The sequence below is a fragment of the Mustela nigripes genome, chromosome 10 (assembly GCF_022355385.1).
Source record: "Mustela nigripes isolate SB6536 chromosome 10, MUSNIG.SB6536, whole genome shotgun sequence".
NCBI classification, from domain to species: domain Eukaryota; kingdom Metazoa; phylum Chordata; class Mammalia; order Carnivora; family Mustelidae; genus Mustela; species Mustela nigripes.
This window is the reverse complement of record NC_081566.1, coordinates 6,296,452-6,368,540: the sequence shown is the minus strand read 5'-3', so window position 1 is coordinate 6,368,540 and position 72,089 is coordinate 6,296,452.

Sequence of the window (72,089 nt, the reverse complement as noted above, 5' to 3'; positions counted from 1 at the left end):
CAAGACAAAACAAACAATATAGAAGTAGGACACATATAATACTTTTAAGACTGTATACCAAGAGAACTCCCAAAATCCAAGAAAACAACAAAAATCTTGTGCAAATATATCAATAGGCAATTCACAGAAACCAAATGGCCAATGGGGATATAAAAAGATGACAAAAGTCATTATAATCTGGCTCAGTCCTTTAAGCGTCAGACTTCGGCTCAGATCATGATCTCGGAGTCCTGGGAATGAGGCCCACTTCAGGCTCCCTGCTCAGGAGTGTGCTTCTCCCTCTCCCTTTGCTCCCCCGGTTCCACTTGTTCGCTCTCTTTCTCTAATATATAAAATCTTTTTTAAAAAGTCATTGTAATCAGGAAAGTGTAAATTAATGATAATTATTTGTCATCTTTCAGATAGGCCTATATTTAAAGATCAAACAGTGTGAAATATTAGAGAATGAAAAAAACGACATTCTCCAATACTTCCCTGGTGGGAGTAAAAACCATTACAACTGGAAGGCATTTTAGTTGTATCTGCTAAATGTGAAAATGCACATAGTCAGTCTCTCAGCAATTCTACGTTCAGGTCTCTGGGTTAAAGAAATACATATGGATAAGGAGACAGAGACAAAGGAGAGTATTGCACAGACTTTATTATAGAAAAAATAAAGTAAGCACACAATGCAATAGGGAAATAATGAAATAAAATGAAATGCCATGGATTATTATTCAGTCGTTATAAGAATGAATTATGTCCATATTTACCAATATAGAAAATTCTCAAAAATAATGTTGCATATAAGTGAGCTGTTAGGGGTGTCTGGGTGGCTCAGTGGATTAAAGCCTCTGCCTTTGGCTCCGGTCATGATCCCAGGGTCCTGGGATGGAGCCCCGCATCAGGCTCTCTGCTCAGTGGGGAGCCTGCTTCCTCCTCTCTGCCTGTCAAATTTTTTATTAAAAAATACTAATGTGATCTGTCAAATAAATAATTAATAAAAAATCTTTTTTAAAAAGTAAGCTGGTAAATAATGTGTACAATTTTATATTTTTAAAATGGGAAAAAAAGCACTTTCTGTGTGTGTGTTTGTGTGTGGTGTATACAAGTGCATAGGAACATTCTGATAAAGCAATTGTCTCTACTTGGAGAGTGAATCAATATGGATCATGACAGAGGTCAAGGACAAGATGGAAGTTTACTCCTTTTTTTTAAAGATTTTATTTATTTGAGAGAGAGAGAGAGAGAGAGAGACTCTGAGCAGGGGGGAGGATCAGAGGGAGAGGGAGAAGCAGACTCCCCACTGTGCAGGGAGCCGGATGTGGGACTCCATCCCAGGACCCTACGGTCATGAACCTGAGCTGAAGGCAAATACTTACCTGACTGAGCCATCCAGGCACCCTAGAAATTTACTTCTAAATGGGAGTAATATTATTTTCAAAGAAGTGATTGTGTATAACTCGTGCTTTATATGTAGTTACAGTTTAAATACACATATATAACTATATGTAAAAGTTATTATATAACTTTTTTTAACCTGAAGGGGGGGAATAAACCAGAAGTAAATCTGCCAAAAACTTAATGCTGGTTAATTCCAGTTTGTGGTACTGTGGATGAGTTTTCTAGTATTTCTTTTGAAATGTATTCCCCTTTTCCCTACTCTAGTAAAAGTGAAGTTGCTCAGGTTAAAAATACATAATTACTACAATTTACTGGTTTAAAATAGTTTACAAATTCTTTCATGCCTGAAAGATTAAAATGTCTCTAAGTTCTGTCCTAAATAAAAAGTCTGAATTACCAAAAAATTCCATTTACTTTGGACTCTTCTTTTCTGACATATGTTTCCACTAAAGAAGATCAAGTCGGGCACGACTGTTAAAGTACTCAAATACATTGCATTTCAGATGAGTTATAAGAATGAAAAGGCAGAACTGTTTACTACTCATAAATATCATTTATCAGCTGTTACAAGAAGAAAGTTGGTATTTTCAAAGGGGTTGTGGGGTGGGAATAGAGGAAATTATCTATAAAATGTACTCTCTATAGAGGAACAAATTAACCTAGGAGAGATAAGGGAAGATTGTGTCCTGAAGTTTCTTCACTCCATTTACAGGCACTTAAGTACTTCATATAGTGAATGTTCGTGCAGTCTAACACCCGTTTCTTGGGTTCTTGCTGTAAAAGATGAGTGATAAACTAATTGTGGAACCAACACAGCTGCTTACAGGCTTCACGGGCTTGGTGCATCCAACTGTGGACTAGTCTCAGGGATGCTGTGTCAGCTGAGAGTAATCTACAGCCTTCTCAGTTTCTGGGTGGTTTTTGCCTGAGATGTGAAGCCTAAAGCCCTGAACTCTGAGCTCCCAAGATTACTGAGTGAGGAAGCAATATTCCAAAGATGTAAAGCCCCAGAGCTGTTGTCCATGGATTTGAACTCTAAAGACTAAAACACTGCATGTGGCTGGTATGTCTGAGTAGCATCTATGCAATGATGTCCAACCAGCCATGAACTGAAGATCCTGGTCAGCAAGGAAGGAAGGAAAAACATGGGACACATTTATCTGCTTTCATTGTAGCTATTGGATATCCAGACAACCAAAGAAATTGAACATGGACTAGAAAATGGGATGCTTTCTGGGAGAATACGTACTGCCAAGTCTCAATCTTGTGGGCTTCTTAGGCAGGTCTTGCTCATACAAGCTCCATAGTGGAGAACAACATTTATTCTTTCTGTATCGTATTGAGACAGACTTCATTTTTCTCCTATATCCATCATCAACACCCACTACCTATTTGAAGAACAAGTTTCTAATCTTGTCCAAATCAGAACCATTAAATAGCATGATATATGTGAACTGCTGCATGTTCTGAGCCTAAACAGATTGAACTTCATCAATTTGCTGCTTATAAAATGACTTCAATGTCCAAAGCCTTGAGCCATGTTTTCCTCAATCAACAATGTCAAGTTGTACCATGAAAAAAGACAAGTCCTGATCCTGTGGCTTACTCTGTCCTGTCTGCTCTCAGAGAAGCTTACCCCCTCCCTCAAGCATACTGGCAGTTCTCATAGGTTCTTTTGAAGTTTTGATGAACAAAGTACAACTGGAAAGGCCTTATGATTTCAAGGTGAAGTGAAAGTACTGTCTTTAACTTCTGGGTCCAAAGTTTTCTTCTGTGAACACACATGAGGGTATCACAAATTCAAAACTTGGCCATGTGCCTCTCTAACCTTTAGGCCTTTGGACGATTAAAAATTAGATACCTGAATCAAAGAAATATTAATAAATGATATTTTTTTAGCTTAGGAAAGCTTCCACAGTGTTGCCACCACAAGATGCCTCCTTCTTCCCTCCAGAACCACCCCCCCAGGGGAAAAAAAAAAAGATAAAGTCAAGGAATGTATATAAGCAAATAGAAAGCAAATGCTTTCTATTAAGAATTAATGACTAATAAATTAACCATGAAGAGTCACTGTACAGTCTCTAGATCCAGGACTTTCAGATGAACGATAGACTGGAGAAAATGGGTAAATAACCAGGGTGTAGTGTGGGCATCTGAGTCCAAACCGAAGCCATGGGACGGACATTCTTCACATGTCTATAGGGAGAGTTGGGTCTGCAAGCTGGACTCAGATTTCTTTTCAGCCGGACTCCAAGACCTCCGATTACTTCCCATAGCCACTTGTACGTAAAATAGAAACGATGGAATCCTTTCTTCCCTGACAAGAGGCTATGCCCATTTGAGTTTAACACAGGTGAACAGAAAGCAGAGGAGGTAACCTGGTATTGCTTTTGAGTCAAAGTAATGTCTTCCGAGATTTCTAGTCTCTCAGTTTACCCTAACACTTTTCTTCTCAGAGGATTGAGAGGAGGCTAATATGATCTGCCAGAAGCCAAAGTTCATCTACATTCAATCTACAAAAAAGCTGCTATACGGATAAGTGAACATATAGCAGATTATAATCCATAAGAATAATGAGAACACTAGCCAGAATAACTAAATCCATTTTTCCCTACAACTGTGGCAATTAACTAAAGCCTTACAACACTTGAAAGAGTCTTTTTTCAAGAAAGTCAGCTGAACTGTGGTAAGAACGATGCGTTTTTGGTGTCTTAACTTGCCCTATTTTCATCACCCTTCCCCTAGCTCCAACGTAATCTTGAAAACCAAAAGTCCCAGAACTACAGTGAAAATCCAGAAGCCTCAGTCAGTGTATGGGAAAGAATATGTTTAAACTTCTCCAAAAAGCCCTACCCCAGAAGATATGTCACTCTTGGATCTGTATGGAAGCTCCCTGAAAGGTTCTATTTTCAGGGATTCTCTTTATTTGACTTGACTCAGAGCTTGTTCGGTGAGGACAGCTCTGTCACTAGGATGTTGGCCAGGAATAATCAGTGGTAATTGCTTAACATAACAGCTGCCTGAGGTGATGACTCTACTGGGGTTTATCAGCTGCTGAACAAAAAACATGAAAAGAAAATCTGAAGAATGAGATGTCTATGGGAAGCTTTGAAAAATTCCGACATGGTCCTAGGAATCTAGGTCATACACAGGTGCACAGCTGGACGCATGACCAGGAAAAACCTGAGAAAGTCCTTCTCTCTCCTTCTCTCCTTCTGACTAACTCTGCGCTTCTGTGAAAGCAGGACGGGAGAGTCCCGGCAGAACGGTCAACCACCCGCTAGCGGATTCAAGATACGCACAACACACACACACAGAACTGTCAACTACCTGCCAGCGGATTAGAGATCCACACAACACACACACAGTGACTTTCAGCAGATCCCTGGAAATTTATTTAATGCATTTGTCCAATTTTAAGTAACCACTAAACCTCCTTAGCAAAGACTTAAGTGTCTACACATGACAAAAAATACAGACCTAACAGAACTAGTCCAGGAAAGTCACAAATAAAGAGCAAAAATGATGACAAGAACAAAAAACAATAACTTAGGGGAAGAAGTAGATTTAGAATCTGATTTCTAAAAACTGCCCGATTACATTATATAAAATGTCCAGTTTTCATCAAAAAATTATAAGACAGGCATACAGACAGGAGAGTATGATCTATACATGGGGGTGGGGGTCAGCAACCGATAGAAACTATCCTTGAAGATGTCCAGACATCTACTAAGACTTTAAATCAGTTATTATAAATATGGTCATTGACTAAAGGAAACCATGTCTAAAGAATTAATGGGAAATATGAGAAGAATATCTCATCAATTAGATGATGAAATAACCAAAATAAGCAAATCCATAGAGACAGAAATTAGATTACTGGTCACCAGAGTCTGAGGAAATGCAGGGAGTTATTGGTAATGAGTTTCTTTTCTGGGTGGTAAAATGTTTTAAAATTAGTGGTGATTAATATTCATGAATATACTAAAACTCACTAAATTGTACATTTGAAAGGATGTTATGATGTGTGAATTATATATCCACAGGATTATAGTAAAAAATCATTTGCATTTCTACAGTACCAACAAAAATTCAGATATTGAAACTCTAAAGAAATACTGTTTACAACAGCATCAAAAATATGAAATTCTTAGAGATAAACTTAATAAAATACGAAAAAAGTCTGTACACCTCAAACTTCAAAAATCACTGAGGGAAATCAAGGAAGATCATGGGTTGGGGAAAAAGTCACCTATATTGACAACTGACTTTTGACAAAGATACAGAAGTAATTCAGCGGAGAGAGCATGGCCTTTTCAATAAACATTGATGGAACAATTAGATATCTATATGCAAAATAATGTGAACTTCAATCTACACATAAAAATTGACTCAAAATGGGACAGAGACCTAAATATAAAACTAACACAGTGATACTTGTAAAAGAAAAAAAAGAAAGGAGCTTTTCATGACCTTGGGTTAGGAAAAGATTTCTTAGATAGGACACCAAACACATGATCCATAAAATGATAACTTAATAAATTGGATTTCATCAAAACTTAAAACTTCTGCACTTCAAAAGATACTATTAAGAGAATAAAAGAGAAGTCATGAAGTGGGAATCTGTGCTTTACTAGCAAATTCATAAATCCACTTTCACAGCTAGCAATTTTTAGAAGCTGGGATTTGAACTTGAGTGTACCTGACTCCAAAGACCTATTCTTTTTTTTTTTTAATTAATTAATTATTTTTTTAAAGATTTTATTTATTTATTTTACAGAGAGAAATCACAAGTAGATGGAGAGGCAGGCAGAGAGAGAGAGAGAGAGAGAGGGAAGCAGGCTCCCTGCTGAGCAGAGAGCCCGATGCGGGGCTCGATCCCAGGACCCTGAGATCATGACCTGAGCCGAAGGCAGCGGCTTAACCCACTGAGCCACCCAGGCGCCCCTCCAAAGACCTATTCTTCACTGTATTCAGACATGTCCCCTCCTGCAGGAGTTAACTCTATAGCTGCCCATGGTGTATGTTTCATAAGTGATGTTCCATAAATGATATCTAAGTAGGAGGGAACTCATTTATATGAATATGATCTAAGACACACCGATAATTAAATAATAAATGTTGAGAGACAATAGGCATTAGAATGTTTATTTTGTGGTTCAAAAAGAAATGCATAAGATACAGTAAACTAAGAGGCATTCCAGGAGTAAGATCTCTACGGGAAGCAAACTTTTACCTTTACTCTCTTACAGTTCTTTTCACCTGGGCCTAATATTTAACTGACATAAAACAGATCAAGAAGAGAAAAGCATAGATATTTATTTAATGCAAGTTTTACATGACACAGGAGACTTCATGTGGAATAAAGACCTAAGGAAATAGCAAAACCCACTTACTTAAAAAAAAAAAAAAAAAAGATTTTATTTATTTATTTGAGAGAGAGCACATGGCAGAGGTGGGGGGAGGAGCAGAGGAAGAGGGAAAAGCAGATGCCACCCTGAGCAGGAAGCCTGATACAAGGTTCCATTCCAGGACCTTGGGATCATGATCTGAGTCAAAAGTGGACTCTTAACAAGTGAGCCACCCAGGTGCCCCTCCAAAAAAGGTACACCACTTACTTTTATATTAGGTCGAACAAAGAAAGGTCATTCTGGGGGAAGTAACTATGTGGAGAGGTTGATGGAAGAAAAGGATTATTTTGACAAGGTCTGTGTGTATAGAAATCTGTTGGTCTCAAATTCTTGTCTTTGAATATCACTTTCCTTCTGGTTTAGGGAGGGCATCTTTTATAAAGGAATTCCATCCACTTTTAAGAAGATAGAATGGCAAGGTGATTTTCTTGTGTTTGCTGTTTTTTTCCTGTGCCTATAGCCCCATTTAAATAGTAAATATGGCAGACCAGTCTTGGAGAATTATTTCTTTTCTAAAACTACTGTGTAGATGATGGAAGGAAGAGATGGTGGTTGAGTCCCACAAATACAGCTAAGTAACCATCAAATCATCCTAAATGCCCCAGAAATTGACCTAAAGTCTGACAGAACAAACTCTGAACTAAAATTAAAGAAAAGGCCACAGCAAAGAAGGTGGGAAGTACAGAGATGTGATTTGGTAGAGAAATGGATTGTGGCTGCTATGGTAAGGAGGGAGCCAAGATCATGGAGAAGAGCAGAAGACAGACTAGAACACTAGAGATAGATAATGCCCATAGCAATTGGCCTGAAAAATAAGAGAAGCCAAATTTCTAGACTTCTGGCAACGTGGATTTCAAAACATAGAGTTTTAAAGGTGAGCAGATTTGATTCAGATAGAGACTGGAGGGCATTGTGCTGCTTTTGGAGAGAAAGCAGGCAAACAACCTGCAGACATACGGTGTGGAAACAGCAATCTGAAGAGTACTGGGGCACACAGTGGGGAGGGCATTTGCTCATCTTAGCACATGGCTCAGAGAGGCAGTGTCCATGGAGAGACCCCTCTGGGAACAAAGGAACTGGCCAGTGCCATTTCCTCTCCCCACCACTCAGCATAAGCACAGGGCCACCTGTGGAACCAGCACAGCACAAACACGCACTACCTACCTTGCTCATACCATGACCTGCCTCCCCAGGATCTGCTGGAATTGTACTTCCCAGTCAGACTTGCTTCAGTCCCCCAACCCCCAGAAAACCAACCCAAACTCCTACCAGTATCACATCTCTTGACCCAGGAGTTTTGTGGAGTCTCAGTCCCGGTGGTGGTGGAGAAGGATCTCATTTCACAAGCAGACCAGAGCACATTTAGTTAAAAAGTGCCACATTCTGGCCAAGAACCAAACACCACCTACAACAGGCAGAGAGCCACTGCTGGTGACTGGCCTGAATGATAAAGCAGCCAGGACAAAAGAGAAGAGCACATTCAGCATACATTGGAGAAAATCCCAGAAGCATCAGGCCCCGGGGATTAGAGGACACCAAACAGCAGGGCACTGCAGAACCTCTTCTGCATGTGACCCTCAAGAGCAAGAGATATAGCTGATTTTCCTAACACAGGGAAACAGGCACAGAGATGTGCACAGGAAGATAAGACAGAAAAATGCATGCCAAATGAAAGAACTGGACAAGGCCACATCTAGAGCTCTCCATGAAACAGGTATATGTAACATGCCTGAAGAAGAATTTAAAGCAATGATTATAAGAATACTCACTGGATTTGAGAAAACAGCAGAAGACATCATGAGAAATAGCAGAAGACCCTTAACAAAGAGATAAAAAGGAACAAGAGATAAAGAGTACAACAAATGAAATTAGAAAAAGGCTTGATGCTATGAACAGCAGGCTGGAAGAGGCAGAGGTATGAATTAACAACTTAAAAAAAACAGTAACAAAGGGGCATCTGGGTGTCACAGTTGTTTGCACATCTGACTCTTGATTTTGGCTCAGGTCACGATCTCAGGGTCATTAGACTGAGCCCCATACTGAGCTCCACGTTCACTGAGGGGTGTGCTTGAGATTCTCTTTGCCCTCTTCCTCTGCCCTTCCCACTCATGCTGTCTCTAAAATAAATAAATAAATCTATATAAAGAATCGGTCTTAACCATCAACTGAATATAGACTGCTATATGCAGAAGATGTTATGTACAAAACTAATAGTAACCACAAATCAAAAACCATTAACAAATATACAAAGAATAAAGGTAATAAAGAGAAAGAAATCCAAATATATCACTAAAGAAAATGAGCAGATGCCAAGAGAAAAACAAGAAAGGATTGGAGAAAATCTTCAGAAACAACGTTATAACAAAGTCATGGCAATAAATACATATCTATCAATAATTATTTTGAATGTAAATGGATTAAATGCTCCACTTGAAAGACACAGGGTGACAGAATTGATTAAAAAACAAACCAAAAAAAAAAAAAAACCAGAGCCATCTATATGCTGCTAATAAGAGACTTATTTCAGACCTAAAGACACCTGCAGATTGAAAGTGAGGAGATGGAGAAACATTTATCATGCAAATAGATGTCTAATGAAAGCTGGAGAAGCAATACTGATATTGGACATACTATACCTTCAAACGAAAAAAATGCAACAGGAGATGAAGAAGGGCTTTATATCACAATAAAAGACACAATCCAACAAGGAGATTTAACAATTGTAAATACTTATGCACCCAACATGGAGCTCCCAAATACATAAAATAGCTAATAATAAACATAAAGGAAATAACTTATAACAATACAATAATACCAGGGGACTTTAACAACCCACTTACATTCACCAGACACATCATTAAGCAGAAAATCAACAAGGAAACAGTGGCTTTGAATGACACACTGGACCACATGGGCTTAACAATAATATTCAGAACAGTTCATCCAAAAGCAGCAGAATAAACAGTCTTTCCAAGTGCACATAAAACATTCTCCAGAACAGATCACATACTGGGTCACAAATCAGATCTCAACTGGGTACAAAAAGACTGAGATCATACCATGCATATTTTCAGACCACAACGCTATGGAGCTTGAAGTTGACCACAAGAAAAAAAAATCTGGAAAGGCCACAAATAGATAGAGGTTAAATAACATCTTATTAAGCAATAATTAGGCCAAATAGGAAATAAAAGAATAAATTTAAAAGTACATGGGAACAAATGAAAATGAAAACACAACAGTCCAAAATCTTTGGTCCTAAGCGGTGGTCCTAAGAGGGAAATATGTAGCAATACAGGTCTACCCCAAGAAGCAAGAAAAATCTCAAATAAACAACCTGACCTTACACCTAAGGGAGAGAGAAAAAGAACAACAGACAAAACCTCAAACCAGCAGAAAGAAGGAAATAATAAAGATTAAAGCAGGAATAAATGGTATAGAAACTAAAAAACAAAAACAAACAATAGAACAGATCAATGCAAACAGGAGCTGATTGTTTAGAAAAATCAATAAAATCGATACAACTCTAGGCAGACTTCTCAAGATAAAAGAAAAGAAAAATGACTCAAATAAATGCAATCACAATTGAGAGAAGAAAAATAACAGCCAATACCACAAAAATAAAAACAATTATAAAAGAATATTATGAAAAACTGTTTGCCTAAAAATTGGACATCTTTAATAAATGTATAAATAAACTGCTAGGAACATGTAAAATACCAAAACAAAAATAGAAAAAGTAGAAAAGGTGAACAGACTGATAACTGGTGAAGAAATCTCGTCACTACTCAAAGAACTCCCAATGAACAGAAGTCCAGAGCCAGGTGGTTTTACATTGCACTCTACCAAATATTTAAAGGGTTAATACCTATTCTTCTCAAACTATTCCAAAAATAGAAAAGGAAGAAAAACTTCCAAATTCATTCTATGAGGCCAAAATTACCTGAAAAGCAGATAAAAACACCACAGGAGGAAAAAAGAGAGAGAACAAGCCAGTATCTCAATGAACATAGATGCAAAAATCCTCAATAAAATACCAGCAAAACAAGTCCAACAATATATTAAAAAAAAAAATCATTCAGAGTATATGCGTGTCATAAGACCTAAGTGAACCACAATTTCAAGTATATAAGGCTTCTTGGGTCCAATGAGAGCATGTCTCCATACTCATGTCTTCTAGACTGTGGCTTCCTGAAATCTGGCTCTGAATAATCAGCAAGAAAGTTGTAAGTGATTCTGATCTGCTTTCCAATATCTGAAATCACTTGTTCATGGGTTCATAATACCCACTTGAGAAGGAGGAGAGAGATGGTGGAGGCCAGGAGACCTATTTCGTCTGGTCCCAGCAATTCAGGTAGATAGTTATCAAACCATTCTAAACAGCTACAGATTCAACACATCGAAGAGAAAATAGCAGCAATTCTATGAACAGAAAAGTGACCACTTTTCGGAAGGTAGGACATGCAGAGAAGTGAATCCAATGTGTTATTTGGGAAGATAGACAATGTGGGGAGGGAGCCTCCGTCAGCCACTTAACTGGCAAGTGAGAGAGCAGTGGAGCACAAAATCAGAACTTTTAGAAGTCTGCTCCACGGAGGGATGTCACTCCAGAGGTTAAGCAGGGGGTGGAGCCCTCACAAGGACAGTGTGGTCTCAGGACCCTTGGGGTGACAGGAAGACCTGGAGTGTCTGAGTGTGGCAGAGCTCCCAGGTATTGGAGAGGGGAAGCCAGCTGCAGAGATGGAGCCGAGAAGTGAGCTCTCAGCTCAGGGCTGCCATAAACCATGATCCAAGGCACATTCAGGCCACTACTCCTCGAGCAGGGACCCCACAAGTGGCAGATCCAGGGAACCCCCTCCTTCCTCCTTCAGGAGAAACGGCGCAGGGGCACAGTGCAGGAATATGCTGGGTTTGCAGATTCCAAGCGGGGCTATGCACCAGAGACAGAAATGCCTGGTCACAGGCAGCGTGAGCTCGGAGTGCAGGAGGAGACCAGGGAAACAGGAGGGATTGACTGCTTTTCTCTGAGGGCGAACTGAGGAATGGGGCCCCAAGCTCTCGGCTCCTCCAGTCAGAGACTGGGAAGCCGCCATCTTCATTCCCGTCCTCCAGAGCAGTACAGAAAGCACTCAGGGAACAAAAGCTCCCAGAGCGAACCCCAGCAGATTGCTTAGCCCAGCCCCTGGCAAGGGTGGTGCAATTCCACCTCAAGCAAAGACAATTGAGAATCAGGCAACAGGCCCCTCCCCCAGGATATCAGCAAGAACATCCAGCCAAGACCAAGTTCTCTGATGAATGAGAACTGCAAAACACCAGCACTAGGGGAATAGAGCATATAGAATTCATGGCTTTTTCCCCATGATTCTTTAGTCTTTCAAAGTTAAATCCTTTAAGTTTTTACTATTTCTTTTTCTACTTTTAAAAATTTATCCTCTTTCCTATTTTAACCTATTTTAACTATTTTATCCTATCAATACCTTTTTAAAGATCTTTTTTAATTTTCATTTTTGCAGTCCTATTCTATCTCTTCATTGTAGTTAACCTTATTTTTTGTATACATAAAAATTTTGCTTTCTTCAGAATTTTGGGATACAGTTTCTTCTAACAGACCAAAATATATCTTAAATCTAGTGTCTGGCTTTGTTCTAGCCTCCAGCCTGATCACATTCTCTCCTTTTTCTTTTCCTTACTTTCTTCAACCAACGTCTTATCAACTCCTTTTAAAAAATCTTTTAAATTTTTCATCTTTATACTCATATTCCATCCATTCATGTTTTCCTTTATATATATATATATATATTTTTTTTTCTTTCTTTATAATTTTGATAGGCAGTTTCTTCTAACAGAACAAAATACACCCACAACCAACTGTATGGCTCTGTTCTATTCACCAGCATAATCATAATTTTTTTCCTTTCTTCTCTCCAGTTTCAGGTCTCTTCTGATTTGGTTAGTGTATATTTTTCTGAGGTCATTTCTAGCTACCATTTTAGTATTTTGTTCTCTCATCTAGTCTCATCTGGATAAAATGACAAGGCAGAAAAACTCCCCTCAAATAAAGACCATGAGGCAGTACCAACTGCTAGGGACCAAGTCAATATGGACATTAGTAAGCTGTCAGAACTAGAGTTCAGAATGACGATTATAAAGACACTAGCAGGACTTGAAAACAGCACAGAAGATACTAGAGAATCCCCTTCTGGAGAAATAAACGAACTAAAATCTAACCAAGTTGAAATTTAAAAAGCTACTAATGAGGTGTAATAAAAAATGGAAGCTCTTACTGCTAGGATAAATGAGGCAGAAGAGAGAATCAGTGATATAGAAGACCAAATGACAGAGAATAAAGAAACTAAGATAAAGAGAGGTAAACAACTACTTGATCCTGAGGGGAGAATTCGAGAGAGAATATCATCGTAAGATAAAAGAATATTAGAATGACTCATATCCCAGAAGAAAAAGAGAGGGGGGCAGAAGGTATATTAACAGGTCAACACCCCATTGTCAAGTATTAAAACAAGTCTCAGAGACAAAGAGAAAATCCTGAAAGCAGCTCAGGACAAGAGGTCTCTAACCTACAATAGTAGAAAGATTGCAGCAGACCAATCCACAGAGACCCAACAGTCCAGAAAGGACTGGCACGATATATTCACAGCACTAAATGAGAAAAATAGGCAGCCAAGTATACTATATCCAGGTTAGGCTGTCATTGAAAATAGAAGGAGAGATAAAAAGCTTTGAGGACAAACAAAAATAAAAAGAATTCGCAAACACCAACCAGTCCTATAGGAAATACTGAAAGGGGTCCTCGAAGCAAAGAGAGAGCCTAAAAGTAACAGAAGAGAAAAGAACAGAGACAATATACAGTAACAGCCACCTTGCAGGCAAAACAATGGCACTAAATTCATATCTTTTAATAGTTACCCTGAATGTAAATGGGCTAAATGTCCCAATCAAAAGACATAGGTATCAGAATGGATAAAAAAAAAAAAAAAAAAAGACTCATTGTCTGCAAGAGACCCATTTTAGATCCAAAGACACCTCCAGATTTAAAGTGAGGGGATGGAAAACAATTTACGCGTTAATGGACATCAAAAGAAACCTGGGGTGGCAATCCTTATATCAGAAAAATTGGTTTTTAAGCCAATGACTATAATAAGAGATGAGGAAGAACACTGTATCATACTTAAAGGGTCTGTCCAACAAGAAGATCTAACAATTTTAAATATCTATGCCCCTAATATGGGAGCAGCCAATTATATAAACCAATTAGTAACAAAATCAAAGAAACACACTGACAATAATACAATAATAGTAGGGGACTTTAACACCCCCCTCACAGAAAAGGATGGGTCATCTAAGCAAAAATCAACAAGGAAATAAAGGCTTTAAGTGACACATTGAACCAGATGGGCATCACAGATATCTTCAGAACATCCCAAAGCAACAGAATACACATTCTTTCCTAGTGCACATGGAACATTCTCCAGAATAGATCACATCCTGGGTCACAAATCAGGTCTCAACCAGTATCAAAAGACCAACTTCCCAGGGGGATTCTACCAAACATTTAAAGAAGAATTAATACCTATTCTCCTGAAACTGTTCCAAAAAATAGAAATGGAAGGAAAACTTCCAAACTCATTTTATGAGGCCAGCATCACCTTAATCCCAAAACCAGACAAAGACCCCATTAAAAAGGAGAATTACAGACCAATATCCCTGACGAAACTGGACACAAAAATTCTCTCCAAAATACTAGCCAATAGGATCCAACAGTACATTAAAAGGATTGCTCTCCATGACCAAGTGGGATTTATTTATGGGCTGCAAGGTTGGTTCAACATCCACAAATCAGTCAATGTGGTACAATATGTTAATAAAAGAAAGAACAAGAACCATATGATACTCTCAATAGATGCTGAAATAGCATTTGACGAAGTAAAGCATCCTTTCTTGATCTAAATTCTTTATAGTGTAGGGATAGAGGGTACATACCTCAATATCATCAAAGCCATCTATGAAAAATCCACAGTGAATATCATTCTCAATGGGGAAAAACTGAGAAATTTTACCCTAAGGTCAAGGACACAGCAGGAACGTCCACTATCACCATTACTATTCAACATAGTATTAGAAGTGCCTCAGCAATCAGACAATAAAAAGAAATAAAAGCCATCTGAATCAGCAAAGAAGCACTCTTTGCAGAGGATATGATAATATATGTGCAAAACCCAAAAGACTCCACTCCAAAACTGCTAGAACTCAACAGGAATTCAGTAGTGTCAGGATATAAAATCATTGCACAGAAATCAGTTGCATTTCTATACACCAACAACAAGGCGGATGTAAGAGAAATTAAGGAGTCCATCCCATTTACAATTGCACCCAAAACCATAAGATGCCTAGGAATAAACCTAATCAAAGAGGCAAAGAATCTGTACTCAGAAAAAAAGTACTCATGAACGAAACCGAGGAAGCAACAAAGAAATGGAAAAATGTTCCGTGTTCATCAACTGGAAGAACAAATATGGTGAAAATGTCTATGTTACCTAGAGCAATCTACACATTTAATGCAATCCCTACCAACATACCATCAATTTTTTTTTCAAAGAAATGGAACAAATAATCCTACAATTTATATGGAACCAGAAAAGACACTGAACAGTCCGAGGAATGTTGAAAAAGAAAACCAAAGCTGGTGGCATCACAATTCCAGACTTAAAGCTCTATAAAAAGATGTAATCATCAAGACAGTATAGCACTGGCACAAAAACAGATACATAGATCAATGGAAGAAAATAGAGAGCCCAGAAATGGACCCTCAACTCTATGGTTAATTAATCTTTGACAAAGCAGGAAAGAATGTCCAATGGAAAAAAGACAGTCTCTTCAACAAATGGTGTTGCAAAACTTGGACAGCCACATGCAGAAGAAGGAAACTGGACCATTTCCTTACACCACACACAAAAATAGATTCAAAATGGATGAATGACTTCAATGTGAGACAGGAATCCATCAAAATTCTTGAGGAGAACCCAAGCAGCAACGTTTTTAACCTCAGCTGTGGCAACTTCTTCCTAGAAACATAACCAAAGGCAAGGGAAGCAAGGCCAAAAATGAACTATTGGGACATCATCAAGATCAAAATTTCTTGCACAGCAAAGGAAACAATCAACAAAACCAAATGACAACCAACAGAATGGGAGAAAATCTTTGCGAATAACATATCAGATAAAGGGCTAGGATCCAAAATCTACAAGGAACCTACCAAATCAACACCCCCCCCAAAAAAATATCCAATCAAGAAATGGGCAGAAGACATGAACAGACATATCTGTCAAGATGACATCCAAATGGCCAAAAGACACATGACTAAGTGCTCAACCTCACTCAGCATCAGGGAAATACAAATCAAAACCACAGTGAGATACCACCCCACAACAGTTGGAATGGCTAAAATTAATCAGTCAGGAAACGACAGATGTTGGTGAGGATGCAGAGAAAGGGGAACCCTCCTACACTCTTGGTGGGAATGCAAGCTGGTGTAGCCATTCTGGAAAACAGTATGTTTCTGGAAAACAATATGGAGGTTCCTCAAAAAGTAAAAAATATAACTACCCTACAACCCAGCAATTGCACTACTGGGTATTTACCCCTAAGATACAAATGCAGTGATCCAAAGGAGCACATGCACCCCAATGTTTACAGCAACAATGTCTACAATAACAAAATGATGGAAAGAGCCTAGATATCCACCCACAGATGAATGGATCAAGAAGATGTGGTATATACATATAGTGGAATACTATGCAGCCATCAACCCCCCTCCAAAATCTTGTCATTTGCAATGATGTGGATGGAACTAGGGGGTATTAAGCTAAGCAAAATAAGTCAATCAGAGAAAGATAATTATCATATGATCTCACTGATATGAGGAATTTGAGAAACAAGACAGAGGATCATAGGGGAAGAGAGGAAAAATGAAGTAAAATGAAAGCAGAGATGAAGACAAACCATAAGAGATTCTTAATCTCAGGAAACAAACTGAGGTTTGCTGGTGAGGGGGGAGGGATGGGGTCACTGTGTGATGGGCATTGGGGAGTGTATGTGGTATAGTGAGTGCTGTGAATTGTATAAGACTGATGAATCACAATCCTGTACCCCTGAAACAAATAATACATAATATGCTAAGAAAAAAAAAGAAAAAATACACACTTGAAATAGTCATTTGTTTAACTTAGTAATCTTTTTTTTTAAGATTTTATTTATTTATTTGACAGAGAGAGATCACAAGTAGGCAGAGAGGCAGGCAAGAGAGAGAGAGAGGAGGAAGCAGGCTCCCTGCTGAGCAGAGAGCCCGATGCGGAACTCGATCCCAGGACCCTGAGATCATGATCTGAGCCGAAGGCAGCGGCTTTACCCACTGAGCCACCCAGGCGCCCCAAACTTAGTAATCTTGATCTTTTTTTTTCTGATCCCTGGATTTCTTGTAAGACAAAGAAAATATAAATATAAAACATTAAAATAGGGCCCAGCAGCTTGGTATGGGGAAGAGTTGATTGACTCATCGGAATACTGCCATATTTCATCACATCAAGGATGCATCAACTATAAGATGAACAATTTTAGTAAGTACTGCTATAAAAGGGGGGGAAGCCCACAAACACTGCCAACCAAAATAACACCACGCTTCTGCATAACTAAGGATTTCTATTTTAAACTTATTGAAAGCTTTTCTATAACTCATTTAGACAAATATTTAGTCATACATCATTTCTTTGTATACACAAAGAGAAAAATACGTAAGAAATACATTGTGAAAGGATCCCAAAGTTTCTCCTCATCCAGAATCTGGTTCTCCAGGGTCCCTTAAGGAACCAGAGTCATGGATGTCCTGGTCTATCCACAAAGCATTTTCACCTATGTCATCAAGGACTGCTGGCACAGCACTTCTTAGAAGAGGGTGGCATTACTAACACTGGGTGCTGGCACCCATGCTGTAAGTTTGGGTGCTGGCTTTTTTCCCCTAGTTTTTCTGAGATAAAATCGACATACAGGACTATGTAAGTTGAAGGCATACAGCGTCAGGACTTGACTTTCATATTTTGTAAAATGATGACTGCATTAAGCTTGAGTAATATCCATCATCTCATACAGACACATACCAAGGGAAGGAAGGAGGCAGGATGCAAGGAAGGAAGGAAGGAAATGGAAGGGAAAAAGAAAAGAAGAAAAAGGAAAGAAAAAGAAAAAAAAATTTTTTCCTTGTGATTAGACTTTTAGGATCTACTCTAACAACTTTCAGATCTACCATACAACAGTGTTAGCTACGGCCACACATTACCTCTGCAGTACTGGTTTATCTTATAACTGGTTTGTACCTTTTGACCACCTTCCTCCCATTCCCCCACCCTCCCAGCACCTGCCTCTGGTAACCACACACCTGATTCCTTTTTCTGTGTGTTTTGTTTTTGCTTTAAGTGAAATAATATAGTATTTGACTTTCTTCTGACTGATTTCACATAGCAAAATACCTTCAAGCTTCCTTTTTGTCGTTGCAAATGATAGGATTTCCTTCCTATGTATGGCTGAATATATTCCTGTGTGTGTGTGTGTGTAATAAGAAAGGAGTCCACTTTCATTCTTTTACATGTGAATATCCAATTTCCCAGCACCATTAAGTGAAGAAAGGGTCTTTTCTCTGGAGTATTCTTGACTCCTTTACCATCTATTTGTTTGACTATATGCTTGGGCTTCTTTCTGGGCTCTTGATTCTAGCATTGGTGTATTTATTTACTTTAATGGATAGATACTGGACTTTTCTTGATCTTACCAGAGGGTATCAGTGGACACCCTTCTTCAGGTACACACAAGTCTCTTACTCCTTCTTCAAATGGTCTTTAAGTAGCCTATTGGCATTCCAGTCCTACACCAGGAATAGCATACCCAGGCAGTGACAGCCAAGACAGGAGACAGTGACTGCACGATGCTGCTGATTATAAGATACATCCCAGTTTCAGAGAAATAAAATATAGAGAAATGTATGCCTTAGAGCCCTTGGGTCTGCTGTTTGATAGCTGTGTCATCTTGGGCAACAGAGGAAAAGTGTTTAGAGCCCAGTGTTTGGAGTGAGAAAGGAGACACACTCTAATCCTGACCCTCATTAGCTGTGGGACTTTAGATAAATATTCAATTTTCTACAGACAAATCAATTTCCCCATCTGTTAAATGAGGAGAATGGAAATACATAGTTGAAGTATTGTTGTGAGAAATTAATTCAACATATCTAGTGAAAATTTCACAAATACTAGGTATATTATCAGTATCTTTGAAGCTGAGCTTCCTCATTTTTATCACAGGGAAAACAATGATGACATTTATCTTACTTTGTCCACAGAGTTATTCAATGAGTATCAAATGAGTTAACATTTTTTAATTGCCACAATAGACACATATATAATATTTCAAAGAATTAGTATGCATTTATTTGTGTCTCTATCACTTTATCCATTATTACAAAAATTGTCTGTGTGACTTGTAGGCAAGGGACAGAAAGAGATGAACTTCCCTGAGATTAGACTCCCCTTGTCACTCTTCTAACCAAAAAGACCTGAACACTCATAAGTATCTTAGCAAAACATTATGCTAGAATAGTCTCATCTTTAAAAGTACATCTTAATCTCATCCACTCAAATGTTAGAATACAGTGTGTTACAAAATATTGAAAAAAAAATAGAAGATAGAGATCTTTTCTGTCCCTTTTCACAATGTAACAGTGCTGAGACATATCAGGATAGTTTGATGAAAATGTTGTAGGGAATGGACATCATCATTATTATATATTATAATTATTTGTCCATATTAATGGCAGATCTCTTCCCAATATGATATAGACTTTTCAGATTTTTACTTTTGAATCTGAGGGAAGAGATGCAATTTAAATATGCTTTAACAATTAAATCAAATTTCTGTTCATTTCAATAGCCAGGAATTTTGGAACATTTGGAAAAGGAATTTTAGGAGGGAGCATATTCCCTATTATGCTAGCTGAAAGTTAGGGTTGTTGTTAAGAATAATTTTCTGTGTAAGGCAAAGAAAACAAAGCAGTATATGAATCACTTAGTCACTTGTATAAAAAGGATATGAACTAATTCATTATATTATTTTTAATATTTATTATAACCAATAAATTATTTATTGGTTATATTTAACCAATGCCCTAAAATCTTTATTTTTTTTTTTTAACCCCGAGCATCTTAAATAACTTAGAAGATCAGTTTAGATCCTTCATTTGCAAGCAACAGAAACCTACTACAGCTAACTTGCAGGAAAAGGAAATTTGGGGAGATTTTTGGCACTCAAACAAGATGATGGGAAGCTGGAGCACCAGGCTTGGAAATAAGGATTCCTGGTGGCCTGGGCAGTGGAAACACCGGTCATGTCTCCTGGGCCTACAGGGCAATGAGAGGACCCCAGCCGTCTCCCACCTCTGTCCCTCTATGTCACAATCCCAGAGGAAAGTTTCCAATGTTTTGAACAGAAGTCAGAAGACTGCTGGGTGGCAATTTGAGGACCAGTGAATGGAGACACTTCTTTGAAACAACACAACTGAACTAGCATCTTGGGGGAATAACCAGGTAAATTTCCCAAAGCAAGTGAGTGACCTAGATGAAGCCCTGGTCAAATCAGTCAAGGCTTCCCTGTCTCTTCTTACTTCGGGGCCAGCTCCTCCAGTCCACATAGCCAGATGCACGTGGGTGGGAGATTGCAAGAAGCACCTCATCTGATTATATGACTTTCCTAGAAAAAACCTGTTACTGGCTTTCAGTTGCCTTCTGGGTAAAAATCCAAGCTCCTTATCTGGTCCTTCGTAGTCTCAGGAGTCAGAATGTTTATGGCTCAAATTCTGACTCAAGCAACTGCTATCTCACTTTCTGTGCCTCATTTGCAGTGTCTATAAAAGGAATGTAATAGCTGCTGTGTGATCGAAAGAATTAAAATGCATATAATGCCATTTAGAGCAGTACCTGACACTTAGTAAGATCTCTGTATGCATGATTATTAATCTCGTCAGTGCTGTTATCTTTAGAATTATCTAGTGAAAAAAAAAAAGTGCCTACAATCCTGGTAGTCTCAGTAACAAGACTGCAGGCACCTTAGTCCCACTATGAACAATGGCATATGTAATATGTATGTGGTACTAGGGAAATAATTTCCAAAATGTATACTAGAATGCTTTTAGGAAGGAAAAGTAAATGTGGGAAAGTATGTAGTCAGAATTCTCTAGAGACACAGAATGAATAGGAGATTAGATGAGCGATGATAGATGGTAGATAGATAGGTAAGATATACAGAGGGAAATAGATATGTAGAGAGAGATTGCTTTATTATAAGGAACCAGTTCAGGCAGGCATGGAGGCTGACAAGTCCCAAGATCCGCAGGGTAAGTAAGTCTTCACCCAGAAGACCTGATGGTTCAGTTTGAGTTAAAGAGCAAGAAAAAACCCAATGCATCGGTTTGAAGGCGTTCAGGTGGGAAAGATTTTTCTTACTTGGGGGGATGGTCAGCCTTTTAGTTCTATGTAGGCTTTCAACGAATTGATGAGGCCACATAAGGGAGTGATGACAGGATTTACTCAAACTGCTAATTTAAATGTTAAGTTAATCCCCATTACACCCTCACAGAAACCCTCAGAAGAATGACCAAATATCTGGGCACTCCATCATCCAATCAAGTTGACACATAAAGTTAACCAACACAGATGGCAAAAATGTTAATGAATAGTAACAATGTTCTACATAAGGAATTTGACTATAGTTACCTTGACTTAATGTTGCAATGTATTTATGTAGCTCAGATTCATAGGCAAGACATCAACATTAAAATGTTGTTGTTTAAGGGGACGCCTGGGTGGCTCAGTGGGTTAAGCCTCTGCCTTCAGCTCGGGTCACGATCCCAAGGTGCTGGGATCGAGCCCCGCATCGGCACTCTGCTCAGCGGGGAGCCTGCTTCCTCCTCTCTCTCTGCCTGTCTCTCTGCCTCCTTGTGATCTCTCTCTGTCCAATAATAAATAAAATCTTTAAAAAAAAAATGTTGTTGTTTAAGGAAAGTAGTATAGACTGGGTGGAATTACATATGCTAGTTATATCAACAAGGCTAATAACTGGATATATTATAGGTAGTTTCTTTTCAAATTGCAATGTACACCAATTTAGAATTTATTAGGTAAGGTTGCAGATCTAAATGTGCAATATTCGTAGGGTTCATAAAAAACCCATTCCAAACTAAATTAACAGTGATGGGATAAACTAAGGTAATAATTACCAGATTAATAACAATTAATAAAAAGTCAAAGCTGAAATGGTGCTGGGAAAATTGGACCGCTATTTGTAGAAGAATGAAACTGGACCATTCTCTTACACCATACATGAAGACAAACTTGAAATGGATAGAAGACCTCAACGTGAGGCAGGAATCCATCAGAATCCTAGAGGAGAACATAGGCAGTAACCTCTTCGACATTGGCCACAGCAACTTCTTTTAAGATATGTCTCCAAAGACAAAGGAAACAAAAGCAAAAATGAACTTTTGGGACTCCATCAAAATCAAAAGCTTCTGCACAGCAAAGGAAACAGTCAACAAAACAAAGAGGCAACCCACAGAATGGAACAAGATGTTCACAAATGACAATACAGATAAAGGGCTGATATCCAGGATCTGTAAAGAACTCCTCAAACTCAACACTCAAAAAACAGATAATCATGTCAAAAAATGGGCAGAAGACATGAACAGACACTTCTCCAGTGAAGACATACAAATAGCTAACAGGCACATGAAAAAATGTTCATCATCACTGGCCATCAGGGAGATTCAAATCAAGACCACACTGAGATACCACATTACACCAGTTAGAACAGCCAAAATTAAGAAGACAGTAAACAACATGTGTTGAAGAGGATGTGGAGAAAGGGGAACCCTCTTATACTGTTGGTGAGAATGCAAGTTGGTACAGCCACTTTGGAAAACAGTGTGGAGATTCCTCAAAAAATTAAAAATAGAGCTTCCCTACGACCCTGCAATTGCACTACTGGGTATTTACCCCAAAGACACAGATGTAGTGAAAAGAAGGGCCACCTGCACCCCAATGTTCATAGCAGCAATGGCCACAGTCGCCAAACTGTGGAAAGAACCAAGATGCCCTTCAACGGATGAATGGATAAGGAAGATGTGGTCCATATATACAATGGAGTATGATGCCTCCATCAGAAAGGATGAATACCCAACTTTTGTATCAACATGGATGGGACTGGAGGAGATTATGCTAAGTGAAGTAAGTCAAGCAGAGAGAGTCAATTATCATTTGGTTTCGCTTATTTGTGGAGCATAAGGAATAACACGGAGGACATGGGGAGATGGAGAGGAGAAGGGAATTGGGGGAAATTGGAGGGGGAGACAAACCATGAGAGACCATGGAGTCTGAGAAACAAACTGAGGGTTTTGGAGGGGAGGAGGTGGGGGTTTGGGTGAGCCTGGTGGTGGATATTATGGAGGGCACGTATTGCACGGAGCACTGGGTGCGGTGCATAAACAATGAATTCTGGAACACTGGAAAGAAATTTAAAAAAATAAAGAAGAAGAAGAAAGTCAAAGCTGGCTGGGACACTGATAATAATCTCTCTGTCCTGAACACAGCAGGGTCACACAAGAAATGGTACACAGTAAGGTGGAGGAACATAACACTTCAAGGTGTTAAATGTCGACCAAACTTCTCAACCCTGGCAATATGACTGAAATCTGCTAGATTTTCAGGAACTGGTGTTTAGTGTACAAAAAATAAAAATCAGTGTAACTTCATGCCATTTCCAAAAAGAACCAAGGAATGAACTTGCATTTTGGCCTCAGTCTGAAGGGCATCCGGAATGAGCTTTTTATCCACCAATGAGCAGAACACATCTCTCCCAGCGCCTGTTACAAAGAGATCTGGGGAAGAGGGTATGAGTGGCAGAGCCAGACGCACTTTGCATTCCAACAGATCTTGAGGAGAATTAGTTCAAGAAGGAATGGACAATTAGCTTGAGGACTTCTGATCCATTTACTTTCCACAGTATGGGGGTGAGGGTGGGGAGAAGAGAAGGAGAAAAAGCAAAACCTGAAAAGGAAATGAGCAAAAAGAAGGCAGGAGAAGGAAGGGGAAGGGAGAGGAGGACTGACGGGGAGGAGAAGCATCCTGCACTTACGTCACCGACATCAGAATGACCTCATCTAGGAATCTTGATATTATTGCTTCCTCAAGGAAGAATTTTAGCAGGACCCCTAAGAATTGCCCTGGCATCCACAGTAGAGCAGCTCCCAGACTTCTCCATTAGGTGCCATCTGGGGGTTGAGAGGTGGGCCTGAGGGTTCCCTGAGCCCCACCATTCATATACACTACTGCCTACCGAGTTCAAAAGCCCCCCACCTTTTTAAGTTTTTATTTGAATTCAACAAGTTAGTTAACATACAGTATTAAATTAGTGAAGCCCTTCCTGATTTTCTTCACCAAAATAATCACCCCTCCTCAGCGCTTTCAAGTACATTTTTCCTCTTCTAGACATAGAATGAGAAGATTTTTACAAATAAAAAATCCCCAAGGAGTTTTTCCAGCTTTTTCATGTGTTTATATGCAAGTACATAAGGACATGCTGACTAATAGAGTTAATTTTATTTTACTTGTAGTTATGTATTTCCAGAAGCCATTTTCAGTTCTTTAGGAAGGAAGGCTGGTATAAATAAAAAATAACTAATCCACACAAAGAAGAAAACTTACAGAAGTATACTACTACTTTGCATAGAGTTACGCATTTAATATATTTTGTTACATGAAATTTAATACTGCCCTGGAAAATCCAGAAGATGATTCTTCGGATTATCCATTACCAGGTTTTCCACTGCATGAGCTGGGCCCATGTCTGTTTCTACCTCCCAAAGTCTAACTGGGCAGTTTTGAACTTAGTGATGGATTTTCCTGCACTCAGAGGATTAGCTCAAGGCTAATTAACAAGTCATGTAGGCTTTAACTCAGGCCATGCATTCCAAACCCTGTGTTCATTCCACTAACCTACAAAATTTTACTCGAGCCCCTTTGAAAGGGGTCTCCAACTACAGAATTATGACCCACCCTGCCCTTCCTCCCCCAGGTCACCAGTAAAGGAATAAACTTTGAGTGGCAGCAAGGTCTTGGGGAGATCAATCTGCCAACTGATCCCAAATTTTGAAGATTCATAGTAAGGTTTCCCTTAAAGCCATCATTAAGAGATACTGTGCACATCACACCAGGGAAGGCTCCCTGTTCTGTCTGCCTTGGAGATGTTGAAGAATGCTTGTCTTACATGACTAATCGAAATGTCTATAAGACATAAATGAATTCCAAAAATCTGGGCTGACTAGATGCAGGGTCTTGAGGCGATTAATTTACTAACTCCTGGATGTATTTCCTTCTTGAGATATCAGTAATTAGAACGGATAGTCTCTAAGGTTCCTTCACTGGAACGCCAGAAATGCCAGAAAAGTATTCTCTAGGATTACTTTCTGGTGTTTTGAGAACTAGGGTGAAATACAAAGACAGAATAATATTTCCTTTTAAGGAACAATGTTATAGGTGCACTGAAGTGTGTTTTGTAGGGTTTTGTGGTATAATGGTTAATTCTGGACTATGAAATCCACTGTAAGTTTGGGCATGACTGTCCACAAATTTTTTTTTTCTTTTTTAGAGAGAACATGAGAGGGAAGAAGGTCAGAGGGAGAAGCAGACTCCCTGTGGAGCTGGGAGCCTGATGCGGGATTCGATCCCAGGACTCCAGGATCATGACCCGAGCCAAAGGCAGTTGCCTAACCAACTGAGCCACCCAGGCACCCTGCAAACAATTTTAATTCACAGCTTATAAGCATAAGTAGGCAAGAAAAGTGCATTAATAGGAATAAGTTTCTTGGTTTATACACTTCCTCACCCTAAGAACCTACATAATTTGTAAAAAATTGTGTGCCTTGTGGTGAAGGAGGAAAAGAAAAGAAGGAAAAAAAAGAAGTAGAGAAGAAAGAAAGGGGAGGCAGAATAACTTACTGAACCTGGGCCCATCACTATGCGAAGGGCATTACATGAAGTCTCTAGCTTATTCCCAATACCCTCCAAATATCTGGAGGGAAAAACTGAAATAATTACATTAATGAAAACTTCACTGAACAACCATCTATGGATAGGTGGACAAGGGAATCTTACTAATTATAAGCTAAACAAGATGACATTATAACATAATAAAGAGTAATTTCAGAACATTTTTAAAGGGCTGGGGGGGGGGGCACTGGGATGGCTCAGTTGGCTAAGCGTCTGCCTTCAGCTGAGGTCATGATCCCAGAGACCCAGATCAAGTCCCTCATCAGGCTCCCTGCTTCTCCCTCTGCCCCTCCCCACTGTTCAGTTCTCTCTCTCTCTCTCTCCTCAAATAAGTAAATAAAATCTTTTAAAAAAAGAAAAAAAAATGTGTGCCTTGGGAAGCTGATTCTTGCCCCCAGAGGTCTCTTTTGTCATTCAATCTTCTTTTACTCTTTCCTCAGTCCTATTATAATTCATTTCTGTCATTATATTCAGATAACATTTAAATGCCTCTTTGAACCGGACACTATTGTTGAGCAAAGACAGGTTATCCTCCGAGCTGGTTCTTTAATGAGTCTATTATACTTCCAAACTCACATGTCCACTGTCCAGCTTCAGGGTCCCAGTGCAATGAGGGGAAAAGAAGACACCTTTTATCTCACAAGTCCCGATGTCTAAAACATAAAAAAAACATTAAAAAAAAAGTCATAATAGCTGTTTTCTTTTAGATGCAACCTCTGTCACGGTCTTTGGACCATTCTCTGAGCCTGGTTTCTCGTTACCATCTGATTTTCCTAGGGCTTTGCCGTTCTGTGTGTTCCTCAACCCAGCTGGAGTCCATGGCTGGCTGTATGTGTCAGCTGCTTCATTACAGGAGTGCAAAGATGGTAGAGTCTGTCCTTAGCGTTTTAATTCTGAACAAAACAAATCATACTGGCGTGAATCATAGACTCGCAAACTCAGGAAAGACTGGTCACCATAATGTAACATTCTAAACCAGTGGGAATGTGACCCTCATAAAAGAGTTGTCAAAGTCACTAAAAATTTCTTTAAAGGTAGGAAAAAACTTAAATAAATAAATAAATGTATGTTTCTGAGTCCTAGGGGTGAAAAAGAGTATATTTTAACTCTTTAACAAGCCTGCCATCTAGTGGCCGATTCGTATTTCTCAGGGAGCTGAAGGCGACAGACGCGTTCAAGTTCACACTGATGAAGGGTTGTGTGGCCACTGTGAGTGCACTTCTGACAGAATCAGTGCCACTTCGCTCAAAGGTGAAGAATGGAAACTACGAAAATCATTCCGAAGTCTGTTATACCGTCTGTAACCAAACAACTTAACTGATGACGGACTCAAAGATGCAAGTTCTAGGCAGTCATTTCGCAAGGAAAAGAGGGACCGAAAGGAGAATATGCACGGGGTAGTACGTGTTAGTGACTAATAATCGCAGTAATAATAATAAGAGAGATCATTACTCACGGGTTAGTGACTAGTAATCTCAGTAATAACGAATGATACCATGCGACACGCTTCACAGTAAAGGTTTCCAACATCGCAGATTTCCTAGCAACCTTGAAAAAGAGACATGACAATATTCAGAGCGGACAGAATGGATATGCTAAGGGACTTGCTGAGTTGCCCAACTTCCTTTTTTTTTTTTAAGATTTTATTTATTTATTTGACAGATCACAAGTAGGCAGAGAGGCAGAGAGAGGAGGAAGCAGGCTCCCCGCTGAGCAGAGAGCCCGATGTGGGACTCGATCCCAGGACCCTGAGATCATGACCCAAGCCGAAGGCAGCGGCTTAACCCACTGAGCCCCCCGGGCGCCCCCAAGTTGCCGAACTTCTTGTAACAACTAAACCACTACCTGAATCCTTTCCTTCCTAGCAGGGGTAGAACAACCCAACATACCAAAACCGGCAGAGGAAGGAAGAGCAATTTTTCCTCTCTGAACTGGTCAAGTATTACCCAGTCACCTACCCATAAGGTGAAAACAGCTGAAGGCCTTGATAGAAAGTTCTTAGTTTACATGCTATTCAGTGTGAATGCTAGCAGATTTTCTTTTTTACCCTATTTTTTTCCCCTTCAGGACCTCGTAATTTCGGCTCCAGACTGCATTCGGCTCGAAGGGACAAGCGCCGCGATCCCGCCTGCCACACGCGCATCGCCCGGCCACACCGCGAGCAGCTCGGCTCCAAGGCGTCCCGCAGGAAGTCTCCCAGCGTCCTTCCCTCTTCCAGACGCCTTCGGGCCGCGCCGGGCCATGTGCGCGGCGGCCCAGGACGACGACGCTCCAGACACTGCTCTGGCCCACGCCGAACCGTCCCGCAGCCCAGGGAGCGCCGCGGCGATGCTGAAGATCCCGGCGGTCACGGGGCCCCGGTGACGAGCGCGCGCGGCCTGCCGCTCATCGGGGCTGCGGCGGGAGTCACGACGACACACGGGGAGGTAACCCGGGGTAGCTCGCAGCGGCGGGAGGACGCCAGGATCCCGCGCACGTCCCAGAAGCTACCGACGGGGTCTTCCCAGGCCGCTTCGCCGGGTCAGAACCCGCGGCCGAGCCGGAGGGAGGCTTCCGGGGCGGCCTGACCCGCCAAGGCTCCGCGCGTGCCCCGGAACAGGTGCAGCAGGGGGACCCCGGGGCCGGTGGGCAGTGGCGCGCAGGGGTGGGGGTCACGGGGCCGGGCGCCCCGGAAGTCGCGGAGCCCAGACTCGGTCCCCGCCGACGCCTGTCACCGCTCGCTTCAACCTCGTTCCCACAGAGAGAAGAGCCGGGGCGGGAAACTGGCAGGCCCGGCACGAGGGCGGACAGAAACCTTCTCCCTCTCCGGGAGGCCAGGAGGTGCGGTCAGCTCACCTGCGGGCGAGCCCGCCGGCCGGACCCGGTCCCAACCGCGCGCTGTAGCAGCCGCAGCAACCGCGACCCCGAAGCACGCGGCCGACGCGCTGACGCAGCCGGAAGCGTCCGGCCGGGAGGCTTCGGACGGAGAATTACCCATGAGGCCCTGGGGGCGACGATCGCCGCGAGGCCGGCTCTTAAGAGCGCAGCAACAGGTATTCTCGCGAGAATAGGGGGGCCGCTCAGGTGCGTCTGATTCCGGTGCGTGAGGAGATGCAGGTGCACTGTGTGCGGGGAGGAGGCTAGGCCGCACTCCGGTTAGAACCCCAGGACCTGGGATTAAAAGTCAGCGGTTGCTTGCACGCGCCATCCCAAACTTTCTGTGCTCGCTCCGCGGAGTTTCACCTGAGACGGCGCTTTGAATTCTAATTACCGTGTAACTTCCAGCTGCGGGAGCGCGGTGCGGTTTGCAGGACTCACACCCCCGGGCTAAAGGTTGTCACTCTAATAACGAGTTTTTTTAAGGAGGGAGGGTAGAAATATAAAATTTATGCCTCTGAATGCATTTGTTTTCTTTGGCATTTTTTTAAAGTGTGGGGTTTTTTTTGTTGTTGTTGTTGGTTTTTTGAGGTTTTTGTTTGTTCTGCATTCATTCTCAGTACCAGGCATATACCTTTATTCTTGCGGTGTGCACCTGTCACCCTGGCCTATGTCCTGACCAGATGTTAAAAAAAAAAAAAAAAAAAAATACCCTGAAGAAAGTAAGATAAAGTGAAAGGCTCCTGTGTAGTGTAATCCGTATTGTCTTCCCATTCACAGTGACGGCACAGGATAGCCGAGATCACACAGATCTCGGCAGATGGTTATCGCTGTGCCTGGCTCTCCGACCTACCTTTCCTTCTTTTCTGCAAAGGGCCTGAACACTTGTTTCCTTACAACATTGGTTTTCCTAGTTCCTTTTGTAAGTTCCTTCTAAGCCCTATTTTTGCTATTTAGCATTTAAATTGTGGAGGTCGTTTAAGTCTTAATCCTAAGTGTATTGTGTGCTTGGTAAGGAAAATAAATACGTAATTGAATACATGCAAATCAGGGAGTAAGCTTATACTGAACTTGGACTTCATCTCTTCCTTTCCTTTCTAAGTGATCTCATCCTTTCCTGGCTTTAATGTAAACTGTATGTGCCAGTGACACCCAAATGTATATTCTCCTGGCCAAGCTCCAGCAGCCCTGCCCCCGGCCCCTCCCAAGCCCCAGTCTCAAACATCCATGTGGATGTCCAACATATCCCAAACCTAAACTCTTGATTCCCGTAGGGCAAGGCCTACAACGTGTGGCTCTGGTATCCTTACATGTATCCAGAGAGTCCACATAGGCAAAGTCTTAAACCACAGTTAATCTAAGTCTTGGCAGAACGCCTTGTGATGACCAAGAACACAAGATAATGGGAAGCCTGGCAGTTGCGGCTACACGACCATCCCTTACTCGCCTCCCCATGTCCCCTGAGAGGCTGTCACACAACAGTTGCTCATTGCCTCCCAGGTTCTGGTGAGATATGAAGCTTTCTGCCCACTCACCCTGAGAATAGAGCTAGCTATCAACTCTAAAACCACTGTGCTTCTGTCAAGATCTAGGCTGAGCCAAGAGTTGTCCCCACACTCACACTTCCATCAGCCAGCCCCTTTTGTTTTGTCTCATCATTTTGGTGTGGGGGACAAGGGTCACTGGGCACTGACACGTTGGACTTTTCATTATCTAGGTGAGTCATGAGCACTTGAAATCTAAAAGTAGACCTTTACCAGTGGGGTCGGCCAAATCTGTGCCTGGTCTTGTGTGACTTCGACAGTCCCCATGCCACCCTGGCCTGCCTCCTTCCCCTGAAATCTCCTTCACCTCATCAACAGATACCAACATTCAAGTTTCCCAAGCCCCAAAGTGTAGAGTCTTCTTTGCTTCCTCTCTTTCTCTTGTAGTCCGTATTCTGTAATTCTAAACCCTCTTGGCTCACAATGCAAAAATGTACTTAGAATCTGGCCATTGCGGGGCGCCTGGCTGGCTCAGTGGGATAAGCCTCTGCCTTCGGCTCAGGTCATGATCCCAGAGTCCTGGGATCAAGCCTCGAATCAGGCTCTCTGCTCAGCAGGGAGCCTGCATCCCCCCTCTCTCTCTGCCTGCCTCTCTGCCTACTTGTGATCTCTGTCTGTCAAATAAAGAAATAAAATCCTTAAAAAAAAAAAAAAAAGAATCTGGCCATTTCTCCCTAATATAGCCAGTGCAAGTCATTAGCTCCTCTCCCAAGGCCTACAGCATTCGCGTCTTACTTGTTTTCCTTCCTTTCTCCTTGTTCCTCTTCAGGCTTCTCCACACAGCTTCCAGAATGTTTCTTTTAAAACGCATAAGTCAGAGCCAGCTTCACCCTGTTCAGAACGCTCCAGCTTCCTGCCCCATCACTTAAAAGTCTCCCCATGATTTGACTCCATCCTCTCTAATCTCATCTCTGGTCACAGCCCCCTCTCACTGGTCATCACCTACCCCCTCGTCCCCAGCCTCCTTCCTGTTCCTCAGAAGCTGTGTGCTCACCTCAGGACTATTGGACTGCAGTTTTCTTTGCTGGAGCATTTGCCCTGTGTTACCATGGAGGACCTCTCTACCCTCCTTGTGCTTCTGCCCAAATATCCCCTGCCCGTGAGATCCTACTCATTCACTCTACAGCAGGCCCTGACTTCTAGCCTTTACATTTCTTTCCCTTCTTATACTGTTTTATGTCTTTCCACAGGATCTATATCATCTGCTATAGGATTCACTTATTGTCTAACTATGTTTTTGTCTGACTCTTTCAAATAGAATATAAGACCCACATGGTCATATATTGTTTTTTAGATCCAAAGACCTAAAATAGTTATTAGGCACTTAGTAGGTGCTCAGTGAGGTATCACAAAATTGAGTCACAAAAAAAAAAAAAAAAAATGGGAACAAATTCTTGAATGAAACAGCAATGGATTCAATGTTACAGATTTCATACTCCAGAAGTGCGAAGTTGAACGAAACCACCATGATCTTGACAACATTTTCCCACTTTGAAAAGATACTGTCTCAAAGCTTCATTGACAAAACTGTTATGTCGGTGTTCAACTTGACTAACACTGGGTAGGTATACATTATAGCATATCAATCCCTGATCTCAGGAAGTCCCAATCTTTTAGAGTAAAAAGAACCATACAAATAATTCTATTTCTAATCATGTACTGTTTGCCTCCTAGGGGGTGAGCATTGACCTTAACAGCTGCATAGCGTGCTGACACACACTGAGCTCTCCGTAAACGATGGCTGATGTTCTACTTGGGATTAGAAGACAGGTGAATTGTTCTGAGAAGTGAGAAAACGACCCCTCGTGTGACGTTTTGAACTGTTCTCCTTGGGCTAAGCGGAGACTTGCTGGTGGAAAAGTTGGTGAGACGTGGGCGTTTCAGGATGGCCAGCCCCACTGCCTGAAGACAGCCAGTGTGTAGCTATAGAAAGAGTGACTGTCCCGGTGTGGGGAGGAGTGAAAGTGAGAGATCGGAAACAAAGCTTAAGTGTTTTGAAATTTTCACTGTCTTTGCTCTGAAAGTCGGATTTCTGGATTGCTACCCTTTTTTTTAAAATTCACACACATGAAAATAAGGGTGAAATTATGTCAATGGAGATTCTGTGCTGTTCACATGACACAAGTGAGAAAATATCATCTTTCTTTAATTTCATTTCCCTTGAAAATAGTGGTTTCAATTAAGTGAGAAAAAATACCTTGAAGAACTTCAGCTTCAGGAAACGGAATTTTTTTTTTTTTTTTTTTTTTTTTTTAGAAAATAAAAATATACAAAGTAGTTTGGTGAAATCAAACCATTACCAGATTCTTTTTTTTTCCCCCTGAAACAGATTTGATAGTTAATCTAATTGGCTATTAAATGTATTCTTCTTATAAAATCCATTATGCAGTACTCTGTTTCAAAGCTTTGGAAAAAGAAATATAAATAGTATTTAATTCTAAGTAAAATTAAACAAGCATAATTTCATTTGGAAATAAATACTTAGGGAAACTTTCAAACATTCAAAAAAGCAAAATCTTTCAGTGTTCAACAAAACTGTCCACAGTAAGATGGCAGCTTCAGGAAGAAAGACTACTGCTGTCAAACTAGAAAAACACAGTTAAACAACATACGTTACCCTGAGAAAAGAAAAACATGAGTCGTGAAAAAGTCAGGGGAAACAAATGACGTCATGCTAACAATAGGAAAGACAGATCCCTTTGTAAAAGATGCTGCCACCGATAAGAGACATATTTTTGCAAATAGCCTGTTCTCTCCAGTTTGAATTTGCAAAACACGACACTTGAGCTCACCAAATCCCTAGTGGTTGCCTTGGGGAAAGAAATGGAGGTCATTCCCCCACTTAGCAAACCAGTCGGACCCTCTTCTTCCTCCTTAACTACCACTCCAAATTCCCATCTGCCATATAGGAGAATGGGACTGTATTGAAACGATGTATCAGATGAGCATTTCACAGGCCTTAAGATGTCCTGGAATTCATCCCACGGCCTTGAAATGTAGTGTTGGGTGGCTTTACATGTTTCATTACTTCTCTTAAGAATCCGTGCTCATAGTTTCCAGCTCACTATCAGGAACTCTTCCGAAATGCTCACGATGGAGCTTCCAGCAAATCATTCTTTTATGCCCAGGCAGTGGGAAAATAAAAAGAAAACCTTAGCACAGCCTTCCCAAGCCCTACAGCTTTATGTACATTACTGGGCTTTCCTCAACCCCAGGCTCCAGGGAGGAGCTCGGGTCTATCTTTCGTTCATCACTGATTTCCTCTAAACTGATTATAATCCACTTTTTAGGGCGCCTGGGTGGCTCAGTGGGTTAAGCCGCTGCCTTCGGCTCAGGTCATGATCTCAGGGTCCTGGGATCGAGTCCCGCATCGGGATCTCTGCTCAGCAGGGAGCCTGCTTCCTCCTCTCTCTCTGCCTGCCTATCTGTCTACTGTGAACTCTCTCTGTCAAATAAATAAATAAAATCTTTAAAAAAAATTAATTAAAAATTAATGCAACTTTTAATTAATTAATGTGCTCAAAGAACATAGGAAAGTCTAATCTGCCTAACATTAGGAGCCATCCATCCAGAAGCAGGACACAGCCCACCCCTGAAGTAGGGACTCCTGAAATGCTTGATTCCAAAAAATACTCAGAAGAGGAGAAGATAAAACTTTCTGCAGCCTAAAACACAATGAAGTGGCTAGGATTTACCAGACAAAGCCATTTAGATGTGGGTTCAGAGAGAGGCAATGACTCTTGATTCTAAGGAACCCAGAATACATGTGGGTCTTCTCATGACCTCACGTGTATGTGTGTGCATTTGTGTGCTGCTAAGAGGGCTCCGAAGTCCTGTTGAGGGCCAAATGACTCTTACAAAACAATATTTTGATGAGTTAAGTGTAAATGAATCAGAAACATACGGATTAAATTTCCCTTAATGCACATGGATTTAAAAATTAAGGGAAAAATGCTTGGAGAAGCCAATTTTGGCTTTTGCCAACCCCAAAGCTTTGGAAAATAGTTGGGATGTCCAATGATCCAACTCAGGAAAATGTGGCCCACTCCCCCTCTCCCTTTTATAAAATCTTTATTTGTTCACACACATGGTATCAAAAAAAGTCCATGGAGACATTTCTATTGGAGATGACGCCTGGTTCTAAACAAGACTTTATGAGAAAATCTCTTGTTTATTTGTGAATTTACCATGCATTTGCATTTATGGTGCACAATTAATTCAGGAATCTTCTGAAGAAGTAGTGTTCTTCCTTATCCCTCCGGAGAGGAGAAGCAGCATCCGTTCCCGCCTGTGTGCTAGTGTCTGTCTGTCTCTACATCATAAATATATTTCCAAAGGATTCTCGATGGAAAAATATCTTCTTTTAATTTTCTCCAGATGCTGTTCTTAGTAGGGATGATTTTTCTGACTGAGTGTCTCCTAAATCCTGCTGGGTAATTCTGCACATGGTCATGGTTAACACAGCGTGTGACGAATCCCAGATGTGGGAGTAATCAAAGTGACGTACAGATCTAAGGCAATACTCTGGGGAACAAATGAGGCCTGTTGTGAGGTCAGAACAATTAATGAGGGTCATACTGAAAGGTTTTGGAGTGGTGGGGTGGGGGAGAGTGTGAGCAAGAAGTCGGGGTGAAGAACGTGAATCCTTCGTACTTGAGAGTTTCTTTTCCCGTCTCGGAGAACAGGGACAGGTAAAGGAGGGACTGTGAAAAACCTTTATAATTTAGTTATTATTGTGTGGGTAGGTATCCATCTACATGTGTTCTGAAAGCAAGATGACTATCTCCTTGTCCCCTATCCAGAAAGCAGTGCTTGATATGATTGTCTGAATGACAACCACTAGACTACTGTGTAGAGAAGGGAAATAAGAAGACCCAAAATAGACATAAAAAGTTGTGTGTGTGTGGGGGGGGGGTCTGAATTACACATGGCAGAAGGGAAACCCAGCAGAAATGTCTAGGTGGTATGGGATAGGAGAAAGTGTGTGTGGAATGGGAAAATCCTGGATGCAAAAGTCAGCAACAATACCTATTTGTGGAAAAACAGGTCATAATCCCTTTTTTTTTTCACTTGTGAAATATAGATAATAACACATAGCTCAGGTATTTAGATGAAAAGAAAAGTAGTTCTATTTCAAAGAGAACTTCAAATGGTACTCCTCACTCAGCAAGGAGTACCAGAATGTAACTGATTTGGGGGAGCTTACTAAGGAGAAATAAAGTTGTCTTGAGTATTTTATTTAATGTTATCATTCTTAAAGAAATATATAGAATTTCAAACGATGAAAATAGGGACATTATATATGTATCTTATTATAATGTATATAATGTGCAAAATATATATGATATATCTGTATTTAAGGTATAGTAGGAGCTAGAGACATTTTAACTTTATTCCAATTTGCAAGAATTGTTACTTATGAATATAGATGAAAACATATGAAATAAATACTGAAATAAAAGAATTATACCAGTGATTTAATTTAAAAAAGCATTGATGGGGGGCACCTGGGTGGCTCAGTGGGTTAAGCCTCTGCCTTCAGCTCAGGTCATGATCTCAGGGTCCTGGGATTGAGTCCCTCATCCAGCTCTCTGCTTGGCGGGGAGCCTGCTTCCTCCTCTCTCTCTCTCTGCCTGCCTCTCTGCCTACTTGTGATCTCTGTCTGTCAAGTAAATAAATAAAATCTTTTTTAAAAAAAGCAATGATGGTTCAATATTAGTTAATGTATTACTATTTTTCATCACATCAGTGAATTAAGGGAGACAAACCATATGTTCACTTTGAAAGATGGCAAAAATTCTTTTGATAAAAAACCATCAATTTATAATTTAAGAATATCTCTTCATAAACCACTTACAGAGGACATTTTCTTAATATGATAAGTCATATGTGTATCAAATAATAGGCAATCTCATATTAAATGTCAAAACTAATAGAGCTGGTCTAAATAAATGAGGAAGAATATAAAGATTTTTGCTCTTGCTGCTTTAACATTTTCCTGAAAGCACTATACAATGCAGTGAGGGAAAAAAATGAAAATGCTCATATAAAAGGAGATGAAATGATGTAAAATTCTGATTGTCTTTTAAAGTTTTTCCAAAGCTCTGGAAGAATAATTGACAACTTTAAAAAAAGAAAGACGGGTATTATTAAACAACATATTAAAGCCATAATTATCAAAACAGTGTTCAAGATTGCTGTGATCCAGAGATAGGTTGGAATGTAATGGGAAAGCAGGGATTGCTCAGAAACAAACCCATGTATGTCTAATACTGTGTTAAATGGCAAAGATAGCATTTCTGATCAGTAGAAAACCTATGGATTATCCAATGATTGATGTGTACTTACTGGCTAACTCTCAGAAAGAAGGGAAAAAGGGAGAGAAAGAAGGAAAGATAGAAGAAAGGAAGGCAGGCAGGAAACAAGGAAGAACAGAGAAAGCAGGAAGAAAGAAAGAAAGAAGGAGGGAAGGAACTTAACAGGAATTAAGTTCAACTTTTAACACCAACTTCAAAGTCAATTGCAGGTGCATTCAAGATTTTAACAGAAAAATGAAAATCAGGGCGCCTGGGTGGCTCAGTGGGTTAAGCCGCTGCCTTCGGCTCAGATCATGATCTCAGGGTCCTGGGATCGAGTCCCGCATCGGGCTCTCTGCTCATCGGGGAGCCTGCTTCCCCCTCTCTCTCTGCCTGCCCCTCTGCCTACTTGTGATCCCTCTGACAAATAAATAACTAAAATCTTTTTAAAAAGAAGAAGAAGAAGAAGAAGAAGTCTATTTCAGAGTGGGTACCTAGCTTTTCATTTTATATAGAAAAGGAGGGGTTAAATAATTTGCCTCATAGCTATTGAATACTTATTAAGTAAGCACTGAATTAAGTAACTAAAAATAAACTTCTTTCTCTCCTGGAGACTAAAGTGCTCTAAGTTTTTAAATGTATTAATGTCTTATATTTGCATAAAAATCTTACATCCCAAAGCAGTCTGCATTTCCAAAAGTTGTTTCTTTTTTTTTTTTTTTTGAAATGCCAAGTTGAATTTGGCATCTATTTAATAATATGCAGAGACAGCGAAGAATAATAATAATATGTGCCTGGTCACACAGCAGAATGTGAGATTAAGAAAGAATCTAGCCTTTTCTTCCCCTCAAGAAAACAGAACTAACTCCTCACTGGAGTTAGGGAATGAGTGAAAGTCTAAACTTTCCGATTATGTTGCTGATAACTCCACATCTACACCTGGCTGGTGGGGAGGATTCCATGGAAGATGAAATCAGCGCCAAGAATCCCAGTCCACTGGAGCTGAAAAGGACGGTAACGTGCTGTCTAATCTTGTATTTCCAGAAGGGGAACCTGAGGACCAGAGAGATGATGTCAATTGTCCACAAACTGGTAGCTTGCTGAGCTCTTGAACACAGGGTCTCGCTATTTCTCTGTTTTCTGCATCTTCGCCAAGCCTTCGGTTCTGCCCTCCGGTTCACCCCCGGGGAGCACAGCATGGCGGGCAGCGTGCTACAAGGCACTGACTGTTACTTCTCCTCTCACGGACAAGGAGACTGAGCCCCAGAGAAGGGACATAACTTGGACACAACCTGGAAGCCATTTCTGTTTAATCTTCAAACCAAGGATCACAGCTACTTCATTGGCTACAGTTTGTCATGCCTCCACCGGCCCTTGCCTGTTTTCTGCCCGTTGGGGGTCTCTGGAATTAGGCTTTTTTAAGGGTACGAATGATTATACCCCTCTCCCCGTGCTTTGGAAGGTTAACTGATTTCTTACCCTTTTCTCCCTCTCTCCAACTACCCATTTTGTAAAGCACACGACAACATTTTCATTTTCACCCATATCTACGGAGTGAATAAGCAGCATTGCCACTCAGATTCTCAAAGCTCTGTTTTCCTGAGTGCCTGCTTTGTACCGTACCATTTGAAAATACTATCTCTAATCTGTACAGCAACCCTGAAAGTTAGAGATGACATCATTTGCTTCTTTTGTGTCTCCCCTCCCCCCACATACCTCGCTTGCTTACAAGTGCCTAGTAGACCCCCAGTATAATGTGATGGGTTTAACTGAATTGGCACCAGTTTCCCTGGAGACCACAGAGCGCTTGCATAACTTTCAAAGCCCTGGATCCCGCCATTAATCACCGGCTTCAGTGTCCACAGAAGGAGAGAACCGAAGTCCAGCCAAAATGTGCCCAGTACTATCCCCAAGCAGCAGGGAGCAGCTCCCACCGGCTCCGTGTGGTTTCACAGCCTGTGGCATCTTGTCATCCGTCTCCGAGGGGCCAGCCTCTGTGACTTGCCCCTCCGGTTCTGAAATATGCGGCTTCCCCTAGTGCGCTGGTCTTCGTCACAAAAGCAGCCTTGCTTCTGACAGCCTCCCCTTGGAAGTAGACGGGCTTGGAGCCTGCCTGCTGAGTTTGGAATTGATGTGACTCCAATCCTAAACCAAGATGCAAAGTCTTTTATAGCCAACTTTAGAGAGAGGAGTGAATAGGATAGTGGGGGAGGAGATAGAAGGGAGGGGAAGAAAGACGTGTGGAGAGGTAGAAAAGTCCTAAATAATTCTACTTAGAAAGGCTTTGGGGGAAACTGTTTCTCTGTTAACCTTGAAACATGGAGGCAGAGGACTCAAGGTACCCAGCCCTTGTGCAACTGAGTCCTGCTGCCCTGTTCAGGCTCCCTTCAGTCTTTTGTTCAAAGCAGGGAGGAGTATAGAACAAAGTGAGGGCTCAAAGCTTCGGTCAGCCTATTGTGTCACACAAAAACAATGTGCCCTGAGGACTTTTGCAGCCTAAGTGACTTAAAAGGATTTTTCTTTTTCTCTGGGAAGATGCTTTTTCCATTTCAGGAGGCATGGTATTTCCAGAGAGATGATATCATCTCCTGCTGTGTTTTGGCTGCTGTTGTTGATAGTTTCACTTTAATAACCTGTGCTGTCATCCCAAGCATGTCATCTGCCTTCTGCACCACGGAGGGAGTGGGCACACCTCTGTCTATTGTGGTTTACTGCAGATCATACCGTGTAAGTAAAACGAACATGGCCCCGTTCAGTGCAAACTAAAGGAATGATGCATGCCAGAAGCAATCAGCCCATTGCCTGGCTCTTAGCAGTTTCCACAGCCGTGTTTACAGCATCCCTTCCTGCTGTAGAGATATGCATAGCTTAAGACAGGGCACTGCTATTGAAACAGATGAGATTACTGTAAACTCTACCAACAGATCACTGAAGAAATAAATAAATACTGTACTTAAATTATACCTAAGCAAAAGAAGATCGAATGGAAAGAAAAAAAAAAGAAAAGAAAGGATAATACACATTGAGACAGGATGATATTGTATCTCAGTCCATTTGGGCTCCTATAACAGAATATTATATCCTGGGTGGCTTTAAACAACAGAAATTTATTTCTCATAATTCTGGAGCCTGACATATCTAAGACTAAGGCTCCAGCGGACTCAGTGTCTGGTGAGAAGCTGCTTCCTGGTTGTCGTCTCACTATGTCCTCACATAGCAGAGGAGAAGGAAGCTTTCTGGAATCTCTTTCATAAGGGCACTAATCCCATGCATGGGGTCCTGCCTTCATGACTGTCATCATTTCCCAAAGTGTCTCCCCACCACACACACCAAATACCATCATATTGAGGACTGGATTTCAACAGATGATGTTTGGAGGGATCCAAACATTCAGTCTGGAGCAGATCGCATGAGAGTAAGGCATCACTTACCTTTCATTTAACCTGAAAATTATCTGGACAGCATTTGGCCAAAGCAAGCCTGGAATGAGAATACTGTGGTTAAACAGCAGCTGCACAGGAGTCCACCAGCGTGGGTTTTTGGAAGAGCAGGGAGAGCATCCTTCAGTTCTGCAGAAGAATTCAGAAACGTAGTGGGAAGAACGGGGATCACGATGACCTCATTGGTGCTGACACACCAATGAAACGGTATAGACTGCCATTGGGTAGAGTGACTGCTGTGATTTGAAGGAGGCCATTGAAATTTCTTAATAGATTAGGATCTCTCTGTATATAAGATAATGTTGTGCCTCTCAACCAAATCAAGCTGATGCTGACACAACTTTCTTATGTCATCTACGTTACCCATAGGTGGGTTGGAAAATCTGGATCCAATGAATTCCCCTTCATCCACATTATCAAACTAGGCTGTGCAGAGATGCTTAGCCAATGTCAGTTGGTACCATGCTTGATTTTCCTTCAATCCCAGGGTGAAAATAGTCCTTCAGAAGCCCCTGTACCTCCCCTCTGTGTGAGCAAGTCACTCCTGTAATTCCTCAATGCCCGGATGGGCCAGAGAATGCTGGCAGTAGAGCCCCTAAATAAATAGCAGAGTGCAATGCAACAGGCTGCTAGAGATAGTGAGGCACAGGATAGAGGGCAAGGGGGAGGAACATGGCAGGAAGAATGGTGGATAGAGGGTGTGTAATCGCACGAACCACCTCAGAGCCGAGGCAGGTGGGATCTCCACTCCAAAATACCGCAGCATGGAAAATATTCTAAAGACTAAGACTGGTTGCTGTAATTCAACAATCATAAATTAATTTGCCCTGGGATATTGAATGCAAAGATTTTTGTCTCTTCTTCAGTACTGCTATTGTGTACTGTTGTACCTTCTTTTAGACTGACTTGACTTATTAAAACTTGTTTTAGAGAATGATAAGGAAAGTGAGATGAGCAAATTAGATTAGTCTGTATTGTTATTTGCTATCACTCTGTAAAGTTTGAAAATAGCAGACAATAAGAGCTTTGAACATTTGACAAAATACAGCATCCTTTCTTGATTAAAATGCTTCGAAGTATAGGAACAGAGAGAACATAACACAATACCATTAAAACCATCTATGAAAAGCCCACAGCAAATATCATTCTCAAAGGGGAAAACCGAGAGCTTTTCCCCTAAGGTCAGGAGCACGACAGAGATGACCACTCTTACCACTGTTGTTCAACAGAGTACTAAAAGTCTTAGCCTCAGCAGACAAACAACAACAACAACAACAACAAAAACATCCAAATTGGCAAAGAAGTCAAACTCTCATTCTTCATAGACGACATGATACTTTGCATGGAAAACCCAAAAGACTCCACCTCAAAATTGCTTGAAATCATATAGCAATTCAGCAAGGTGGCAGGATACAAAATCAATGCACAGAAATCAGTTGCATTTCTATACACTAACAATGAGACAGAAGAAAGAGAAAGCAAGGAATCAATTCCATTTACAATAGCACCAAAACCATAAAGATACTGAGGAATAAACATAACCAAAGAGGTAAAAGATCTGTACTCTAAAAACTACAGAGTACTTAAGAAAGAAATTAAAGAAAACACAAAGAAATGGAAAAACATTCCATGCTCATGGATTGTAAGAATAAATATTGTTAAAATGTCTATGTTACACAGAGCAATCTACATATTCAATGCAATCCCTATCAAAAGACCATCAAAATTTTTCACAGGGCTAGAACAAGCAATCCTAAAACTTCTATGGAACCAGAAAAGACCCTGAATAATGAGAGGAATGTTGAAAAAGAAAACCAAAGCTGGGGGCATCACCGTGCCTGACTTCAAGCTTTATTACAAAGCTGGGACCATCAAGACAACATGGAACTGGCACAAAACAGACACACAGATCAACAGAAGAGACTAGAGAACCCAGAAACTAACTCTCAACTCTATGGTCAACTAATCTTCAACAAAGAAGGAAAAAATATCCAATGGGAAAAAAGACAGTCTTTTCAATAAATGGTGCTGGGAAAATTAGACAGGCGCATGTAAAAGAATGAAACTGGACCATTCTTTTACACCATACACAAAGATAAACTCAAAGTTAATGAAAGACCTAAATGTAAGACAGGAATCCAACAAAATCCTAGAGGAGAACAGAGGCAGCAATCTCTTTGTCCTCAGCTGCAATGACTTCTTACTAGACACATATCCAAAGGCAAGGGAAACAAAGCAAAAATGAACTATTGGAACTTCATTAAGATAAAAAACTTCTGCATAGCAAAGGAAAGAGTCCGTAGAACTAAAAGGCAATCTACAGAATGAGAGAAGATATTTTAAAATGACATATCAGATAAAGGGCTGATATCAAAGATCTATAAAGAATTTATTAAACTGGGGTGCCTGGATTAAAGCCTCTGCCTTCAGCTCAGGTCATGATATCAGAGTCCTGGGATCGAGCCCCACATTGGGCTCTCTGCTCGGTAGGGAGCCTGCTTCCTCCTCCTTCTCTGCCTGCCTCTCTGCCTACTTGTGATCTCTCTCTGTCAAATAAATAAATAAAATCTTTAAAAAAAAAAAAGAATTTATTAAACTAAATACCCAAAAAACAAATGATCAAGTCAAGAAATGGGCAGAAGACATGAACAGACATTTCTGCAAAGAAGATACCCAAATGGCTTACAGACACATGAAAAAAATGCTCCACATCACTTGTCATCAGAAAATACAAATCAAAACCACACTGAGATACTACCTCACATCAGTCAGAATGGCTAAAATTAACAGACAGGAAAAAACAAATATTGGCAAGGATGTGGGAAAAGGGGACTCTTCCTGCATTGTTCATGGGTATGCAAGCTGGTACAGCCATTCTAGAAAACAGTATAGAGGTTCCTTAAGATATTAAAAATAGAGCAATTGCACTGTTGGGTATTGACCTCAAAGATGCAGATGTAGTGAAACAAGGGGGTACCTGCACCCTAATGTTCATAGCAGCAATGTCCACAGCAGCCGAACTGTGGAAGGAGCTGAAATTATCTTCAACAGATAGATGGATGAAGATATGGTTTATATATACGAAGGAATATTACTCAGCCATCAGAAAGGATGAACACCTACCATTTACATCGATGTGGATGGAACTGGAGGGTATTACGTCAAGTGAGACAAGTCAGTCAGAGAAAAACAATTAAATGGTTTCACTCTGTGTGGAATATAAGAAATAGTGTAGAGGATCATAGGGAAAGGGAGGGGAAACTGAATGGTAAGAAACCATGAGAGACTCTTGACTCTGGGAAACAAACTGAGGCTTGCCGGAGGGAATGTAGGTGGGGGGCTAGGATAACTGGGTGATGGGCATTAAGGTGGGCATGTGATGTGATGAGCACTGGGTGTTATACACAACTGATGAATCATGAACACTACATCTGAAGCTAATGATGTACTATATGTTGGCTAATGGAATTAAAAAAAAAAAAATAAGGGTTTGGGTGGGCTCAGTTGAATCAGAGTCAGTCAACCAATTGGTATTTAGAATGTAGATTCTGTATTTAATACTGGGTAGGGGGAGGGGGATTATTTTGAAATCCATAAGGCTTTTAAAACCCTAGCTAGAATGACAAACATGTAAGCACAAAACGACTTGAAGAGAGGAAAAAGTATGGACATTGAGTAAAACACAAGAGAAAAGGGAAGTAGCAATTGCAAATGAAGTAAGAGAAGGAAGTCATTAGGACCAGCTCTGTTTCTCAGGGAGGGCTTCTGGGCAGAGGCAGAGCAATGCTGAGCCTTACAAGCGTTGATGGTTCAGAGAGAGGCAAGAGCAAAACTGTGCAGGTGGGTGTATCCTGGATACAAGGAAGACCATGGCCTGGAGGCTGGAGGGCAAGAGTAAGGTACTCAACAGCATAAGATTTCAGCAGAAAGAATCTTTCCATCCATATTTGATGTGATTCAAAATAATCAACACACTGTATACCTTAAATTTACACAGTATTATACATCCATTATATCTCAGTAAAGCTGGGGGAAATAAAGCAAGGAGCCATTGTTCAGTGTCAACTAATACAATTAAGAATGGAAGTGAGGGGGAGGGGGTTTGGGAGAAGGGGGTGGGATTATGGACATTGGGGAGGGTATGTGCTTTGGTGAGTGCTGTGAAGTGTGTAAACCTGGTGATTCACAGACCTGTACCCCTGGGGATAAAAATATATGTTTATAAAAAATAAAAAAATAAAATAAAAAAAAAAAAAGAATGGAAGTGAAAAAAAGTTGGAGGCAAGTCTCCCAAATGGAGCAAAAGGGCAATGCTTTAAGCACGAAAGCTTAAAAGACCCTGCACAGATCTCTAGGAATAGCTGTAGATAAAAGCTTTACTTGCTGAAGACCACAGCTAGTATACTGGATTCTCATGATGAAATGGAAATTCTAATAGCATCTAAATATTATTCTTTTAAATCTGGATTTGACCATGCCTGCATTTTTATTATGCAAAACGCTTGATTGGTTCGCTAAGCTGTGAGACTGTTACTGTTATTTTTGTATCCAGTAATTCATTTTAAAACTGTCAGTAAGATTTCTGCATTATGTTGCTTCTGGTTTAGTGGAAAGAATGTGCTATTTAACTTTCTTCAGTAGGAAAGGAGACTGATAGCTGTTTATTTTAAATTCTGAAGTTTAGAAAACTAAGGCTGGTGCCTTCAAGATCCATGTTTTTAGTAAAAGCCTGTCTGGAAAGAAATGGAATGGATATTTTGTCTTTTAAAAGTTATCTCCGCTTTGTGTTCATTTTATTCAAGAGAGCATTAAATAAAGATCTGTGTATGTGTGTGTGTGTGTCTAAGGAAAGAAAAATTTCCAAAAAAAGAAAAAACCTTCTTTCAGATAACCTCTTTCTTCTAGAAACTGCTTTACTTGTTCATTCAGGGGATTTTCCTATCCTGTGAACATAATTCATTTCTGTGTAAGGGATGGAGAACTTGCTGTTCAACATAGTATAGTAGCCAGCATCCTTGTGTGATGCTGATCTCTCTCATTCAGGCTTTCACCAAAGACCTTCGACCCACGGGAATGACCTTGACTGGGACTCTTGAATCCCTATAGGGGATGAAGTAGGATTTTTGGGCAGTTGGTCAGGGGAGGGGAGGAAGCTGTGTAAGTGATACACATCTGTTCTTGAAACTTCTTGCTGTGTATTTCTAAAGGGTGATCTAGCATCTTTAGATTTAAATCCAGAAATTTGTATGTGCTTGGTCACTCAGTATTATTAGTAATTACCCCCACCCTAGGAAGTTAGAAATGAGTTTTCAAGGAATAAGGTGAAAATTTTCTTCATTCAATGTCCATCAGTTCTGGTGTTGTCAGTTTCCTCAAGACTTTACTAACCAATATTCAGAGTGTCAAGAAAGAAAGATTAGGGCCTGTCATTTCCTGGTGGGTTTAGTCGCTTTCATTCCGTCTGTTAAGAAGTCTGGTGACTAATCCAAAATTATCTCTTTAGTTGAGCATTCACTCTTCTGCTGGTCTTCCCCTTTTCCTTCATGACATTTATTGATTCTTATCTCATTGTCGTATTGATTATCTCTCTGAAGAGCCTTCACTTCTCTCTGAACAATGTGTCACATCCTTTATAAATCAATTTAAAGTTTCCCCTCTCCAGTAATCCTAGATGACTGAATTATCTCAGCACCTAAGTATTCAGTGTGAATCTTAAAAGATGGGTAAGAGCTCCCCCGAAGAAGTTTATGGACTGAATTGTGTCCTTCCTCCACTCCTCTCAACCCCGCCCCCAAATTCACATATCAAAACCCTAATCCTCAATGGAATAGACATTAGGTGTATAAATAGGAGTGTAATTAACATTAAATGAGGTCAAAGTCCTAATCTGATAGGACTGGCTTTCTTACAAAAAGAGGAAGATCTCCTTTTCTTCTTCTTCTTTTTAAAGATTTTATTTATTTATTTGACAGAGAGAGATGACAAGCAGGCAGAGAGGCAGGCAGAGAGAGAGGAGGAAGCAGGCTCCCTGCTGAGCAGAGAGCCCGACACGGGGCTCGATCCTAGGACCCTGAGATGATGACCTGAGCTGAAGGCAGAGGCTTAACCCACTGAGCCACCCAGGCACCCAGGTGCCCCTCTCTTTTTCTTCTAATGGAGACAGAGGAAAGACCACTTGAAGATGCCTTCTGCAAGCTGAGAAGAAAACCCTCACCATAGACCAACTCTAATGGCACCTTGATTTTGAACTTCCAGAGCTGTTTTTAAGTCACCCACTGTGGTATTATAAGGCAATCTAAGCAGAACCAATAAAACAAGTGTTGCGAGAAAGAACTTCTAGGAAGAATGAGAATTTCTTGTAAAAACCCAGAATGGAGAAGTACCTATTGTGTTGATGTGGTGTGATAACACTTCAGGGTGCTTGGATAGGTTATGAGAAGGGAAGCTGAGTTCTGGGGAGACTGGACAAGATCTTGTATCTGGTACAAGGAACTTTGCCCTATAGGCAGCGAGGGAACCATTAGATAATTTCCACAAGATAAATATTTTCTGTAACCGAAAATTCCAACATTTGCCAAGATTTTTGGGTAATAGAATTGGCCGCCTGATTTGTAACAATGACTGTTGTCCATCCCTTCAATTTTCTTCACCATTCATGTTCAAAGAAGCTGAACTTCACTGAATAAACTCTGATTTTGTCCAAGTCTTTTTCACCTAGAATAAGGTGAAATATAAAATTTCCTTAGGATCAATATAAAATTTCCTTAGGATTCTTCAGCATTTCTGAAAGTTTGGTCTTCCTTCCTTTGGTGTGCTGATTGGAAGACAACACATCAGATGTCAAACTGAATTTAGGAAGTGGATTAACCAATTATGAGGAGCTGATAAGACATTTGCTTGGGTTGGAAGACAAATGAAATTGCAAATATGTAGCTTTACAGCCATAATATGTCCAACTGAACTACCATGTGTTCTGTAAGATGAATGTTTTCCTTGTTATAAAGGTAGGAAGTCTATGATCCTATGAAAATATGGTCTCCAACCAAGTCTCTATGTGTAAGAGTGACATAATATTGCCTGCCCTCACAGCTTCACAGCACTGCTGGACAGGTCCAGTGACTCAAAGAACATGGACAATTCTCCTTGTGGTTCATACCAGTATCAAACTTTTCTTCAAATTCTATTCATTTTTTAACTGATTCATTTACTATGTCATACATTAAACTAATACATGTTAACAGCCAACCATGGTCCAAGTTGTTGTGTTAGATGATGAGGCTTCCACCCAGAATGAGTGACAGGGAAACATGAAACAGGCTCTCCTAACTTAGCTGAAAGGGTTTGGAAAAGCCCTCATGGATAAAATTATATTTAAACTTAGACTTGAAAGATGAGTGGGAATTAGGTAAAGAGCTACAAAGAGTCTTGAATGAACATCTTGGAAAGAACCTACCATTGATTGAGGTGCTTTCTGATGTCATGTAAGAAACAGTTTCAAAGAATGGCCCTTTGCATGAGCCATCCGCCTCTACATCTTAGTTGAAATAAGTTCATCTAGAGATTTATCTAAGACTCGTGATTAACTATGGCATGGAGAGAGCAAAGAGATGCAGGTATCTGACATGCTTGGCTCCGTCCCAGCTTTGCGTCTATAAAGAGGGCCAAACTTCGGAAAGACCAAGCCACGGAAAATGTGCTGGCATCTCATCTTGGCGGTCAAGGACTTTTTGAAATCATCAGCAACAATGTCTAATAAGAACATGAAAACTTCATCTAAACTAATTCATAATACCCTACTTACATCCAAATTATCGAACAATATTTAAAAATTAATAAAACGTTGACCTCAAGAGAGTCAAACTCTCTTGAGTTGTGATGTGACACTGGTCACATCATCAGTGACCAGATGATGACAGTGTTTGCTGATGGCAACTCTACGCCCTACTTTTATCCCAGTGCATTCAAGTGCATTTGGGTTCTTTTAAAAGAGACATTTTGACCAGCTAAGTTTTTTTTGTTGTTGTTTGTTTGTTTTTATCTTTTAATACCCAGTTTTAGGGTATTTTATCATGTTAAGAACACAATATTAAAAAAAATTGTTTTTATTTCTAATCCTTGTTCTGAACTGGCTTTCACTGGTTTTTTATTTCCTACCCAATTATTCTTCTCCAGCAGTTTTTGTTCATGAGTCTCATCTTCATTGGCTTTATTCCATTTCTCTCAGACATGCTTTCTCCTCTCATGGTGCCAGGCTTCTTTGTGGTCTTGCCTTTCTGTTGTATGTGATTCTTTCCTTCTTTTTTTTTTTTGCCATAAATATTCTGGGGTTTTTACCCCCCATGAATTTTCCCAGGATTCATATTTTTCTGTATTTCTTTCTTTCTTTATCCTCTGGGTTTTTAGATCTCCATTTCTATCGCCTTCATACTAATTTGTTTACTTGCTTTTACTTTATTGGCACATGTAAATATCCCCCCCCCCTTTTTAAACCCCTGCTCTATGTGTTACTTTATATATTCAAATAAGCTGAAAGCTGCACCACTGGAAAAGAAAATACCAAGTCTGACATCATTCAAGGCTGCTTAGAAATCATTGCGCTTCAGTGACCAATGATAACCAGAGTATTTCCCTATTCAACAATTTATGTCTCAAAATTATATGTATTTAACATCTACATATGCATACATAAATAATGAACATTTTATTTTTATTTATTTGTTTAAAATATTTTATTTATTTATTTGACAGACAGAGATCACTGGGACCCTGGGATCATGACCTGAGCCAAAGGCAGAGGCCTAAACCCACTGAGCCACCCAGGTTGCCCCAATAATGAACATTTTAAAACACCTACCATTAGGAAATTTATAGACTTCCTCTTGTCCATTATTTCTGCCGATATATGCAATAAGCTTTGATGTATAGGGTAGCCAAGCCAGAATTCAAGCCATGGTATTCTGCCTTTATATCCAACTATCTCTCTGCCTCTGTTACTGTTGCTTATACTGTTATTGGCATCATGCGCCAGATAATGGGTGATGAAATGCTTTGTATAACTGAAAATGCTAAAGAAATATTAACAATAGCATCAGTAACTTCCTGAAGGAAAACGATTTCTTCCTTGACTTATAACTGGTGGCATGACATAGAACATGTGTGTGAGGAAATGGAACAAGGATGGTGGAGGCTTATGCTTGTATCCCCTCAAGGCTCATCAAAGGGAACACAGAGCAGAAGGACCACAGTAGCTTGGAGGGCACCTCGTCTTTTCAGAGCTGCCCATCTTTGAGTTGCTCTTTCTTCGCATTTCTGTAGATGAGAGCATCAGGCATGATATGCCAAAGTCACGTGCCTAATGTCCATGTACTTTTTCTATCTTTGGGATACTGCTGTCTGATTCTGGACTAAGCCTTTCTTAGATGGATTTGTCTGGCTCCTTCCTCTTTAGAATAGCTAGACTGTCTTCTCTCATCAACTTTATTTGCTATTCCTGCTCTCCTACTGCTGAACTCAACTGTGCTTTTCCCCTGGAACAGATTCTAAGGCTGCCACACATCCAGTTCTTAACTCTGTGTGGTTCCACAAAGTTGGACATACTGGCAAGAAACGTGGTAGGACATAAGTAGATATTAAGATTTTAGAGTATTGTGTCAAAAATCATATCGTCATTGCCATCGTCACAATCGTAGTTAATTGAGAGTAGGGGCACATAACCTGTGCTGGTCACTTTATGTATATTTTTTCTCATCCTTACTATACACGTGAAATATGGATACTATAAAAACTGAGTTTTCTTTTAAGATTTATTTATTTATTTGACAGAGAGGGAGAGATCACAAGTAGGCAGAGAGGCAGGCAGAGAGATAGGGGGAAGTACGCTCCCTGCTGAGCAGAGAGCCCAATGTGGGGCTCGATCCCAGAACCCTGGGATCATGACCTGGGCCGAAGGCAGAGGCTTAACCCACTGAGCCACCCAGGTGCCCCAAAACTGAGTTTTTATTTATTTATTTTATTTGAGGATAGTTGACACAGAATGTTACATTAATTTCAGCTGTAATGTCATGCCCAAAGTCAACCACCTGGTCCGCGGTGGAACTGAGATTCGAACTCAGGATACAACTCGTGAACAAGGTCCATCTCCTTGTCTCCATCCAAGTAGCGTAGTCCCTCCCCACCACTGCCTTTCTCCTTGCTCCCTCAGAGTTCTGAGCCTCAGATTACATTATCATTGCATAGACAGCCCCCAGTTCACATGCGTCTACAGCTCCCTAATCTGGTCCCACTTTCCACTCTCTCCCGTTTCCCAAAGCTGTCCTTGGTGCCCTGTGGAGCCCCCAATATCCTCTAGCTCTTCCTCTATGAGCTCAAACTCTTCTCAGCACTTTCTTGCACTAAACAAATTCTTAATGTCAGCTGAACTCCCTGCTTCCTCCATGACCTTTTCAAAAGGAAGCTGTTTTTCCTCCTACACTACTTTAAACTACAGGTTTTATTACTATTTAACTATGGTGCAGCCAACAGATCAGGATATTATGGCCATTGAGAAGACAGTTACCCATAGTTCCCAAGAGCAGGGAGTACACCACACTATGGGCAGTGGAGGGGGGGACCTATGGGGAAGCATGAAAGTTGGTCAGGAGACAAAAGGAAGTCTGAAAATTACATGGCAAGAGCCTTTATTGTGGTTTTTATGTGAAGGAACAGGCAAGACAGGATTGGTTTAGGATCTGTTAGTTTGAATAATTACAGCAGGCTCTGCAGTGTAGGGTCGGTCCTGAGTTGTCTGGTACCTGGGGTGATCAGAGCCCAGCGTATATGGGCCTGGAATATAAAAGCCAGATTGAGGGTAGCTGGAGGCGAAGTTCCGTGTTTATTTATTTGCATGTGAAAGGCAGGTTGGTTCCAGTCTCTAAGAGCTGGCTGGCCCTGGGAGAGGCAGTCAGTCAGTGATGCCAGGCCACCGAGAATGCAGAAAATAAGAGACACACACTCCCAAATACCAGTTCGGGAGGTGCATTAGGCTTTCCTTGGTCTTCACAGCTGCCTCTAAACCATCTCTCCTTCATTCTCCGAAGCCTCCATATCGCTGGAGGCATAGGTGATCAGAAATTTCCATCCATCACTCCTCTCTGTGCTATCATCTGTCAACCTCTCGGTTACTAGCCCTCATCAGTACTGATGAGTTTTACTACATGACCATCTTTCTCTCACTGCTACTATCCCCGACATAATTCTCATCTTGCAGACTGCACATGTGACCTATTTCTCTTCTGCCCTGGCTTTGCCGGCCGTGCCCTCCTCCGCTCCAATCATCTCTGCTCCCTCTTGCACCCCGGCCTCCGCTCACATTGCCTCACCCCGATGTGAGTATCTTTTTGTAACGTGGCCCAGCCACATTCCCCTTGTGTCCCTAGGACGAGTTGCCTAATGTTTGGCTCTGCAGTTTCTTCTGGAAGCGGGCTGCATGGACACCCCACCAGTTCACATACGTCTACAGTTCCCTAATCCGGTCCGGACTCCGAGTTCCGCTGTCCGGTTTGTACGAACTCGTGACTGTGAGCGCCCTAGTACTTTTCTTGGCACAGTGTAGATAAGCAGTAACAGATACTGTCACTGGAGTTATCATTACTGTGACCACCTACAATATCTCCACTTTAAATATCTCATATCTGAACATGGCTGGCTACTCATTTCAGCTAACTCACTCGAGTTCTCACCTATAACCAACCTCCACCCACTCGGAGCCCTCTGGTTCGTTCTTTCTACAATTTTCCGTGACTTATTACCCGCACATGTTCTTCCTCTCCTCAGCAAGCTTAGCTACCACGATCCAGCTCAATAACCACTCCCCCGCCAACACCCTTTCTTCTGTGATTCCTCTTTCCCGTAGCCATACTTGTCTGCAATTTCCGAACATCGACTCACTCCGTACCATCCCCCCACCCCAGCGCAAATGGAAGAGTCTTACAAAAGTCACACAACCAGGATACCTGACTACCTCTCAAAATTAAGACCACAAGTAGGAACCATTTAGCAAAGTCATATACTCTTTCCAGGCTGCCCTAATCACTTCCTTCTCTCTCTCTCCTCGAATCTCCAGTACATCAGCTCCTCTCCCTATCAGACGTTGACTGCCCCTCATACACCCTCATTGGGCCCACACGGGTCTCCCTGTCTCAGTGGAGTAGGGATCCCTGCTCCTGCCTAAGGCAACCTCTCCACTCCATGGGCCAGATCCCTCCTTAACATCCAAAGGCCCACACGCCTCCAGTGACCCCTCCCCCACTGCTTGAGAAGTGCTTTTCCCAGATATGTCCGCAACTGTTTTTCTCATCATTCAGCTAAAAATTCCAATGTTCGCTACCCAGAAATGTCTTTCCTGCTACCCTAAAAAGCTCCCTCCATTACCCTCTATCACAGTGCTTTTTGTTTTCATTGCCCTTATCGGGACCAGAAATCATCTTAGTCAATTTTCCAGACGCTTTTTCCTTTCTCATTTAAATGAAAGTTTGCTCCCTAAGGAGGAGGGATACAACTCACTCCACTGCAACCCTGGCACCTTGAACAGTGCCGTTCACTGCAGACATGTGGTGAATATTCTTTGAGTAACAGACACAAGAACCTCTGTTATTTCTACTAGAACAGACTATCTCTCCCCTGCAGTCTTAAGGTGAAATATTGGATGAGTGTTTTCTGGAAAAACACAGGCTGTTCTTTACTGTGATAGAGCTTGTCTGAAGGAGCAAGGCAGGAAGGAAGCAAGAAATCATCCCAGCGGTGCCACAATGAGGGAGAGAAGAACAGACTCTGTGAAATGGAAACTACCTGGAAAAAGAGCTCAGATTCCAAAAGATTTCACTGGAAGATGGGCAGAACTTGCCTAGAAATATTGTACAGAAGCACTGTGCACACGAATTTATAAACTCCCTTGGATATTTGACTCCTAATGAGTATGTTGCAATGCCTCAAAGCTGTTTTTTTCCTGTAACCAACAGATACATGGAGAGCCCCATAGTCAACTATGTGTCTTAATAGAGTGACCATAAGGATTTTCAATAATGACACTCATTTCAAAGGGTTATAATAGGACAATTAAACAGAAAGTTTCCTTTGGAATTGAACTTGGCAGAGAAAGGTTTGCCTTTCTCAGAGCCAAATATTGTTCATCCAATATTTGAGTTGCATAAGTGTCAAAATATGGCATTTGGAAGAAGATATTTTCAGTTCATAGAACAACACTTTTTGGAGGTAATTTTTATAGAATATAGAATATGTAATTAATTAGCTTTATTCCCAAGCTAGAAAAAATAAGGCACATATGTGTCTTCTGCTATGATGGCGAAAGTCTAATTTTACAATGTATTTCAGTCCCACTATTCTAAATATTCTCACTTTCAAAAATAGTTATAATAAATATTGTAGCTGTCAAGGGGTAAAAAAATTTGGTTTACTCATGTTACGGAATGTGAAGCATCTCATTATTTTTAAGAGTTTCAGAACTTTGCTATTTGTTTTGGTCTGGATTTAGGAAGAAGCATATTTCTAGTTCTTATTTTTATTCTCGGGATTTTAATGAAGGTAATTCACTTTAATTTAGCAATAAATACCAAGCAGGTGGATGGAGAAAAAATGGACAGGTAGAAATGTGATAGAACGAATACATGAACATGTTTAGTATAGGGTATAGACAACGGCTACATGAGTGTTCGCTGTACGACTATGTGAACATCTCTATTTGTTTAAATTTTTCAAAAGAAAATATCAAAAAGCTAATTTCATTCAAGCTAATAGATATGATAAGCTAATTATCAGCAGCAGTTTTTGGTTCTCTGCCAATTATGCCTTGGTTTAAGTGTCATGGAATTCGTTGCTTAACCAAAAGCTATAGATAACTAAACCTTGAGAATGTATTTTCTAGTTAATGGAAATAAAATCTAATGATATTAACTCTTGGTTGATATGTGATATGGCTCTATTATTGGCTGAATTTTTAAGAGAAAGCATCTGTCCTGGGGCTTATGGGAAAGGAAAAATAATAATTTATTTGGAATTGATTTTATGTTATATCCTATGTTAGTGGTTTTGTGTGCATTCCCTTATTGAATACACACAGCAACAGAGTTGGTTCACTGTTTCGTGGATTAGGAATGTGTGGCTCTACTAAGTTACTATGTGTAACTTACTAATACTAAGTAAATTACCCAAAATCACGGTTAGGAAGTGGCAGAGTTGGGCTTAAACCCATGTTTGTTTGACTCAAGGTTGTACTCTGAAAAAGCACCTTAACACCTCGAGAGCCTTATTAAATAATCCCTGTTGTTTGATACAGAACCTTAGAGCTAGTAGAATCCTCAGAAACCAGGTATCGCCAACCTCCTTGTTTTACAAAAAAAGTAGTATGTAAAATCAACCTGAGTAATGTATTCATAGCCTTATGGCCTCTTAGTGGCAGAGCTAGAAAAGATTTAAATGGCCATTCCATTGTATCGCAGTGCTATTTTGATATAAAATGCAAAATTAAAGAGGTGTAAATTAAATTCATCTGATTGTTTTGTTAAGTGTCACACTGAGTCTAAAATCAGCAAACTGTGTCTGCTTTGGGATGCCTTGATTTCTTATATCCATTTCAATTGTTAGTTTAGCCCATTAGTGGCAGTATTCCACTCAGGGACGGAAGGAAAACAGTAGAAGGACAAGCAAACAAATAATGCCTTTTTCCCATATTATGGCTTTGCTATTTAAACACAGATGAAGTTATGTCATGCAAAATGGTGTCAGTAATATACTTCAAGTTTTCATGGGAATTATAATTTTTAATGGACAAATTTAAATGAAGGAAAAATGGAAATCCTCTCATGGGAAAATTCAGGAAACATATTTCAAAGCAGCCTCATGGCAAAGATGTTACCAGGGCTTCAGCAATATTACAGAGCAATTCTGATACATATATGAATACACTCTTTCAATTATTATCATTGATATTCAATTATTATCATTGGTATTCAATTATTATCATCAATAAATCAATTGATGATAAACTCACTAAACACCAAATCAAAATCTTAATAATAGGGATTGATTGATCTCCTGCCAAGAAGACCTCTTTATAAACATGATATATTGGCATTTGTGAAGAAGTTTAAAGGGTAAAGAAACTCATAAACAGAGACATCTAGAGAGAAATGGAGCTGGTCAGTTCTCCTCTTACTTGTCTCCAAGCATCAGAGTTCCTTTTTGGTGAATGTGGTCGGTATAACTGAGAGTAAAAATCATACTCCACACACATTCCCTGCAGGATCCAGTAATATGTTTATTCAGCTCCAAGGATGGGGCAATGGAAGAAGAAATCAAGGAGGGTAAACTGAGCTTGCAGTAGGAGAGGGTCAAGTGATAGGTTTTATACCCTACAAAGTTTACAGGTAAAAATTCATACATAGCTCCCTGCTGGTTTATGGCCACTTATAGAAATCCAGTGAATATTATCAATTTATTTCTTCTTCTGGTTTCTCAAATATCTAAATTTTAGGACTTGCTGGCTAGTGCTGTGTTCACATTCTTATGTACCTATTTTGATGTTGAGGATCATGTCTGACTTAAAGAAGAATATGTCCTAGAGTATGTCCTGGGATCCAGGGAAAGGATGGGTTCAAATCTTCTTCTGCCATTTACTAGATCAAGTACGGCCAATGCACATGGTTGCTCTATCCCTGCTGCCTCACCTTTGTATACCTGAGTGGTTTTTAAAAGCATCATTAAATTAATATATGTATAACACCTAGAAGAATGCTTGACACACGGTAATAGGTAAGCCCTCAAGAAAGGTAAGTTTTCAGTATTAATTGTATGTCTTCATAAATACCAGTGAATGACATACTAATCCATTTTATTACTTCTCATTTGATTTAATAAAAACTGTATGTTTTAATGATCGCATGTCTCCACCTTTCTCACAAATGCATACTAAAGGATAAGGCGAGGCAGAGCCATAATACATACTACATTGCAGACACACAACTCGTGACCTGAAAAATACATGTAATTCTCAGAGCAGGAAGAGATTTTGGTGCTAATTCTAAACAGATAAATCATTTGTTTATCTTGAACAAGACCTTTATAATCCTTCTTCCCCTCTCTGCGAAATAAACACATTGCATCTCATTATCCTTTCCTACTTAGAGATTCTGTGACTATAAGGCAAAAGATAAAATATAACAGTAAATGCTTTGGGGTCCAACTTTGACACAGTTGGGGTCCAACTTTATGGGAATTTGACACATACCTTTGATTTCTCTTTCACAGTTCAAGTGTTTGGACCTTTTCTGCCTATCCGTTTGAGATCTGAAACTATTAATTCATTTATTCAATGAATATTTCTTTTTTTTTTTTAAGATTTTATTCATTTATTTGACAGAAATCACAAGTAGACAGAGAGGCAGGCAGAGAGAGAGAGGGAAGCAGGCTCCCTGCTGAGCAGAGAGCCCAATGCAGGACTCGATCCCAGGACCCTGAGATCATGACCCAAGCCGAAGGCAGTGGCTTAACCCACTGAGCCACCCAGGCGCCCTCAATGAATATTTCTTAAACATCTACCAAGTGCAGGGCAACAGAACCTGGAAGTCCATAGTGATTAAAGCACAGCCTTCCTCTTCCATACGATTACAGCCTAGTATGTGAGAGACATACATAAACAAAAAGTTCAACAATTCCATAGGAGAAGTCTGTATGGAGTCCAATCAACGCATGAAAGAATGAGATGGTTTATACTATGAAATGGCAGTGGTAAGTAAAACATGCACAGAAGTAAATACTGTTTCAGTTTTATCATTCTAAATCTCATCAGTGTCTGTTACAATGTTTGACGCTCTCCCCCACCCTGTTATTGAGATATAATTGACATATAACATTGTATAAGTTTAGGATGCAGAGTATGTTGATTTGATACACTTATTATTATCATTGTAGAGTTAGCTAACACCTCCATCACGTCACATAATGGCCATTCTAGTGTGTGATGAGAACATTTAATGGGACTTTTAAAATAAGTAAAAGCTTAATAGCCACTTAAGAAAGATTGTCTTTAAAGATATACCTTAGATATGAGATTCATGCATGTGCCCATGTCAGGAGATGCACACGTCATAAGACCCTGACAATCACAGCATGATTTTCTTATTTCCACTTTATAATACAGTTTATTAGATTTCACAAAAGGATCACTTGTTCATCAAGTTACTGTTGGCTTGTTCTCAAGTTATCTGATACTGACAAACTACCAAATAAACTTTCAGAGGATAGATGTGTGTTAGCAACATGCAGTGAAAGAAAAGTCTCATACCATCCTACACAAGACCGAGAATGAAACAAACACTCCTCACTATCAGTTAGGCATGTAAAGATGGTATGGTCCTTTAGAGATTGATGACACTTCAGGAAAAAACTGTACTGGATCTTGGATAATTAGTCCTAGGATGTTAGCCCAACCATAAAAGTTGTATGAATAATTCTTTCCCAAAAGCTGAATGTTACCCATGGTTATTCACTTCAACTTACTTTGTAGTCTATGCTATAGAATTTGTATAGCTTGTGCTATACACTTTATGGAACAAAACCATTTTGTATCTCATGGAACACTGCCAGGAAGTGAGAAACCTGACATTGAAAAGGGCAAAATTGAGATTTTTTTTTCTGTATGAGTCTTTAGCAAATTCATCATTATTGAAACTGAATAAACAGACAGAAAGGGAAAATAAGTTCAAAGTTGGAAGGCAATGCCCAAGCTCAGATCCATTCTTAATGCTTACAATTTAAAAAAAAAAAGATTTTATTTATTTATTTGGGATAGAGAGAATGAGTGAGCGAGACAGAACAAGGGTGTGATGAGGGACAGAGGGAGAGGGAGAAGCAGAGTCCCCACTGAGCAGGGAACCTGATCCCAGGACTCCAAGATCATGCTCTCAGCTGGAAGGCAGGTGCTTAACCAACTGAGCCATCCAGGTGCCCCAATTATGTTTACATTAATGCTTTGAGTTTCCAAAATTTGCAAAAAGAAATGAACAGGTCATGGAAAGGAAAGATCGATGTTTTCCAGAGACCAGCAGCAGATTCCATTTAGGAAACTGGATTTGGCATAAGTCAAGGAGGGCAGTTTCCACAATGAGGAACTAAGTAGCCCATCAATGTATTCAGATAAAATTTCATTTCACCTGTTTCACTGGTGAGTGAATGAAATCAGTGGGTTCTATTGTCAACAATACAAGACACCTTGCTTTCTACTGGACCTGAGCTGTATTTTATTTACACATACATTTTCCTTCTTACCCCATAGTCATAATCTGGAAGGAATAGTGCCATTTTAGGGAAAAGGAAAACGTGTTCTAAGTCCTGGAAGATTACTACGGTTCGTCTGCTTTGGAAAAGGTGGCTGCTTCTGTGACATGAATCCAGAGCTGCCTGACCATGGGGATCCCCCCCCCACCCCAACGCCCGCACTTCCCTATCCCTTGCTTCCTTCGGTTCTCACCCCCACACCCCCACTTCCCTATCCCTTGCTTGCTTCGGTTCTCCTCCCTTCTTCATTGTGACCCATGGTCAGGGGCTGGCTGGCAGCACTGAGCACAGTAGAGGGTGGCGGGCAGCTGCTGCCCTCTCCAGCCTTGCCCAGCAGCTCGGTTCCAAGCCAGCGGGAGCCTGGTGGAATGGAGGAGCTGATCTGTTAGAGTCCTGGGTTCATCCTCTCCTATTCTGCCTCCACCTTTCTGCCCTTCTTGGTAATGAAGAAACACCTCATTTCACAGAAGCACAGCAAACTGGAAACAAGATGATGAAAGAAAAGCCTGGGCTTTTCTGTACCAACTCAAATGGACTCGAGCCAACCTGAGAGGTAACCTAGCAAGACGAGCCACTGCTGTGGCAGATCTTCCTTGGCCTCCACAGGCTGTTGAGCAATTCCTCGGACCCGCATCTGTGAACACTAATCCCATGCCAAAAAACACTCTGCAGCGTTGTTTTACTGTCTTTGCAACCACCAGCCTTGCCCAGAGCTCCCTGGAGATGCAGGTAGCAGAAAAGACCCAAGATCCCACTGCACTCAGCCCAGAAGCCAAGAGATAAGCCTGGATTTTACTAACTCAGCCTTGGCAGACCACATCAGAGCTGTCAAAAGGCTATGCACGTCTCGGAACTCCTGCCTTTAAACTTGCCCTGTTTAGTTCAGCTCAGAAGCCAGGAATTCGTGAAGGTAAACATCCCTTATCCCACGGATAAACTGGATAACACAATTTAAAATACAGATGTATATTCTTCAGACAGACAAACAAAACTGCCTTGACGTTAACAGGGTCATTTATCTATGCTGAAGTCAGTAAGCCCCGGCGCTATCAGTGATGCTGGCATTCGGGGACTTGCGTAGATTTGAATCCTAAGTGACCAGCAGGAACGCAGAGTGGGAGGTGAGACGGTTGTTCTTATCCTTTGGGATTATTAAATAACTTGCAGCCTTTCTCCTTTGTACTAAACTACAGACAGTAAATTTGTTCTTTTGTGCTTTTTGTAAAACACTGGTAGCCCAATTTATTTTTTTTTATAACCAACAAATATGTGCTCATTCTTAATATTCAGTGCTGTGATGAGAAACTGCAAGGCTGGATTGTCTAAGATTAAATCTTTCACAAGATCAGCCCTTTAAGAAACTAGGATTATGGGTCCAACACTTAAACTCCCCGAGTTCGAGATTATTAAAAATAACTTCATTACTGAATGGCGTTTGTAACCTGTGCATGCTTCTGGGTGGGCCACTGACTGGGAGTCCAGACTTTTGTATGCAATGAGCCTCAGCTACCCTCGGCCATCCGTTCTCAGAAGCAAAGCAATCATTTTATCAAAAACCAGCCTATGGGTTTACAAAGACTGGGTCCCTAGACCCCACACTGAGTAAAGAAAAAATAGCTTTGAAGAAAACAGTCAAATATATTTTCAAGTGAAACCAAGTTAAGGTGTTCACCATCACTAGAAGATTTAGCAAAAGTTGGGAGAGAACATTCTCATAAGCAACTTTTAGTTTTTGTCTCATTAGCAGTAGGAGCCGTTTGGTTAAGTCTGGTTTCTCCCCAGTAAACACTGACTGAGTAGGAAGATGAGTAGTTGGGGCGCCTGGGTGGCTCAGTGGGTTGAAGACTCTGCCTTCACCTCAGGTCATGATCCCAGGGTCCTGGGATGGAGCCCCGCCTCGGGCTTTCTGCTCATTGGGGAAACTGCTTCCTCCTCTCTCTCTGCCTGTCTCTCTGCCTACTTGTGATCTCTGTCTGTTAAATAAATAAATAAAATCTTTAAAAAAAAAAAAAGATGAGTAGTCTTAGCTACATGATCAATTTCCATCTACCTTAATATACAAATAACAAAATCATACTATCAGCTTTTGCCATTTCAAAAATGTGCAATTATTAACAATTTTTTGAACATTTTAAGTCATCAAGAGATGTTTCCTGATAGTCTTTCAAAATGCCTTAAAAGCATTTTGAGGAACCCAACATTCTAACTCTGACTTCTGCCCTCATCCACTGCCCTCTGGCCTTGCCGTTACTGACCAGTCCCCTCCCCAGAGATCTCGCGGGAAAGCGATGCGTGCGCCTGGGCTGATACCTTTGAACCAAGAATGAACTGGGTGAATAATGCCAGGCTGTAGCCTACCCTGGTAGCTTTGTTGTGTGTGATCTAAGCAAAGTTGGGGACAGATGAAGGTGACTGCATTTTTCTTTAGGACACAGCAATTCCTTAATACTTCTCTGGAATAAGAGAGCAAACTCCCTATACATTTGGCAGTTTCACTGAAGTGAATTATGGACGCAAGATAGCCCTTAAGCAGGAAACCGTCATCGTGTCTAAGAATGGAAAGAGACAAGCAGAAAAGGGCCTTCTAGAATATACCAGCATAAAATTTCCTGGGAACAAGTAACTATGTGAATTCCTCTGAGCTAAGAAAGATAAGGATATTTGGGAGAGAAAAGGAAAAAAGTGAGTATGTTAAAAGCATCCCAGAAACATAATAATTGGCAACAACAACAATTCTGTAAAAGCCAGGGTGGGCAGTCCCTGTTCTGCTAGCCCTTCAAGAGTGAGATGAGAAGCCAAACATAGATCTCCACTTTTCTGAATGTTACCCAGGCATAGACAAGAATAAAATAAAGAACACAAAATGCAGAACGATATGATTCCTTTACTCTGAATAATTTAGAAAGTAAATTATTTTAGTAAATTAGTAGCTTAGGTGAGAAGGACCTAAAAGTTCAATACTTGGTTTAAAACCCAGAGACTGGGTGTGTTTTCAGAAAGCAACAATTCCAATTACGGTAGCTGTTCATCTTTTGGGAGCATTGGATTGCCCCAAGAATCTGAAGAAAGCTATGCAACCTCTCTCCAAAAATAGAAACATATGCACCTATATGTAATTTTGCATTCAATTCATGAAATTTCACTGCCAATATAATTCTTTTGCATATATAATAGACGAATATCTCCTGCTGAGCAAACTAGTTTCTTTTTTTTTTTTTAAGATTTTATTTTTTATTTGACAGACAGAGATCACAAGTAAGCAGAGAGGCAGGCAGAGAGAGAGAGAGAGAGAGGAGGAGGAAGCAGGCTCCCTGCCCAGCAGAGAGCCCGACGTGGGACTTGATCCCAGGACCCTGAGATCATGACCTAAGCCGAAGGCAGAGGCTTAACCCACTGAGCCACCCAGGTGCCCAGCAAACTAGTTTCTTAAATAACGTTTGCAAATGCTTGAGAATGTAGGGTTGGTCAAGGTTATGAGTGAGAGACATTGAGGAGCTGTCTGTGTCCCACAGATTTATTAGTGGTGGATCATTTCTTCCCATCCTGCCTCTAAGAAAAACTAGGAACTAAAGCAAGAGAAGACAATGGCATTCCAAGAGAGGCGAATGTTCTTCAGTGTAAACTGGCACCTCAGCATGGGGACATTTTTCTTCTCTACTTACTGGGGGCTTTTGTTCCAGTCATTAAGATCTTTGAGAGTCACTGAATGACTGTGTTGGTCTTGTGTCTTTTACCTAAGATAGTTACCTTCCATGGCACAAAACCCTGTCTCCTAGACTCTAAAATAATATTGTCTCAATCATAGTTTGCAGTGGGAGTGGTCTCATTGTCTGGTCACATTCCAGAAGCAGGGGAAAAAAAAGAGCCCTGCTGAAGCCAATGAATTCCAGTCACTTGAAGATTATCATCTGAAAGGGCAGATCGCAATGACTGTCATTCAGGGCAAAAGAGATGCACATCACAGACGGGCAATGGGTAAGCAGGAGGCAAAGGTACTGAAACTTTATTTGGCAAATAGGAAACATATGTGGTTCCTAGAGCACAGATCTCATTTCCTAGATGCAAATTTCGTGGCAAAGCAGCAGAAGCCTTAAGAACCACTTGGTTTGTAACTGATTTAATACTGAGCATCACTTTTCTTTTTTTTGTTAGGATGTGTAAAGCCAGAACACATAAATCACTCAGAATTTTGGTACAGCAAGGTAGTGGACCTGACTTTGGAGCTCCAGGGAACTAATGTGTCTGGGCTGACACCTGTCTCCAAAGCCTTGAAAAGACAAAATAGTTGAAGGCTCATCTCTCTTATTAATAGAGTTCCTCGTGATGGAGTGGGCTGTTTAATGAAAAGCAGAGAGAAATTCCCTAAAATAATCTGTGTAACCAATTCAACCTCAGCAGTTCAAATTAGCCTTTGACCTTGGTTTTAACTCCCAAGTTTCTTTACCCTAAGTAACTAAACAGCAATGTCAAGTGGAAACACCAGAGGGACGATCCGACCCTCTCCTTCTTTACCCTGGCCGAATGGGGCTGTTTGACACAAGAGAGGAAACTGGGTCTGAATACTTACCACTTGCAGGTTGGTGAATAGATTCAGAATAGCCACATAGCAGAAATTTAAGTGAGAATGGCACGTTATGGACACAGATTTCACGTTAAGGCCAATACTGAAAGAGTTGTATCTGTTTCCTTGTTGATGTAAAACCAAGGACAAAGTCTAATTACAGGATAGCATGGTAGGTCGAAAGAATTGGTATTTTATATGACTTGCAAAACACACACACACACACACACCCAAAACCTTGCTTTGTTTGGCTGGAAATCCAAGAAAGCATGGTCTTCGGACTAAGTCGGATTCCTGTTTTGCCTGCCAACTGTGGTATTTCCCACTCTTCTCATACTAGCTAAAAATTATAATAGATTGGAAGTTGTGAAATTTTCAGTCTATTGTAAGAGGTATATATCGCCCAAGTCTGTGCTACCAGAATAGAGACTTTTTGCCATTTTGTTTCATCCCAAATAATAATGGGCATCATCTTAGCTCTGAATGTCCTTGTATGTTAGGGAGAAGCCTTCTTGCCTCGTCGAATTTACAGAACACCCAAGCACTTTGCATCGAGGACACCCAGTGTCTACAGTTATTTTTCAAAACCACAACAGAGCTGGGAGCTGCTTTTTGCTTTTTCAGGTATCGACTAATGATGCTTTTGATTTCAAAAAGAAGTGATGTGCTTATTGATAAAAGACAATTCCTGTAATTCTTGCAAACAGCTTAGGTTTTGGGGTACAATCCCACAGTACTGCAGACCCACTTTCTGTAAATTACATGCCTTCATATAAGCATATGTGTTTCTGGTATCTTCTTATATTTACACTGATCTCCTTATTCATAATTCTACAAATACCATACTGTTTTAATTACTATAGCTTTAAAATCATTCTTGATACCTGTTGGTACAAGTCCTTTGTGGTTGTTGTTGTTTTTTGTTTTTTCTTCAACAATGACTTAACTCTCTTTGCCATTTCCATTTTACTAGGAAATTTAAGGTCAACTTGTCATTTTGCCATACAAGCAAAAATATGCACAGGAATCTTGCATAGATTGTATTCGGTTTATAAACCAATTTGGGCTCGAATAATAGTTTTGCAGTATGAAATGATTTATCTCTCTATGTACTTTGTTATTTTAAAATTTCTCTCATGAATATTTTATAATTTTACATGTGGAAACTTCATTCATCTTCAGTTTTATTCCAGGTTTGATAAGAGACATTAAATGTATCAAATGCTTTATTGAATCTATTGAGATGATGTTATTTTTTTCTCCTTAATCCTATCAGTGAGGTGAGTTACATTATTTTCCGGATATCTAACACCTTTGCACTCCTGAAATCAATCCAGTGTGGTCATTACCTATCACCCAGTTGGCACACTGCAGGAATAGACTTACTACTACTTGGTAGAGGATATTTTTATGTATGTTTTCTTTTCTTTCTTATACTATCTCTTTCAGGTTTTGGTAGTCAGGTTACACTGGTCTCAGTGAGTTTGGAAGTGTTCCCACATTTTCTATGTTCTGGAGGAGTTTCTGAAGCACTGCCTTTATCTCTTCCCTAAATGTTATAAGAATTTACCAGTAAGGACATCTGACCCTAGAGTTTTTTGTTTGGGGTTTTGTTTTGTTTTGGGGTGTGTGTATATGTATGTGTATGAATGTGCAGAGGCATGTGTGGGGGGGAGGTTTATGATCACAGATTCAATTTTTTCATTATTTCATTCATTGCATTTTTCAGAATTTCTGATTTTTCTTATTTTGGTTTTACTATGTTGTCCTTTAGGTTTAAAGAATTTTTTCCATTTGACCATAACCTAGTTTTGGCAAAAGCTTCTCATTATATCCTTTTTCTAAACTTCTTCATTATCTATGGGAAATGGTTATGCTGGCAATTCTTGTTTTTCTCTCTTTATGATATCAGTCTTCCTAGTCGTTTATCGATCTTAGGTTTTACAAAGCACCAACTTGTGCATTTATGGATTTTCTCTATATTATGTTTGCAGTTTCACAGATATCTGCCACTTTCTTTATTATTTCATTTCTTATTCTTTCTTTGGATTTAACTTGCTATCTTTTCCCTAGCTGATTTGATGAATACTTAGATCAATTCCTTTCAGTATTTTTTTTTTCTTTCTGTTGTAGCATATGTCCTCATATCTCCCTCCAGGCCATACCTTAGCAGAATCCCACAAGGTGTGTGTTATTTTTCATTGTCATCCATTTCAAAATATTTTTGTATTTACTAATATTCTAATTCCCATGTTGATGTCATCTCCAAACCGTGTGTCACTTAGAATGCATTGCCTGATTTGCAAAGATTTATGGATTTTCTAGTTCTCTTCCAGAGGACTCAACTGAAGATGCTGAGTATTTCCTCGGCCTCCTCCTCCACGGCATACCCTAGATTGTTACGTCTATCTTTTCAGCATTGCAAGACTGACAAAATCTCTCACAAATAACCAGAGTTATTTGCCCCACCTAGCTCCATGTTGAGTAAAAAACTCGATGAAAAATATCACACAGAATGTCAGGCTCAAGTCTCTGAAGTCCTGTTTTCTTCTCTCTGTGATCTGATTTTCCTAAGTAGGGGATGCCTTGGAAGCACTGGTCTTTGTTCTCTAGCTCTCCAGCCCAGGACACCTTTGTAAGTCCCTTACCCAGGTGGCCTCTGCTGCACTCCAGCAAATGAGCACATGTCCCCAACAGAAGAAGAGGAGGTGATGTGGTGTCCAGTTCCCCGCACCACTCCTGTCTCTGGGTTTTGGCCTCCCAAGTGCCCACTGCCTTCGCTGCTTTCTGATTTGATCAGAAGCGGTTGTTTTTGTAGAGTGTGTCCAGCTTTATAGAGGTTCCCAACGAGAACCTCAGTCCACCTGAAGCTACTTCATCATGGCCAGAAGCAGGTTTTTTCCAATTGGCGTTTGAACCTACCAGAGTGTGTTAGATTTGATTCCTGTTCCTCAGGAAGTTCCTCCGCTTCTCACCACTTTAGAAGGGGCTTCCTTCCAACTTGGCCTTGTGTTCGGGCTTGTGGCTTCCTTTGGCTGTTGGGATATGGGCAGGCATGATGGAAGCAGAGGCTTTAGAGGCACGGTCATGGCTCCGCAAGCCCTCTCCGTCCTCTGCCGTCCCATCCACAGAACTTGCCTGGTTGGCTTTGGGCTCCAAGGAGGAGGAGGAGCTTCCTGGTCAACCCACAGACCTGCAGGAAAAAGCAGAACTTGTCTGGCTAGATCAAGAAATGCAAGCCGCCCACAGGAATGAGCTCAGCCGCAAGCAGCAAAGTCACCCTAGCCCACCAGCACATGCTTGAGAATGAGTTATTACGACTGTTAAGATACTGATTGTGGGGATATATGTTATACAGCATTATTCTGGCAGCACTGAAATACTCACTGATAGATAAGGGCTTCCCTGTAAGGGATTTATCATCACCTTCCCTTCCGCCTGCTGTGGAATCAGCATCCTGTGAACGTGCTATCATGGTTGAAAGTGGGACGATGGGACTAAGGGTACATGCAAGGCTGATAGCTCCACGCACAGCTCAACGTTCTCTCTCGTCGCGGACAGAAAACCTTCGTTATTCTTTGACAGCCTGGATGCCAAAGATGCAAATACTAACAAGATTCTTTTTTCACAGAGTTTTAAAAATTGAGATATAGTTGACATATAACAGCGTGGAAGTTCAAGGCGTACGATATGTTGGTTTATGCTTTTATCATATGGCATATTTAGCATTTTTTTTAGTTAAATTTATTTATTTTCAGCATAACAGTATTCATTACTTTTTCCCCACACCCAGTGCTCCATGCAATCCGTGCCCTCTATAATACCCACCACCTGGTACCCCAACCTCCCACCCCCCCGCCACTTCAAACCCCTCAGACTATTTTTCAGAGTCCATAGTCATTTATTTTTATGTTAAAAAATTATGATTTAGTCTCTTCACAACTTTGAAGTTTATACTACAGTATTGTTGGGCATAATCACTATGTTGTGCATTAGATCTCCAGAACTAATTTATCTCTTAGTTTTAAGTTTGTACCCTTAAACAAAATCTTGTCAATTCCCATAGCCCCCAGCCCTGGGTAACAACCATTCTACTCTATGATTTTACAAGCTTGTTTTTTGTTGGGTGTTGTTTTTTTGTGTTTTTTTGTTTTGTTTTGTTTTTGTTTTTGTTTTAGATTCCATGGATAAGTTAACACAGATGTTTTTATCACCTTTTTTCCCCGATAACTAGAGAATGGTGGGTTCAATGTGCTAGACACATTAGTTCTAAAAAACAATTTAAAGTAGAGGAATTGGACAAGTCAGTCAGACAATCTTTAGTGTTGTTAACTTTTAAATCTGATGAGAAGAGTTATTCTTAAAATGGTATGAACATTGTTAACCCACATGCACAGAAATTAATTAACACAAGTCCAACCTTAGCCCACAGGTCTGGAAAATGCAAACCAGAAATCTGAGCATATTCTCATGGCTTACATTGTGTCTGAGAATTGCCTGACTTATCTTGAAACAGCCAATTGTTTCCAGTGAGTGTAAATACTGAGTTGCCTACAAGCCAATGAAACCACAATGCACCATCGGCATGGATTTGTTTATGTGGGGAAAAAAAAGTCACATTATTACTAGTAGGTTCTTTGAATTGGAGAGACTGAATGGTACCTCAAATACCACAACAATCTCCATCTGAAGGCAAAGTGTATTGACCATGGAACCCCTGAGAAAGATTATTGCTGACAATAGCCTCAATATTCCTCAAAAGAATCTAATGCTTTTGCCAAAGCATGATATTTAAAACAAAAAACAGAGGCCCACAGAAATCCTAAAGCCGTGGACTTAATGGGAAAAAAAAAATCATGCAATAAAACAGACTTAGTGTTGTTTGCTTGTTTGTTGGGAACAACTAAACACATTTAATAAATCATCTACTGGTTTAAAATTTTGTGTTACAAAATAACGAATAACATTGCGAAAGTGAATTTTTAACCCTTTGTAACTAAGAATCCAGAAGAAATCGACCACTAATACATGCATCTGTGATTCAAACACACTGCAACAGACGGTAAAATGTGAAATAGAAGGTAATTTTCTGGTTCTTTTCCGAGAATGAAGAGCTAGAACAAGGCTGAAGATCCTCACTCAATTCCTTAATATTCCTTTTTTCTAATTTTCTTCAACACTTTTTTCTGTTTTCCTGATCTAAAAGTAATACATATTTATTGTGGAAAAACATACATAAAACTATGAAGAAACTAAAAACAATCTGTAATTTCACCATTTAAGAATCTAGGTCTATATTTGGGTATATAGGTGAGTACACAATTTTTAAATGAAATGGAGTTCATAGTGTGTGTCTAGATTTGTGCTCTGCTTCTTACACTCAATACCATATCATGAACACATGTGATTTAACAGTTAACATTTTGTCTTTTTTATGCTTTCTTCCTGTTTCCTTTTGCAACAAAGACTGTCCACAGATTCTATTCATAACAATCCTGAAGGAAAATTGTTTTTTAATTATTTTAATTTTTAATATTATTATTTAATATTACTTAAGTATTATTATTTTAATAAGGCATTTTCTTTCAAAAACACTTGCGATATAATTTTGATTTGCATCTAAATACACAGTACTCATTTAGACTTCATTGTTTTCAACACATACATACTTCAAAATCCTTTAAACTACATATTTCTCTGCGTTAACATCTTTTCATCTTCAAGTATTCTTCAAATATACTGGTAAGATACTTGAGAATGTATGTACCTTCCTGCATAAAAGTCAGCTTGGTTTGTGACAAAATTCTGAATCACAGCACTTTTAATGAAACACGTACAAATCCCTCCACGGCATGGAAAAGTTAGAGATTACTCTGATGCATGCACTCTTCAAAGGGAACTTTTTATTCTACTTGAATACTTGTCATTTTTTGGTCATTATTATTTGCACACAATATGCTTCAATTTGTCTAGTGTGTTTCTCTTACGATTTATTTTTTTCCTAGACATGTCAGCATTCAGTCTCCATATATACGTTTTCAATCAGCTCTGATGGTTTCTTCAAAAATATTTTTGAGTATTGCTTATAATTTTTTTTTTTGGTGTTTTCTTCAGGAATATGCAAAATCCCAGATTCTCTCCCTGTTCTCTGCTTCATGGCATCTTCTCTCTCATCATTTTCAGACATTTTATTTTCCTCTGCCTCCTAGAAGGGAAACGGTTGTCCTCCACATCATCTACTTGACGTTCAGGAGTCTCATTTCTATCTTTATTTCGTCAGTGTGAATTATAATCCAGTATTGGCTCTATAGTTTCTTACTTTTTTTCTCTCAGTTACTCTACTTTTTAATCTTATCTAGCATTTGTTTATTTCAGATCACTCTCTCTTTATGATTTTCTGCCTCTGTTATGTGCAGGTTGCCTTTCTATCTCCTGCCAAGCTATTCGGCAGTCTTCAGTCATTGTTTTCTGGACCTGGAATAAATCACATTCAGAATTCCGCTCTTATTTAGATTTTTTTTTTTTAAGATGCTGATGGTTCTATTCCCTTTTTCTACAGTATTTTATCACATTCATCTTTTTTTCTTTTTTAAGTTTGTCCTAGAATGACAGAAGACCTTACTCCTTCAAACCCAACAACCTGCCTAGATTTTCTTGCTTGTTCTACTATGTTGACTCTGGCTGAGTCCACATTTCTTTCTTTTTTTTTTTTTTTTTTTTTTTTTTTTAGAGGTTTTTTTTTTTTTATTTTCAGAGGGGGATCACAAGGAGGCAGAGAGGCAGGCAGGGAGGGGGGGGGGGGGAAGCAGGTTCCCTGCTGAGCAGAGAGCCCGATGCGGGACTCTATCCTGGGACCCCTAGATCATGACCTGAGCTGAAGGCAGCGGCTTAACCCACCGAGCCACCCAGGTGCCCCCACATTTCTTATTTATGGAGGGAAGGTAGCTTGAGACTGTGTCTCCTAACCCACTGTCTGGTGGCTGTAGGGTAAACTTCACTCTCGAGGGCCATAATCCTCAGCAAACAGGCCAGTCAGACCACCTTTTCCTCCCCGTTTTGTGCTTTGCTTGTAAAGATGTTGTGCTTCTCTTGGGACGAGTTCTCCTCTAGGGCAATAACACATCACGGCCTCTTCTCCCTTCTTCCTGCCTCATTTCCAGAGTTGGCCTCTGAGTGGGTGCAGAAAAATTCCTGCGGAGCACAGACCTGACTTCAAGAGCAGAACCCTTGTAAAACACAGTTTTCCATTTTACAGTATTTCCAGTAAACTCCCAGGTTTGTTTACAGTAAACAGTTAGGGAAGCGCGAAGTGTTTTCTGACCTCATTTCAGGGGAGCAGTCTTGCTGTTTGGTAGAATAACACCGGAATCGCCTTTCTTAAGTTAGGCATTTTAAAATTCCACCCAGATTCCTATTTTCTCCTATGCTTGTTTTTCTGTCTTGTTTGGCATTGGTTAGGAGAGGCTGGATTAGAAGCTGCTAATAGAGTATCCTTTTAACCTAAGTGGTCTCTTTACGTCTTCAGGTGTGAGTACGTGTGAATGTCTTTCCTGAGGCTGCCCTGACAGTGCGATGGCTGAGATCTGTAGCATGAATCTTGGAGAAATGAAAACTCGCCCCACTGGGTAAGAGTCAGGCCAGCCTCCCACCCCATAAGAAGTCCTCTTATAATCTGGCCCTTGTGTATCAGATTCACACACTGCTATGGTGTATTGCTCCCTTTCCATTCCTGAATGTGGGACAACAGCATTTATTGTTGGTATTTCCTAGATGTATGTTAGGGAATTTCTAGGATCTCTTGTTTGTAAAACATCCCATCACGTTGAACAAAACCTGTTTACTTGTGAGTTGAAATTGACAAGAAATAGTTGCATTATTTCTGACATTGTGGTCATATGAATCAAAAATAGATTTTTTGCAAAGTGTATTAATGTTACTGTTACTCGTAATGATAGCTACCATTTAACAGGTAATTATCTCACTACTTCCAATGGTATTTAATGTCTAAATTGATTCAAATATAGAAATATAATTAGACCATCATTATTATAACAGATCTTTGTTAATAAATAAATGAGTGAATCTGTAATTAAGGTTTCCGGAGTCTATGGATTCCATGAAATCGGGTGTGAATTACTGTCTCTGAGAGTTTTTCTATGAGAAGGCCCAAAGTTTTCTGCAGATTCTCAAAGGAGTTTATGATCCAAAGAAGATTAAGGACCATCTTAGGGGCTTAAAAAATATTTTGATAAAGTCAGCAGTTTTTTTTTTCTTTCTATTTTGAAATAGCACAGTGCTCATGAAATAATTAAAATGTTATCAGGAAAGCTAGAAGGCTCATCTTGGGAAAACATACCACGCAGTCACTAACAATCACTGGGTCCTAGGGCATGTGCCTGACTAACCTCTCAGGACATTAGCTGCCTTATTTGTAAGATGAGGCATTTAGAATAAATGGATAAATTCTAAGATCACTCTCTGGTGTAAAATTGTAAGAGTTGTCATGAAGATTCACACATAAACTTAAAAAAAAAGACACGTGGTTAAAAGAATCCTTGCAACAGACAGGATTTTACTGACATCATCAATGAAATACTGAAACAGGATATTAAACACTCAAAGTTTTTAGAACCTCATAAAATCAGTTGCCTCTCAACTTCAAATCTCTTGAAAGTTAGGCATTTGATTGCAGATGAAATTATTTGATTAGTTTACGCATCATGGTGTCTTAATTCTTTTCCATTGTGACGCTTTGCGTGATGTTCAAAAGCTTCATGAGCCAAAGCAAACATTGTGGTCACCTACTGAGATAGAATAAACAAACGAAGAGTAAAAAATGGGCTAAACACAATGGCTCATACAATCTAAACATGCGGTCAGAAGAAAAGGAAAACAGCTCTCATCCCCTCTAAAATACTTGGTATAACTTAGCGCCAGGACAATCAAAATGTGGCTGGAAATGAGTGGTGTATAATCACTGTGAGGAGACAAGAGAGAAGTTGGCTGAGAAAGAGTGGACAAGTTTAAATACTGTAGGGGAGTCTTGTTTATTTGCTCTAGAAGAAGTCCAGGCCCTGTTAGCCAGCACCCTGGGATAAGCCTATAAATATTTACTCT